The following is a 60,948-nucleotide window of genomic DNA, read 5'->3' as shown; positions in this document are numbered from 1 at the left end:
AGAAGACTTTTTTTTCCACCAAATGCATCCGATGAAGTGAGCTGTAGCTCACGAAAGCTTATGCTCTAATAAATTTGTTAGTCTCTAAGGTGCCACAAGTATTGCTTTTCTTTTTAGAAATACTAATGACAACAGAGCTGTTATCAGCTGAGTTTGGAGACAACATCCACAGCTTTTCTTAGGAACTGAAAAACCAAACGCTGAACTAATTAAAGTAAAAAGTCCCTGCTGCCTCTCCTAGCCACAGCCACAACGGTTGTTTTCCTTTTTATTTCTTTCTGAGAAGTTACTGAAGACTTCTGCAATCTGGAAATGACTGGTGCAGAAAAGGGGCCATTTTCTTAGATTTTTTAAGGCCAAAAGGGACCATTATGGTTCTCTAGTCTTATCTCCTGCATAACACCATGCCACAGAATTTCATCAAGTGATTCCTGCATTAAGCCAGTCTTCTAGCTCAGCTAGATCATATCTTTTAGAAAGACATCTAATTTTGATTTCAAAACTACAAGTAATTGAGAATCCATCACATCCCTAGATAAGTTTTTCCAATGGTTAATTACCCTCACAGTTAAAAAAACTGCACCAAATTTCCAATATGAATTTGTCATCTTCAGTTTCGGTCATTGATATGCCTTTGTTTCCTAGATTAAAAGGCTGTCTACTATCAAATCTTCCCATGTCAGTCCTTATGGGCCATGCTCAATTTATTGCTGAACCTTTTCTTGGATAAACTAAATAGATTGAAGGAGTTCAGTCTCTTTATTAAGAAGGCAAGTTTTCCAGACTGCAAATTATTCTTTTAGCTTTTTTCCTTGAATTTTTCAGCATCCTGTTTAAAGTTTGGACACTAGAATTAAACACAATATTCCAGTAATGATCTCAATAATGGTGCATGCAGAGGCAATACTAGCTTCCTACTTTTACTCCATATTCCTCTCTTTATATATCCAAAGATTATGTTAGCTCTCTTAGCCACCAGGCTGCTCTCAGAGAAGATGGTGGCACCCTATGCTGGCAAGGGGCACAGAAAAGCATGGTTTGTTTGTGGATTAGGTAAGTGTCTCATGTTATTCTGGGCATATAGAAGGGTAGGTAATTTTTCAGTTTTCCTTGTGCCTGCACTGAAAATCACTGAGGCTGCTTAATGACTAAATTTCACACCCGGGAATATAGAATAGTTTGGAGAGATATGGGATACTTCAATTGTGAAGAATCTAGTAACTGTGAAGGACAGTGATCATTGTATTGTAAATTCCCCAGGACATATTCTTTGCCTTCCCTAGTTATTGTAAAACACTACATACACGGATGATGCTGTATAAGTGATAGTTATTGTACCACAACCTGAACTCCTTTTCCATCCCATTTTAGCAGTGGATAGACTAGATTCATTGTTTCAGATTTCTGTGATTGTGTACTAATGGAAGCGTATTTATCGATAAAACAAATCTGCACTTCCCTTTCAATGGGAATGTTAACACCACTCTTGCTAGTTTAATCACATTTTCTGCAGTCACAGCTGTTATGTTCTAGAGTCCCATTTTTTACTATTTGGGTGATAATCTAACACCTACTTCTGTAAATTCTTGTTTTAGAAGTCTCACATTTCTCCATTCATTTTCTTGTGCAATTTGTCTTCTCCCCTGTGGCTAGTTTAACCTTTTTCTTTTAGAGAACTTGCTATTGCAAAATACTTCTAGCTGTTGTAACTTGTACTACTTGTGTCAGCCTTGCAGTAAACCCACACTCTCATGTTTACCTCACTGGGTTGGGCTTTTGAAAACGGCGTCATTTCATACTCCCCGATTAGGAAAGCAACAAGTGTAGCTTTGGAAAGGCTCAGATACCTACATATTTCCTGGCTCAAATCACACTGCTAAATGACTCTTGAGATTAAATTTTAATCAACTTTAAGTAAACTCAAGAGCAACTGAAAGTCAAGAAAATCTGCTGGTCAAGTGAGTTACAAAGGACTTCAGGCAAGAACAGTCATGGGGATACTTTATTCAGAGGTATGTGGTCATTTCTTATGAGGTATGTGGGAAACTGTAGAAGATCTATATAGAAGAGATTTAGATTTCCTTGACAGGCTTGTATTAGGAAGTGAAAACCCCATCTTGTCTAAAGTATAATATTTTACACATGGCTAAGGGTACTTTTTGTACAAATACCTACTTTATATGGGTTGTTTCATTTTCAGAGAAGAAGGTGTTAGCTAAGTTCAGAGTATGCTACAGCTCTGCATTCAGAGCAAAGCAGTTTGGGGTTCTGTTTGACATGTTAGGCAATGCCACTGAATGGCCACTTTACCAACTGTGTTAAAACCAAGCCAAACTATTGCCTTAAGGGCCAAATCCAGGGGCCATTTCTCTTTGCTGAATGGAAGAGAGTTCTCTCCTCTCTCCCACCCACACCTTATCATCAGTAATGGGGAAGACAGTGGTGGGGAGGAAGAGGGTGCCTTGATTTTATCAAGAGTGCTGTATAAAATGTATGGCCAAATGCTTTCCATAATTACAGACAAGGAGCTGAATCTCTCCTTTGCTCCCTAAACTCTGATTACAATGGATTGGTTTCTCCTGCTGGATATAGCATAGAATGTACATGCCTCTCAAAAACTAAATTGACATATGGAAATGCAATAAAGTTTTCATTTAAAAAGTAAATCACTATTTCAAATGAAAGGGAATGAGGCACTTTAATTTATATATAGTTCAGTTGCACATGTTCATAAGCCAACTAACTGGCTGGACTTCATTCCACTTCAAAGCTGTAGACAGACATTTACAACTTCCTTTTAAAGTCTTTACTACTCTGATAGAACTTTCTCAGGCTTTTTACATCAAAAACTGAAAGTTTAAGAGGTTTAATTAGAGCAGAGTCAGTGTAATTATTGTCAACATTTCTTTCATACATTTTAGTAAACAACTAAATTCATTAGTTATTTTTCCAGTAGAATGCATTTTTAGGGAGTAATTTTCTTTGGAAAGTAAGGCTCCTACATGACTAATATAAATGAACAGCGATTTAAATGAGTGACAAGTTGTAGTTTCTGGACAGTTGAGATGCTGACAGATTTTTCAGAAATAGTGTAAATAATTGTTTTATTTTGCAATTATTCTCTTAAACATTGATTCACACCCAATTTGTAGCATAGGTGTGTCAACTTGAGTTAGATTTCAAGGCCTAAATTAATGCAATGGAGTTTCTGGAACAGAGCATCTATCCTTTGTGGGAAGGGACTCCATTTTATAAAAGCAAATGGAAATGTAAGACTATTTCATAAAACCCCCCATGCAATTTTGAGAGATTGTAGCTATCTGTACTCTGGGTCACAGTTACAAGACTAGCTGCACTGCTATCCCCTCTCTGAGTACAGACCTCATTCCCTTTCCTCAGGTGTCAGGCTTTGTCATAAATATAAAGGGAAGGGTAACCACCTTTCTGTATACAGAACTATAAAAATCCCTCCTGGCCAGAGGCAAAACCCTTTCACCTGTAAAGGGTTAAGAAGCTAGGATAACCTCGCTGGCACCTGACCAAAATGACCAATGAGGAGACAAGATATTTTCAAAGCTGTGGGGGGGGAACAAAGGGTCTGTCTGTGTGTGTGATGCTTTTGCCAGGAAAAGCTCAGGAATGCAGCTCAGAACTCCTGTAAAAAGTTAGTAAGTAATCTAGCTAGAAATGCGTTAGCTTTCTTTTGTTTAATGGCTGGTAAAATAGCTCTGCGGAATGGAATGTATATTCCTGTTTTTGTGTGTCTTTTTGTAACTTAAGGTTTTGCCTAGAGGGATTCTCTACGTTTTGAATCTGATTACCCTGTAAGGTATTTACCATCCTGATTTTACAGAGGTGATTCTTTTACTTTAATTAAAATTCTTCTTTAAGAACCTGATTGATTTTTCATTGTTCTTAAGATCCAAGGGTTTGGGTCTGTGTTCACCTATGCAAATTGGTGAGGATTTTTATCAAGCCTTCCCCAGGAAAGGGGATGTAGGGCTTGGGGGGAATATTTTGGGGGAAGATGCCTCCAAGTGGGCTCTGTCCCTGTTCTTTGTTTAACACGCTTGGTGGTGGCAACATAGGGTTCAAGGACAAGGCAAAGTTCGTACCTTGAGGAAGTTTAACCTAAGCTGGTAAGAATAAGCTTAGGGAATCTTTCATGCAGGTCCCCACATCTGTATCTTAGAGTTTAGAGTGGGGAAGGAACCTTGACAGGCCTCATGCCCTTTCCAGCCCAGGGGAAGTATTAAGTTCTCTCTCAGATGAGACTCTGGGATAGAGCACCCTATGCGTCAATTGTGCTTACCCAGCAAGCACAACAGAGCTCAGCACCTGTGACTTTTCCCTTCAGGAGTCCTTGACTAGTAGTATATACAGCCATCAGATCAACCTTCTTAAATCTGTGTACTTATTGATCACAGTAGGAGCAAAGAATAAGGGAGGGGGGAATTTAAAACAAACATGTCTACAGGCACATTGTTCTTACCCTTGATGGTAACCTGTGCAGGACTAGCCTTCTTCAGACACCCCTGGAAGGTACATGCACACAGGGGTTGCCAGAACACCTGCCCAACAACTACCTCCTCCTTTCAGAGACAGTCCATTTTTAAACTGATCGGAGAGCTAAAGGACTATTGTTTTAGGCCTGTTTCTTGTAATGGTATTGTCTCAGAACAACCCCCAAGTGTTTGCCAAGGGCTAGCTTATCTGCAGCCATTTTTTTTGCTTCCTGCTTGTTTTTACCAGATAGCACCCTATTAGACTAAGCAGATACATTCATTCAGTAAACATTCCAATAACCAGATAAAAATCCAGTATTCGTAAGTTAGAGATCAGCTCCATGACCACCACATTCTGATCTAACCAAATGCTTTAACAAAATGTTAATCTGATGAACAAAATCTGTCATACTGTCATCAGTATTTTGGTTAGAGAAGTTCAATTTGTTGAGAGCTTGATGTAATACCCAGTAAGTCCATGGAAGGACTCCCGCTGATTTCAATGGCCTTTGGATCAAGCTCTTGAGGATCCATGCTCCCCTTTTTGGATTATTCCTGTTACTGTGGCAGGATCTGTGCTAACCATTGTCTGCCTCTGCACTACTCTTACAGGTTTCCATAACAAATGGAAGAAAGTTATACAACTCACTGCAGACCCCATAGAATCAAGGTCAGGCAGCATTCTACAGAGTGGCCTGTTCTCCACAACCACACACAGGGACCCCTCCCAAACATGCATCTGGATCAAATACCATGTCCTTGTGTAAGGACTTCTGCTATTTTAGAGAAAAGCACTTTCTCCTTTCTTGCCTCTTTTAGATGCAAGGGTCAGTCAACATCAGTTCTGTGGTGTCCCCCTTTAAGTTCTGGGGCTTTTTAGAGTGGATGAAGACCTAGAGAAGGCAGAAGTAGATGTTGGGAGAGAGGACTATGGTCCCAGATGACTAGTGAAGATTTGGAGAAAATCCAGGCTACTGCTTCTTTAAAAGCCTGGGACCAGGAGCCTTGTAGAGTGTGGGTGGGCAGTGTCCCCCTCGCTCCCAACCAATTGGACAAACTCTGGGAAGACTACTATATATTCTGTCTCTTCCCTCAGAAGATGATCTGCCTGATGAACCCTCCTAAGATGAGGGTGAAAGCATTGATTGGGAGTGGGGAAAAAAGGACCAGCTAGGAGGGGAAACTGGCCTAAGTTACAGCTTCAGCTCCAAGGAAGAGAGCTCGGGGACACTTGTCTTAAGGTGAGGGATTGTCTGAAGTACAACCCAGCTCCTTCACAGGGTTGCAGTTTGTAAATGCCTCTGCTTCATTATCCAGGGTCTTCTTCAGAGCCTGCTTTGATCTGAGCTCCTGTTGTGCAACTGTGGAGTCTAGTGTGTCTTGTGGATGTTTTCACTACATACAGCTCTCCCCTCAACCCCCAGCTCCTGGGTTTCTGGTTTGTTCCTGGCCGCTCAGACTCCAAGGGCTATATTCACAAAAGAATTTAGGAAACTGCCTGCCATTTTAGGCCTAAATCCCATAATCAGATCCAATTGGGATTCATAGAACCCCCGCTCAGATGATCCTGAACTCTACAGGCCACTAAACTGAATAAGCAAATGTTTGCAGTGAAAATTCCCTAGGTGCTTATATTTCTGCCTCTGATCATATTCCCTACATCTGGCACCTGGATACTTAAACCCAGAATGATGCACAAGGTGGGGGAAAAGGCAGGCATTCCTTTGCCTAAATTGCCCATAGGACCCAATACGGTATGAATGCTCAGATCAGACCCCTATAGGCAAGTTTACACAGTATAGCTGGGGGGAGTATCATCATCCTAACCCCTGGGCTAACAGTTATGAGGGAGGTGCCCCCTTCTTGCTTTGTGTTAAAATGGTGTAAGTGCTTAACATCAAGACAGAATTTGCAGCTGAGATTCCCCAGTGCAGGGAGGCATGGGCTTAGCATACCCCTTGGCTTGGCATCTCCCATTGGCTAGCTCAGGCAAGCTATATAGTGTGCTGGCTTTTGTGAATCCCATTATGAGGCATGTGTCTCTCCCAATTCACTGTATAGGGAGCCTAACCTAGGCTTTGTGAATCCCTGTGATATTTCCAGGACCCTAAAAGTTAGGCATGGCAACACTGAGTACCACCACATTTAAGTTTTTGTGAATCTAGCCCCAAGTCTCTCTAAAGTTCAGTGACCTGAGATTCCATCTTACTGATTACCTTCTGGGCCGTGTTCTTCTGGGGTGCTTCCTTTTCCACCTTCACCAAAGTGGCTTGTAGTTCCTCTTTCGATCAGTCAGTTGTCTTTTGAATTCTGTGATCTGAACCTGCAACTTGGTACTCTGGTCATGCAGATCAGTGGAGTTTTCCTAAAGCTTCCTAGAAATTATCCCCAACGCTAGTCACTGCTCTTCTTTGCAAGACAGACAGGCATTCCCCCAGAGCGGTGATTGTGTCCTTGTGCCTGTATAGGGTCATCTTAATTTAGTCCTGCCAAGAGTCATCAGACCAACAACCCAGGAGACTGAAGTCATTTCTCAAGAGCAGCAGTAATACAAGGTTCATCACGCTGTTCAACTAGTGTGCCTCAACCCTAAAGCAGAGTACTCTTCTAGGTATAAGAGGATGAAACTGTCTGCTAAGTCCCTAGCTTTTCCTTTAAGGCTCTAATATCTGCCATTAGCTGTTATTAGGCTTGAATAGTTTGCAGTTTCCCCTGCTCTTTGATTTTTTTTTTCCTCCTCCTGTTAATGGAGCTCAAGACACAACCTTAAGATCAGTCACTTGCAATTTCTGAGATGACTCCCTGGCCATCACCTCTCGGAGACATGCATCTCTCTCCCATTTGACTGGGATATCTCAAGGTTGAACAGTTCCTTGCCTTCATGTTGTTGTTCTCAGCAAGAGACTCTGCCTAAGAAGGCTGGTGAACTTTCTCTTCAAAGCATTAAGTGTAACTGCTCATAACCACATACACTTCCTGTGCAAGCCTATTTTATTCTTAAGGTAAAAGCACTACAGAGAACAACAACAAAACTATACTCATGCAAATAAGCTTACCAGAGATTACCTCAGCCCTAACATGGGCTGTGACAGGAGCTCAAAACCTCACATAAGTGGTTTCTTTATGGTTCCAAGTTAATCACAGCTTCCGTTCAGAACAAGAACAGTGTTTTTTGGGGCCTCAGTAGGGTCAGTCCCTCCAACTCTTCCCTAACAATTGGGACCCTCCTTGAACCAGAGGTTCTGTCCATTTGCTGGATCAGAAAAAGCCCCGAGGCTGTTTAAAACCAGGCTAATGATGCACAAATCCTTTGTCCATTGGTCCCTGGAGAATCCAGTTTGAACTAGTACGTAGAATCCTCTCCGGGGGTGGCTTCAAAGGGCTGATTAGAGTTAGCATACCTAACGTTAAATACAATTTCACAATAACACAAACAATTGCCTTTTTAATACAGTGGACCCCAAAACCATTGAATTTACTTCAGTAATGCTAATCTTAATGCCATAAGATTTGTTCAGGATATTGTCATATCGGTCACAGTACAGACCTCCCTACTCAAGGGAAATTACTTCCTTGTGGTGTACCTTATCTAGGGCACTCTCCACCCTTTTTCTATAAACAGCCACAGCTGAAATTTATAAGGTCCGAGACAAAGTAGAAGTGGACCTTAAGTAAGCCTGAAGTGTTTTATGTAGCAACATTGTACCAGGTAAGAGTACCAGGAGCATGTCCTGACTCTCAGAGCCTGCACTCTAACCAGCCAGCCCCTTTTTCTGGTTTAAGTCCCAGTCATACATTTGCCACTTATTTGTCCTCTTCTAAATGAGGGACTTCAACCACCCAGTTCTAAACTAGTCAAATGGCACAACAGGACAGTGTGTGCAAAAAAACAATTTCTCTAGGAGTCACGATTTTTTTTAGGACAGCTAGCTCTTGAGCATGCAAGAGGAAAATGTAGTCTTGAGCAAGTCTTAAACAACACACATGAGCTAATTCAAGAAGTAACAGTAATTAAGCCACTAAATAAGTGGCCATGACACAATTAGGTTCAGCGTCTAAGAGGAGGTAGGGTACCAAAAAGGGACAACTTTAGAAAGGAAGATTTCACTAAAAGGAGAATGTTAGTCAAAGAAGCAATAAAGTGAAAAAAATAAAGGAAATAAAATCCCTAGAGGTGGCATGGATGCTGCTTACGAAAACAAAGCCTTAGAAGGCAGGTTAAACTGCTGAACAAAAAAGGAACAGGGCATGAATAAAACATTATGGCTAAATGCCAAGGTTTGAAAGGCTATTTGAGACAAACTGAAATCTTTCTAAATCTGACCCTAGTGAAGGCATTAAACAGGAGCATAAACTAGAACAGGCAATATTAGTAGGGAAATTAGAAGGGCCTAAATGGATTTTGAAGAGCAGACAGAAAAAGGGGTAAAAAAGATTCTTTAAGTAGATCAGATGGAATAAGGTTGTGACAGAACTTCTAGGTCCACTGGATCAATTGAATAAAGGGAGCAGTTAAGGAAGACAAGGACATTGCTGAGAAACTAAATGACTTTTCTACGCAAGTCTTCATGGTTAAGGATGTTGGGAAAATTCCTACCTAGGACCCGCTCTTTTCTGGATTACACAGATTAGGTACTCTCAGGGAAAGTCTACACAGAGCAGCAATGCATGCTGCAGGGTTATGATTTATGAAGCACATTAATGTGGTTGCACTACATTGTTCCATTAGACCTGCTGGAGCACACTGAAGTTCCACTACGTGCACTACTTAAACATAGTACCATTTCAAATACCAGCATTCAGGTTGATCATTGTATTGGGATTGCTAAAAGAAAAGTCCAATATATCTTGCCAGAAATTGTGTTACTTATATTTAAGCTTTCTTGACCAATATTTACAGAAGTGAAGTGATCCCTTCTGTTTTCTTTTTAAAAAGTTTCTATTTTAACTTGAAGTGTGGCTCTATTCTGAAGAGTTACTATGTAAAAACTGTACCTTCTTACTCAAGAGTTCTGATCAATGGGATTACTCACTGTATGTGAAAGTAAGCACCTGTTTAGGTGGGTTAGTGGATTGGGGTGCAGCATTTTTCAAGATTGAACTATTAGGGTATATCTAGACTACAAAATTAGGTCAATTTTATAGAAGTCGATTTTTAGGAAGCGATTTTATACAGTCAATTGTGTGTGTCCTCACTAAGCGCATTAAGTCGGCGGAGTGCTTCCACAGTATCGTGGCTAGTGTCAACTTTCAGAGTGGTGCATTGTGGGTAGCTATCCCACAGTTCCTGCAGTCTCCACTGCCCATTGGAATTCTGGATTAAGTTCCCAATGCCTGATGGGGCAAAAACGTTGTCGCAACTGGTTCTGGGTATATGTCGTCAGTCACCCCTCCCTCCCTCTATGAAAGGAACTGCAGACAAATCATTTCGCCCCCTTTTTCCTGGATTGCCCACGCATACGCCGTAGCACTGCAAGCATCAGATCACCACAGGTCGGTGTTTGATAAGGGGCAGAGGGTCCGGGGGGGCAGTCAGGGGACAATTGGATGGGGCAGAGGTTCTGGCGGGAGGCAGTTAGGGGATGGGGAACAAGGGGGGGTTGGATAGGCATGGGAGTCCCAGGGGGCTTGTCGGGGCAGGGGTGTGGATACGGGTTGGGGCAGTTAGGGGACGGGGGGGGTTGGATAGGGGTTGGGGTCCTGGGGGGTGGGCGTCAGGGGACAAAGAGCTGGGGGGGGTTGGATGGGTTGGCGGTCAGAGGGGGACAGTCAGGAGGTGGGAAGTGGGAGGGGCAGATAGGGAGGAGGGCCAGGCTGTCTGGGGAGGCAGAGCCTTCCCTACCCAGGTGTAGTGTATTAAATTGTTCCCCGTAAGAATGTGCTATTTACGGTGTACTTACAGCTGCCAGTCCTGGTGCTCCATAAGTAGCACATTCCTTTGGGGAGCAATTTAATACATTACACCCCTAGCGGCTCACAGCTGTGCTGCCTGGCAGGAGCTTGCAGCCCTGCCGCCCAGAGCGCTGGCAGCAGGGCAAGCTGAGGCTGCAGAGGAGAGGCCAGGGATTAGTCTCCCCGGCCAGGAGCTCAAGGGCCAGACAGGATGGTCCCACGGGCCGGATGTGGCCTGCGGGCCATAGTTTGCCTACCTCGGAATTAGACCTTAAACTTTCTCTCTTTTCATGGGGCCTCAGCCTGTGAGGTGCCGAGCGCTTCCCAGAAGGTGGGAATTGAGGGACCTCACATCTGCTGGAGAGGGAGCTAGCAGGACTCTCACTTCACCTAGTGGGAAGTACTTGGATCCTCCTAGGCTCAGGCCTATAATGCCTGGGTCACTAACATTTCCTCCCCTCCTTTCCTCAGCCCATTTGCCAGGCAGCTTATGATAATGACTTCAATCAAATTCAACTGCTGCTGGAAGACGACAGCAATTATTTGAACATTCAAGACAGCTTTAGGGGAGATACCCCCCTAATCTGTGCATGCAGACAGGGACACAACAGAATAGTCAGTTACCTTTTGAAATGGAACGCGAATGTGAACATCAGAAACAAGGCGAGTGGCAATAGCCAAGTGTCCCAGGATTCCCCCTCTTTTCATTAATGACATCTGATTACATTTTGCAATTAGGGAGTGGAAGAAAATGTTTGTAGTATTGCCAACCCCAAAAGTTAAAACAAAACAAAAAAACACAAGTCAGACCTAAAAAAGTCATGAGATTGACCCCAAAATTGTGATTTTTAAATTTTTTTTTTTTTAAGCAGTATCTGGAGTTTTGAACTCACTCACTCCCCAGAGCATGTGGGACAACAAATGAGAAATTGGATTTTTGGTCATTGTAGCATCATAGCAATTTATGTTGTGATTTAGCCTGCCCATCAACTCCAGCCACACCACAGTTCTTCACCCGCCTTGCTCCCCACTCCACATCTGTAGCTTTGGAGGCTCTTCACACCCTCCCAGGCCTGGCAGCAGGGCAAATCCAGGGACTTTTGTGTGTATGTCTGTGTCTCTCTCTCCCCCCGCAGGTCAGGAGGGATGGCAATTCCAAGGGAGCTTTATTCTCTCCCTTCCCAGGCCTGCTGTTGCAGCATTACAGAGGAGGAGCAGCCAATACATTTTTCCCAGGCGAGGAAGAGGGAGCAGAGCTGCCCGGCTCTTACTGCTCTCCCCACCCCATCCAGAAGCTTCTTTGTCTCCTGAGGGCATGGGGAGCTCTCCCTGCCTCTGCAGCAGTTCTGTTTGGCTGCTTATTCCAAACCCCTCCTACCTCCTTCTCCACAGCCACCCCATTACCCTCAGTGACTAGGGGAGAGCCAATGGGATCTCTAATGACACAGATTAACAATTAATGGCACACTTAAAAATGGGGGCTATTCTTGCCATTCTTCCCCCACAGGCTACAGTAACAGCCACATGGGAACTGCAGTGCACTCTTCCCCCATGCTCCCCCTCACCTAGCTCAGGACTGGAGACATCAATTTCAGACCCCAGTCCCATGCACTTGTGCCCCTGTGAAGCTCAGGGACTGTGGCTTTGTGCAGCTGAAATGTATTTCACTCAGTTGAGCAAGATACCCGTGTCCTGTTTCAACATTAATGAAAAAGAAATGCTCCAGATCTAACCAGTCAGAAAACTGTGAAATACACAAGAGCAATAATAGTGCATCTAATGCTGATCAGATGTTTCTTCCCTGTTTAGAAAGATCGCACATGTTTGCATTATGCTGTGAGAAAACGGTTTAGTTTCCTTGACTACCTGCTTATCATCATCCTAATGCCTGTTCTGCTTATTGGCTATCTTATCATGGTGAGTACAAACTAAACTAGGAAGACTTACCTTACATTTTTTCATCCTGAGACCACTGTAGGTACATTGGCTTCCTAGCAGTGGCATACCATCTGTGTACGCAAGGCATACATCACATGTCCCAGAAGTCACAAAAACCCTGTCCCAACTGGCAGCCCGCAGGCCAATTCCATTTAGCTCCCCACTATACATTGTAGAACAAAAAAGTACGCTCTGCACAGCATGACCTCACATGCCCCGTACATGCAAGGCCAAGCCACGTGAAGGAAGCCATTTTGGACCACCTCAGGCATGCAAGTGTCAAATTACATGCCTTACTAAGAGCATCACGGCATACCACTGCTACTGTTTCACTGTCTCCTTCTTAGACCCTCCAATAACTCGGACATAGGCTTTCACATCTCAAGTAATATTCCTTCTTGGAATATGGGTTTATTAATAAAGTTCACAAGGAAACACAGAATCTCCCACTCTGCCTTCCTATATGGCTTATTTCAGAGTAGCAGCCGTGTTAGTCTGTATTCGCAAAAAGAAAAGGAGTACTTGTAGTCTCTAAGGTGCCACAAGTACTCCTTTTCTTTATATGGCTTATATCTTTGGTACAGGGTCCAAAGTTCTGCTCCTGCTGAGGACATCCTATAGGCAGACTGACAGGTTTCAGAGTAGCAGCCGTGTTAGTCTATATTCACAAAAAGAAAAGGAGTACTCCTTTTCTTATAGGTAGACTGACTCCCCAGCCTCCCTACATGGCTTCTACAGCTTATAGGCTTACCTTAGGCCCTCTGTTGGGAGTAAGAGGGGAGAAGGCATCTCTCTCTCTTTACTTCTCCTCTGGTCTCTATTAAGTAGCAACTTTAAGGACTATTTTCCTAGAGCCCCCCAGACCAATCCACTCTTGATTGACTTCTCTGACCTTTTGTAAGCCTCTCATGACCCCTTCCCAGTTGGATCTAATAATTGAACTGGCTCATCTGATCCCTAGTCAGTCAGGGTCAGCTGAGAGGGTAGTTGATCATGACAGGCAAGGCTGGGCTTGACTCCCCTTAAAGGGCCAGCCAGCCAGCCTATGACACCTACCTACAACAGATTAGCTGTTACAAGCAGGACCCTGTACTGTAGCTCATCCAGAGTTATGAATGTACACAAAATAATCCTGCATTGCGATTTTCAAATTAAGGACTGAGTAAGAACTGTAAAAGTGTATAAGGACCTCAGAATTTGGCTCTGAATATAACTGATATACTGCTGAGATAGTAGTGTCACATGAAAGTGTACTGCACAAATAGGGCATTTCCATTGTTTTGAGTAGAATGCTCATAGCTAGCCCAAATCTACTTAGTAACATGTTTCAGAGTAGCAGCTGTGTTAGTCTGTATTCGCAAAAAGAAAAGGAGTACTTGTGGCACCTTAGAGACTAACAAATTTATTAGAGCATAAGCTTTCGTGAGCTACAGCTCACTTGAGCTGTAGCTCACGAAAGCTTATGCTCTAATAAATTTGTTAGTCTCTAAGGTGCCACAAGTACTCCTTTTCTTTTTTAGTAACATGTGTTACCTGAATTAACTTTCCAACTAGGGTTGGACTTCTTTATGTGTTTAACAGGTATCAAAAACTAAGCAGAATGAAAACCTAATCAAGATGTTACTTCGAGCTGGCACAGATGTTAATGCTACGGACTATGTAAGTGGGTTTGTACAGCCACAGAGGTCACTCACTGGTGTGGTGTATACAACGTTCATTTAGTTAATTTAGAAAAAGTAGCTTTCAGAAGCTACTTGAAATAATGTGATGCTTCAGGGGAAGAGCAACCGGTGAAAGGTTGTTTTGATATGTTAAGCTTGTCTGTCACTGTGGCTCACTGTTATCCCTTGAAATTTGCTAAAGTACACAATTTTCTCTCCCTTGGCAGCTCAGCTTGGCTTTTATTCAACTCAATTATTGTTCTTGCCTCTAGAGTCTTAATCACTATTGCTCCAAATACAGCATCTAAAACAAATGTGAAATGTTAGACACACTCCCCTTACCCTGGTGTGTGACATTTGACTGTCAGCTCTTTATTGCTGTGGTAGAGTCTTAGTCAAATCCTGGGGAAATGATGAAGTGTTACATTGCCACAACACCCTTAAAGGAGTGCAAACAGCAAAGGAAACATACCTGAGTTCAGTCACCAATCAGCCTTCAGTGGAGTGAACATGCTTTAATTCAGCAGAGGTGATGGAAGGATTCTGTGTGTGTAGAATTGGGACTATCAAGTTTGCCAGTAGGTATGGACTGCACCAGAAAGTAGCTGACTCCCTATGTTGGGGGTGGTTAGACTTTGTGACTATTCTGAGTGATGTCGTGGTATGAGCGACTGTATGAACAGCTGGCCTAGAACCCTTTATCCATCCAAAGTCAGGGTAGGTTCAGGTTCTAGTCCTACACATGAACCATCAACCTGGCTTCACAAACATCCATGGACCTGGTCTGGTGCAGTTTATGGGTCAAGGGCACACTGAACTTTGCTATTTTTTTTGTTCTGGAGGAGGGGGATAATTTGATCCCTACAACCTCTTAGTCTTCAGAGGGCACTGGGTGGCTTCTTCTCCCTCCTGGTCTCATCTAGAGACTGCCTGGTATATACCTACATCCATGAGGGTCTCTGGGTGCAGTAAATAACCTCTTTCTCTTTCCTCCACATAGAGTGTGGGGGGGGAAAGCTTCATCTCTTTCTTCAGACAGTTTCTGCAACATTAAGACATGAGCAGATAGTGTCCCATAAGCCTTAGTTATTGATAATGTCTAGGAAAGGTCTTGACATTCAATAGCAACCATAGGCTACTTGCTAGGGAATCCCAGGTGCTTCTCTAACTATCATACAAAAGCTGATGTGGTATGGCAGGAGCAGGCATGCTTCTCTATTCCTATTCTTCTCTCCCAAGAATAGAATCATTTCTCTTGTGTAATGAGCTAAAGAAGCAAGATGCTATAGTCACTGATGCCAGCCTTTAGAGGAAAACATGGACATAAGCTAATGCATTGCAACTGCATCATTATAGAATCATAGGACTGGAAGGGACCTCAAGAGATCATCTAGTCCAGTCCCCTGCACTTATGGCAGGACTAAGTATTATCTAGACTACCCTGACAGGTGTTTGTCTAACCTGCTCTTAAAAATCTCCAATGATGGAGATTCCACAACCTCCCCGGGCAATTTATTCCAGTGCTAAACCACCATGACTGTTAGGAAATTTTTCCTTATGTCCAACCTAAACCTCTCTTGCTATAACTTAAGCCCATTGCTTCTTATCCTATGCTCAAAGGTAAAGAACAACAATTTTTTTCCCTCCTCCTTGTAACAACCTTTTATGTACAATACTTGAAAACTGTTATGTCCCCTCTGTCTTTTTTTGCCATACTAAACAAACCCAATTTTTTCAATCTTCCCTCATAGCTCATGTTTTCTAGACCTTCAATCATTTTTGTTGCTCTTCTCTGGACTTTCTCCAATTTGTCCACATCTTTCCTGAAATGTGGCACCCAGAACTCAACACAATACTCCAGTTGAGGCCTAATTAGCACAGAGTAGAGCAGAAGAAATTACTTCTCGTATCTTGCTTATAGCACTCTGCTAATACAGCCCAGAATTATGTTCACTTTTTTTTTGGCAACAGTGTAATACTGTTGACTCATATTTAGCTTGTGGTTCACTATGACCCCCAGATCCCTTTCTGCAGTACTCCTTTCTAGGCAGTCGTTTCCCATTTTGTGTTTGTGCAACTGATTGTTCCTTCCTAAGTGGAGTACTTTGTATTTGTCCTTATTGAATTTCATCCCATTTACTTCAGACCATTTCTTCAGTTTGTCTAGATCATTTTGAATTATAATCCTATCCTCCAAAGCACTTGCAACCCCTCCCACCTTGGTATCACCCACAAACTTTATAAATGTACTCTCTAGGCCATTATCTAAATCATTGATGAAGATATTGAACAGAACCGGTCCCAGAACTGTCTTCCAGTATGTTGTACAACTCAGTTTTTTAAAATCTGTGAAGCTTACTTTGGATGCTAGTAAACATGTCTAGATAATACATTCACCTGGAAAAAACCAACATACCTGTCCAATTTTTTTGAATTTTCACATTTGATAGACATACCGGATGTGTTAAGTATGTGACCAGAGATTTCACTCAGTTTAGTAAAATCATAAAATGGCATATCAGGGATAAAGAGTCTCACTCTGTAACATGGTAATGCCCTGTTAAATAGAGAGATCCAATGACTACTGTGTAATGTTTCTCTAATTGTTGTAATGATTATTGTATTGTCTCTTGATATTTACAGGGCTAGGATTTGTAAAACTGTTAATTTCCTAAATACAGAAATAGTTTAAAAAAAAAAAACACCAACCACAACTTGCTAAATTCACAGGACTGGACACAAACATGCAGTGATTCTCCTCTACCTAGGCTACTGCCTAGATATGTTTACTAGCATGCAGCATAAGCTTTGCTGTAGCAAAGCTGTACACATTTAGGCATTGCTCTGCATTAGGAGGTTGTGGGGAGGACGAGGAGTTGTACTATGCTGGGGGTGGGGGAGGGAGGGAGAGTTGTGCAGTCTGGTTTGTAGGTAGATGTGCTTTAGGATAGCAATGCAGCCTGAACCAGATCCCTCAATCTCTACATTCTCAAGCTTTGCGGAGACTGAAGTCTGGGCCCTGTATCTAGATTCTTGTTTTGTGGCTTAGACCCATCTCTGGTAAATAGTAAAACAATCAATCTTGTCACTCCATCACATTAAGTGCCTTCTGCCCCGTATCACATATGGCTACATATCATCCTTTTTCAAGAAACACACAAAACAACTTCCAACATCAAAGTACCATTGGCAGGTGGGCTGATGAAACGAAAGATAAATGTATTTCTAAAATTTCTGCTTAAAGCATGGTAAAAGTAAACTGTACCTGGATTCTGTTTACTTTCAGTCTGGTAGCACAGCCCTTCACTATGCCTGTGAAATGAAAAATCAGTCAGTTGTCCCTCTACTACTTGAAGCCCATGCAGACCTTTCTATAAAGAATAAGGTAAGGAGATAATAGCTGTGTCTGTGAGCATTGTGCTGCTAAGCTTCCAGAAATCATGTGGCTGGCACAGGAAAATGCAGAGTGCTCTGCTCCCCAAGAGTGGATTCACTTCTGGTGAAGGAGAAAGAAATATTTGCCCCACTGCCTTCCTTGGGGGAGAGCAGCTTTAAACTGTAAATAGTGCATGGTTGGAGCTGTGCAGGCTGCTTGGGGGGGATATATTGAATCAATGCATCTCCTAGGGGTCTTGGCCATGCCCATGCCCATGCCCCTGCCAGTCCAGCACTGCCCACTTCCAGTTATGATGGCTGGTTGCAGGCCCCCTGGTAAAATGAGATATGTGGGTGCCCTCCCCAGGGCTGCTGGGAGCCTTGCATAATGGGTTTTGCCAGTGTAAGGGGCTGAATCAGCAACTTCCGTTCCTAAAGGAGGCTCATCGATCTCTAATCAAATGTCAAAGGAAAGAACTGATTTCTCACTACATACCAACGACATGTAAGTATCTTGACAATACTGCAGTCCCTTCATTTACTATTGCTTCGACACTGACTTCTGACATCAGCCATGTTGAATAACAGAATGGATTTTGATATGATTGAAATAAAGACCCTGACCCACTGACTGATGGGGAGCAGGATCAAACTCAGTTAATTTTGAGACATCTTTTAATGCTGGGGATTCTTATCGGTGTGGATCAGGCAATACAAACCGTACAGATGAACACAAACTGGCCGATCTGTCCAGTGAGGCTCTCAGGTATGTCTGCGCTGCAGTCAGAGATGTGATTGCAGCCCACGTAGACATACCCAAGCTAGCTTTAATCTAGTTAGTGGGAGTACCAATAGCAACAAAGCTGCATCAGTACAGACTTCAGCCTGGGCTGTACCAACCTGCTCTGGACTCAGGGTATTTAGTCAGAGAACTAACCTGTACTGAAGTCTGTGCTGATACAGCTTCACTACTACTGGGATTGGTGCTAAATAGATTAACACTATCTCACGTGTTTCTACACATGCTGCACTCCCACCTCTGGTTGCAATATAGACATTCACACTCAAGTACCTGCTTCCATGACTATTATCACAGCATGTTTTGTCTATTTCTTTCAGAATGGGGAGTCTCCACTGGATATAGCGAGAAGATTAAAGTTCACCAACATTGAATGTGTGTTAAAGAAGGCATCCTAGTCCTTAATGAGATGATGTTAAGAGTGTTAGGCATGGAAAAAAAAATCTACTTAGCTGGGCACTCCCTGTTGTACAGTACCAAGAATACCCTGGAGGCGTGTTTTTTTTTTTAATTTGATGTTTGCTGAAGACATGTACTGTATTATATCTACTGGTATGCAGTCAGTACATATGGCATATAAAATACATAGCCATGTGGTGTGCCTGGAAGGAGTAGTCTTATTTTTATTCTGTTGATTTAGATAACTTTTTCATGTATTTTTCTCACTTTTTCCTGCTAGTGTAAGCAGGGGGATATTTTAAAAAGTTTTTTTATTTGAAATCTGATGACTATAGAATACATGATTCATAACAGATTCAGAAAAAAATTGTATTTAAATTTTATAATTTTTTTAATAGATTGCTGGATATATTTGACCACAAGACAGTTGTCACCAGTGGCCTGCAAGCCCAAGATATTATATCTGAAGCTTTTCCTTTCTAAATTTTCTTGACTAATGATGGCAGGCCAGCGTGATTCTTCAGGAATTCTGTATATGTGGAACAAAGCTGCCACTCCAGGACACCCCCTTATGCCTGGATGTAATGATGCAGCAACTCTATTTCAGTCTCACACTCTATCCTTTGGCCCAGTCTAGTTGTAAGAGTGACCTGGCCCTCTGGCCAGACCACTTTAGAGTCCAGCCCTTTCCCAGGGCTTCAGTCTTTTATCAAAGTCTAACCAAACGTAAGAAAACAATCCAACCTTCAGCCTGGCTGGGGTCAGCAGGCCACCTCTCACTCAGTTACTATTAGTATTACTATTAGTCTTTCTCCAATGACCCCTCTGTCCAGGGGCTGGCACATTCCTCCCCTCACTCAGGGGTTCAGTTAGGCTGCTGCTTATCTGGTCTTCTACCTCTAGTTCTCCTGGGCAATAGCATAGCATAGCATAGCATAGCATAGCATAGCTTGCCTTGCCTTGCCTTGCCTTGCCTTGCAAGCTGTCGATTTCTCAGCCTTCTTTCAGGCTGTTTCCCAGAGAGGAGACACTCCTCTCCTCTAGAACTCCCTTCCAACTGTGCTCATCCAGCTCTAAATAGACATCCCCAGCTCTCCCCCAATAACTAAGTTTTGCCACCTGATCTCCATTTGATCAGAATCAGCTGTTGGGGGGGGGGCAGGAGTAGCTGATCCATCTCACAACGGACCTTTAAAGGCCCCTCCCCCAGACATGCAACAACATAGAACTCTCATTTTTGTCCCTTTGGTGCTTTTTGAAGGGGAAAATGAACAAGTGAAATCTAATCCTTCCAAGTCAAGAAATAAAGGGAAAGCCTCTCTCCTGTGCCAGCGAGAGACAGTGCAGGAGGAGTAGGGTGGCATACGGCTCCCTGGTTCTCAGGTCTGGGTCAGTGCCAATGGTGCTTAAAACTACTCCTGGTCAGCTCCAAATTTCACCATGGCCTAGGATCCTTAATCAAAAAACAGTGGAGGATTGCTATGGCAGACTGGAGTTCTTCCACATTCCTTTCCTCCCCTGCCATACCTGTTATACCTTCAGGTGAGGGCATGGAAGCATATTTTGTTTGACATACATTTGAGAAAAAGGACATTCTTGGAAAACGAGGTGGTAGTGGGAGGGGAGTAATAGGAGTGAATGCTGGCATTACTGGGGGCCTGGAGAGGGGAATGTGATATGCAGTAAGGTTGAAAATGCAGGCCAGAGCAAGACAGGTTAGGGCCTTACTATATGAGCAGATTTCAGAGTAGCAGCCATGTTAGTCTGTATCCGCAAAAAGAACAGGAGTACTTGTGGCACCTTAAAGACTAACAAATGTATTGGAGCATAAGCTTACGTGAGCTACAGCTCACTTCATCGGATGCACAGAATGAAACACATAGTAAGATATATATATATACACACACACAGATAAGTTGGAAGTTACCATACAAACTGTGAGATGCTAATTAGTTAAGTTAAGATGAGCTATTATCAGCAGGAGAAAAAAACTTTTGTAGTGATCATATGAGCAGAGGCTCTAAATACAGATTTTGTCCATATCTGCCTGATACGATAGCCATCTGGGAGACTTAAGAGAAGCAACTTCCACAGAGCAGCCTAGAAGCCTCAGCTAAAAAATGTAAATGAAAGGAAAATGTTTGTCAGCCTAACTTGAGAGCTGACAGGTGTGGGGCTGAGCTAGTGAAGAAGGCAGCCAAAAGGCAGACAGATACCATTTCTAAGAAAGAATGAAAAGCAGGTGATATTTGCTATTATTTTAGAAGTCTGGTGAAAATTCAAGAAAAAGTGTGGATATATTTTTTTGGCTTGTGACTATTTTGTTCTATGTTTGCAATACATGTGGAGGGATTAATATTACTTCTGGCTGCTGTATCCTCTGTATGTCTCGCCTTCACTCATCTTTGGTAAAAACAACCACCCAACAAAAATCTTAAAATGAAAAATATCTGTCCCTTTCCATCAGTCATTTCATTTAAAAAATTGCACTTATGGGATGTTGTTTTCACTATTGCCACCTCTGCATGTTCAAAAATCTCAAATTAGATATCCAAAGGGGCATGAGATTGGCTTCAAAATCATGAAGATAAAATGATAATTAAACTGTTTAATGTCATAACAGTAATCCAGGCTTTTTTAAACATCTAACTCTGGTTGAGGCTGAGATACCCCTATTGATAGAACATCCCTCCTCATCCCCACCAGTCGAAAAAATATGGGATATGCAGTAAGAGAACTTGCATTTTTATATTGGATTGAACATTTAATACAGACACAGCTAATCCAGGGACATACACCAGGAGATGATTGAGATTTTTATTTATTAATTGCAAAAATGTCTTAAATCACATGTTTTCCAAGTTAATCATACCATAACCTCCCAGTTTCTTGCTGTTAAGAATATAAAAAGCCCCACAGTCTCCTACAATGTTTTTAAGACAGAAGTACGAACAGGCAGGAACAAGTTTAATTTTTCAGCATCTTAAACCCACTGAAAGAATCACCTAGGGCAACAAATCAGAAGTATATAAATTTTTTAACAGAAAGAACTGAAAACAGAATCAATAACTTCACTCACTTGAAAGCACTAAACAGCTGAGTCTGCTCACAGCTTGCTTGCAGCTGCATTACTGACTAAAGGAACTCACTCCCCGTAGTTAGCTAAGCCTAAACAGTAACCCATATTTCAGTTTGTGCCTATTGGTTAGTAATTACCATAGCAAAGCTGGTGTTGGAAATAGAGTATCTGAATTTTTAGCAAAAAGAAAAGGAGTACTTGTGGCACCTTAGAGACTAACAAATTTATTAGAGCATAAGCTTTCGTGAGCTACAGCTCACTTCATCGGATGCATTTGGTGGAAAAACTTTTTCTTTTCTTTTTCCATCAAATGCATCTGATGAAGTGAGCTGTAGCTCACCAAAGCTTATGCTCTAATAAATTTGTTAGTCTCTAAGGTGCCACAAGTACTCCTTTTCTTTTTGCAAATACAGACTAACACGGCTGCTACTCTGAAACCTGAATTTTTAGCATGTCTCTTGCTACAGTGTGGATTGGATGGAAAAATTTATGAATACCCAGAAAGCGGAAATAAATCTTTCAATATGAGCTAATAAAACTTAGCACTTCTGATCTTTTGATCCCTAAAGTTCTTTACAAACATTAAAAAATGAATCCTCACTACATCCCTACAAGGTAGGCTATTTTGAGAATAGGAAACTTGAAAGAGAAGTTGAGTGAGTGAGTTGGCCAGAGGCTATGAAGGGAATCATTCTCAAGCACCAAAGTCAATTTTTTTTTTGACCTAAGCACTTTGACAATCTCTTTAAAAGCTTCCCACTAAAAACATGCTTTTTAAAAGCGATGAAAGAAATGTTATCGTCTGGAACTGGATGAATATCATGAATCACCTACTGATAGACTATATGGCAGAGATTAAAACATTTCAAAGAAAGTGATCCCCTGTGGTATTACAGGGGGTATGTACATGACTGCTTTTGTAGCTCTTAAACAGATTCCTCTTGGAAATGTATCTCAGCTTCCTGAGGTAGTTCCCTATTTATTGAAATTCACTAGTTTGGAAAATATAGTAGAGTGACAAATGTAGTAAAATATAAGCCAGTCACCATAAAGCCCTTTACTAATCCCATGATTAATCACTTTAAAGAAAGAAAACCATCCTTATTTCTGAACATAATAGAAGGATCAAATCATTCAACCTCAGGAACCACTGTGTGGCTTCAGAGATGCTTCCTCATCAGCTCAATGATTTTCACATACATGCGCTTAGCTGCATCAAGACCCCAAGTGAAATCTAGATGTTCCCATTCAGGAAAATGCTTGTGATAAATGAGATTAGTAATTCGACCAAGTAATGCGGCCATGTCCTTTGGGTCTGCAAACAAGTCATGTCCACCACTCCAAATAGCAATGGGCATTTTCAGTTCTTCTATCTTGTACATAGGAGGAGTAGTCTGGCAAAAAGGGAAATGGATTAGAAATGCAAACCTGTAAAGCTACACCAATTTTTAACAAACAACTTCTGAAGAGAGAGAGGCCTATTTTCTTGCTTTCACAAGCTGCTAAAATAAAAATAGTAATAATAAAACTGGCTTTCTTAGTCCATTTTTCATCCTGTTAATTGCAACAACAACCCTATTCCTGGATTCTTGCATAATACATGAATGAAAATTCTCCAGCAATTTGATATCTGGATGGGGGGGGAGGGGTAAAACCTTAAAATTAGAGTGATCAATTTCAAAAGATTAATAACCATGCTTATAATACAGGTGTTAAAGTACATTGGTTCATGTTACACATTTTGTAAGAAAATATATTTGTGTCATCTTAATATATCCTAGCATTCTATTCACATCTTATAGGACTGTGATGCACTGAGCAAAATACAAGCCATTTTATTTCTTGTGCTCCATTTGTCCATAACCCAGACTGTTGCAGCTTATTGCTAATTAAAATGGGATATTTCAGACCACTTTGTTTTATTCAAAGGCTTTTCTTTGGTACTCATAGTACCTCACAAACCTTAATGAATTCATCTTCACAGCAATCCTACAAGGAAGTATTATTATTAATCTCAATTTACCAATGGGAAACTGGAGTAGAGGGAGACATTAAGTGCATTGCTCAAGATCATACAGGAAATCTGTTACAGAGCCAGGAACAGAATTTGCGTCTCCTTAGTCTGAATCAATTGTCTTAAACACAGGATTCGCAAAAAGAAAAGGAGTACTTGTGGCACCTTAGAGACTAACAAATTTATTAGAGCATAAGCTTTCGTGAGCTACAGCTCACTTCATCGGATGCATCCGATGCACGAAAGCTTATGCTCTAATAAATTTGTTAGTCTCTAAGGTGCCACAAGTACTCCTTTTCTTTTTGCGAATACAGACTAACACGGCTGCTACTCTGAAACACAGGATTGTCATTCCTCCCTGTAGCTATACACATACACACACACACCTCTTTTAAATTGACCTTTGGTAGCAAAGAATGCGTGCTTTACATTGCTTTGGTTTTAAATGGTATATTTAGGAAATATCATTGCCACAGCCACACAAAACACTGAAAATGCAAATACTAGCTGTTACAAAATGGATTCTTCATTTTCTGTTAAAAGATGCAGTATGCAAGGATAGCATCTAAAGACACTTCTAGCTGGCAGGGTATTACCGCCTTAGAGGATGAACCTCCTCACACAACTCAGGGCATGTGATTTCTGGGGATTTCCTTCAACTGAAAGACAATTCTGTCTTATTTGTTAACAATCCAAAGCAAGTCTATTACATTTATTACAGAATTGCCAAATCAGATGGGTGTTTTGTGGGTGAATGTAGTATGTTTGAGTGTTGCTGTATGCATACCTGATGCACTAATTTCTCCATAACAATAATCCTCACATCTCCAGGATTTGTTTTGTTTTTTGAACCATCCTCTAATTTTGCCTTTCCTAATGAGACACTGTCAATTGTCTAGCAGCTACTAACAGGTGAGAGATTCATTCCTTTGCCTGTGACCATTCCCACTGGAAAGTCCAGGAGAATTATCAAAGGATCATTTGGTAATAAATCTCCATCCATTTGTTATATTTGGTTATGTATCTTAATAATTGGACATGTCCACATATATGTGTAAAATCACCTCTTTCTCCACAGTTTCACCCACAACTATCCGAACACAATCTATTTATATATATACTTTTTAACCTCACTGATGTAAGGTACCACTGGCACATCTTATAGAAATTTTCCTTTATAGTACTAAATATTGAGGTTTCCAGTCCTCAATTTTTTTTATTTTTCTTCAAAGCTCACAGCATTTTTCAACAAAAAGTATGTTAACCTACCTGATTGTATTTTTCCATGTTCTTTTCCTTAGAGCCATAGTCATATGCTTGCAATTGCTTTGAATACAATACCTATTATTAATAATATAAAGAGTTATAACTATAGTGAAAGTCTGGATAGCTCAGGGGATAGAGAGCAGAATACAGCGTCTTTCATCCTGTTAAAACTTTGAGCCAAATGCTGCTCTCACACTGTTCCGGTGGTTAACTACCCACACTTTTAGAAATGTGTACTTTATTTCTAACCTAAGTGTATCTCTCTTCAATTTCTAGCCATTGGATCATATTACACCTCTGTCCACTAGATTAAAAAGCCAACTGCTATCAGAAATCTCCTTCCAGTGTAAGGATTTATAGATACTGAATTGAAGGACTTTAAGGAACCAAACAGTAGGCCAGATTGCTCCTTGTGTCTCTCCAATGACTTCAGTTGTTACACCTGAGAGAAATCTGAACCGTTGATGTAAATATGGAGTAACTTCACTGACTTCCGTTACTGCAGATTTATACCCAGTATAAGTGAGATCAGAATCAGGCCCATTGTGTTTACCAGTCTTGGCTATTTTCAGGTAGTTAGATGCAATTGGTATATTAACATTTATATTGCAGTAGTGCCTAGAGGCTAGCCAGGTCAGAGGCCCTTGGTGCTAAGCATTGTATAAGCATGTAGGAAGTTACAGCTGCTGTCCCCCACAGAGAGGCGTATTTTGCATCTTAATCTAGAAAGAATGCAGGAAAACAGTTTTTATCCTAAGGCTGGTGAACCAGCCATTTGTGATAATTGCTTGACTATTCTGGGCTCAGTTGAAATCAAGGAGACTACTCACATAGTAAGGTACTACGACCCAATGAAATGGATTCCTTCACCAAGTAGTTGCTGAACCAACAAGATGCCATTTTAGATTTAGTTTTGGTGAGTAGCAAGGACCTCATAGAAGCAATGGTTGTAGGGCACAACCTTAGAGCGATCATGAGTTAATTCAGTTCAAACTAAATGGAAGGATAAACAAAAATAGATCTGTGACTAGGGTTTTTGATTTCAAAAGAGCTAACTTTAAAAAATTAAAGGAATTGGATTGGACTGAAGAACTTGTGGATTTAAAGGTGGAGGAGGCCTGGAATTACTTCAAGTCAAAGTTGCAGAAAATGTCAGAAGCCTGCATCCCAAGAAAGGGGAAAAAATTCATAGGCAGGAGTTGTAGACCAAGCTAGATAAGCAAGCACCTTAGAGAGGTGATTAAGAAAAAGCAGAAAGCCTACAAGGAGTAGAAGATGGGAGGGATTAGCAAGGAAAGCTACCTTATTGAGGTCAGAACATGTAGGGATAAAGTGAGCAAGGCCAAAAGCCATGTAGAGTTGGACCTTGCAAAGGAAATTAAAACCAGTAATAAAAGATTCTATAGCCATATAAATAAGAAGAAAACAAAGAAAGAAGAAGTGGGACCGCTAAACATTGAGGATGGAGTAGAGGTTAAGGATAATCTAGGCATGGCCCAATAGCTAAACAAATACTTTGCCTCAGTCTTTAATGAAGCTAATGAGGAGCTTAGGGAAAATGGTAGGACGAGAAATGGGAAGGAGGATATGGAGGAGATATTACCACATCCGAGGTAGAAGCCAAACTTGAACAGTTTAATGGGACTAAATTGTGGGGCCCAGATAATCTTCATCCAAGAATATTAAAGGAACTGGCACATGAAATTGCAAGCAAATTGCAAATTAAAAAAATTTAATGAATCTGTAAACTCACGGGTTGTACTGTATGACTGGAGAATTGCTAACATAGTTCCTATTTTTAAGAAAAGGGGGGAAAAATTATCCAGGTAACTACAGGCCTGTTAGTTTGACATCTGTAGTATGCAAGGTCTTGGAAAAAATTTTGAAGGAGAAAGTAGTTAAGGACATTGAGGTCAGTGGTAACTGGGACAAAATTTAACATGGTTTTACAAAAGTTAGATAGTGTCAAACCAACCTGATCTCCTTCTTTGAGGAGGTAACAGATTTTTGGGACAAATGCAGTGGATCTAATTTACCTCGATTTCAGTAAGGCATTTGATACAGTTCCACATGGGGAATTATTAGTTAAATTGGAAAAGATGGGGATCAATATGAAAATTGAAAGGTGGATAAGGAACTGGTTAAAGGGGAAACTACAACAGGTCACACTGAAAGGTGAACTCTCAGGAAGGAGGTTACTAGTGGAGTTCCTCAGAGATCGGTTTTGGGACCAATCTTATTTAATCTTTTTATTACTGACCTTGGCACAAAAAGCGGTAATGTGCTAATAAAGTTTGCAGATGACACAAAACTGGGAGGTATTGCCAATACAGAGAAGGACCGGGATATCCTACAGGAAGATCTGGATGATCTTCTAAACTGGAGTAATAGTAATAGGATGAAATTTAATAGTGAAAAGTGCAAGTTCATGCATTTAGGGATTAAGAATTTTTGTTATAAACTGGAGACGCATAACTTGGAAGTAACAGGGGCGAGAAGGACCTCAGACTATTGGTTGATCACAGGATGACTATGAGCCGCCAATGTGATATGATCATGAAAAAAGCTAATGCGGTCTTGGGATGCATCAGGTGAGGTATTTTCAGAAGAGATAAGGAGGTGTTAGTACCATTATACAAGGCACTGGTGAGACCTTATCTGGAATATTGTGTGCAGTTCTGGTCTCCCATATTTTAAGAAAGATGAATTCAAACTTGAACAGGTACAGAGAAGGGCTACTAGGATGATCCGAGGAATAGAAAACCTGTTTTATGAAAGGAGACTCAAAGAGCTTGGCTTGTTTAGCCTACCCAAAAGAAGGCTGAGGGGAGATATGATTGCTCTCTATAAATATATCAGAGGGATAAATACCATGGAGGGAGAAGAATTATTTAAGCTCAGGACCAATGTGGACAGAAGAACAAATGGATATAAACTGGCCACCAGGAAGTTTAGACTTGAAATTAGATGAAGGTTTCTAACCATCGGAGGAGTGAAGTTCTGGAACAGCCTTCCAAGGGAAGCAGTGGGGGCAAAAGACATATCTGGCTTCAAGACTAAGCTTGATAAGTTTATGGAAGGGATGATATGATGGGATAGCCTAATTTTGGCAATTAATTGATCTTCAACTATTAGCAGTAGATATGTCCAATAGCCTGTAATGGGATGTTAGATGGGATGTGATCTGAGTTACTACAGAGAATTCTTTCCTGGGTGTCTGGCTGGTGAGTCTTGCCCACATGCTCAGGGTTTAGCTGATCACCATATTTGAGGTCAGGAAGGAATTTTCCTCCAGGGCAAATTGGCAGAGGGCCTTGGGGTTTTTCGCCTTCCTCTGCGTGGGGCATGGGTCACTTGCTAGAGGATTCTCTGCACCTCAAAGTCTTTAAACCACAATTTGAGGACTTCAATAGCTCAGATATAGGTTAGAGGTTTGTTACAGGAGTGGGTGGGTGAGATTCTGTGGCCTGTGTTGTGCAGGAGGTCAGAATAGATGATCATAATGGTCCCTTCTGACCTTAAAGTCTATGATTCTTAAGGGTGCCAGAATCATGGCCCCTTTGATTAGGCAAGGTCACTAACTGCTTGTATTTCTATTTGGGAGACAAGATATGTAACACAATTTTATCAAAATTCCTTGTACTGACCCATTTAAGTTCTTACTGACCTTATGGAGATTATTTTAAAAGATTTTGCCATTTTAAAGAGAAAATTCAAGAAATTATCAGTCTGATCCTACAGCTAATGTTGTTACCTCTTCATTTTAGGTTTAAGGTTTAAATTCTGGTAATGTATATTAATGGCATTCCAGCTGACATCAATTTTTAATGAAAAGCCAAAGATCACATAAGGAGCACAGTACATTACACCTGAATTCTATTATTTGTAATAGAGGAAAACAAGGATATTTATTCACAGTTTCAGATCAAAATCTTTAGAATGTGCCAGCCTTGTTCTATGCATAATGGGCTAGATCCTGCACCACTGACTTCCAGTTGATACATGATCAATCTCAGTCAGGTAATGGTGAGAGCAGGGGTAAAAAATTTTAAAGCACCAAAGTGACTTAGGAACCCCATCTCATTTTCACAAGTGACTTAGTGCCAGATTTTTACAGATATTTGAAATCAGTGGGAATTAGACACCTAGGACCTTAACACTTCAAATTACATGGAATATGCTCTATTTCAATTATACATCTTTCAAATTAAAATATTTTACTATAAAAAACTAAGCCTGCAAGCTCCTGACCCTACTGTCCAATTCCTAAGTGCATAATGTGTAATAAAGAAATCTCAGTACCTGATATCAAGGGGTTAAGGCTTTTGTAAAAATTGTTGTGATAAACAACACTCTGTCTAGCAAAAGTAAATGACAATGTGTGATAAGACAAGTTGGGCAAGTCTCTAAGGCCTGGATCCACAAAGGAACTTCGGTGATGTAACGCCTAACTGTTAAGTTCTTAGAAAATCACTGGAACAACACCATGAATCACGTAGCCTGAGTTAGGCGTCTTCTGCTCCTATGCAAGGAGCAGGCTTCCAAGAATGTGATCCACAAAAGCCAGAACATTAGCCAGGGAGCCGCATAAGTTAGCCAATGGAAGAGGTGTGTTCTAAGCCCCTCTCCTCTCTCAGAGATAGACACCTAAATCCAGCCTATCTCTGCTTGCGATTCACAGCTGGGAAGCCACTGCCTGGAATCAGGAAGCTTAGGTGCCTAAATCATTTCTTGTGAGATGTTAGGTGCCTGCTTTGTTCCACACCAAACCTAGCAGGTGGTGGTGCTCACTTTGGATAACTTTGGATAGGCAATTCACTTGTCATGTGGGAGCCCCAGGTTCAGTTCCTCCCTCTGCCTGAGGGGGCAAGAGCATTTCAATGGGATCTCCTACCTCTCAGGAGGGTTCTCTAACCACTGAGTTATAGGATATCTAATGGGGACTTCCTCAGTCTCTCCTGTTGAAGCTGTTCCACTATGGATAACTACTTAAAGAGAACAAAGGAGTCCGGTGGCACCATAAAGACTAAGAGATTTATTTGGGCATCCGCTTTGTGGGTAAAAAAACACTTCTTCAGATGCATGGAATGAAAATTACAGATGCAGGCCTTATATAATGACACATGGAGAGAAGGGCGTTACCTCACAAGTGGAGAACCAGAGTTGACAGGGCCAATTTGATCAGGGTGGATATAGTCTACTCCCAATAATAAATGAGGAGGTGTCAATTCCAGGAGAGGCAAAGCTTCTTTTGTAATGGCTGGCTTCCCAGCTCCTTGTTGTTTTTGTGGATACAGACTAACACAGGTACCCCCTGATACTTAACGACAGGCACAAAGAGAGTGACAATAACTCTGTAGCCTGGTGGTTAGAGCAAGCAGCTGTGAGGTGGGAGACCGAGGATCTACTCCCCCTGCTCCAACGACTTTCATGGGAAGAACTTCAACAGGAGAGACTGAGAGAGACCCACATCAGACTATCCCATTGCCCAGCCATTAGAGCACTCTCCTGTTTAAACCCTTTCCCCCCGATCAGGCCCGAGTCAATGTTCCAACCACTGAGTTAGAAGGTGGGCACTACCTCTTCACCCAGTTTTGGAACAGAACCTGATCCAACAGGCAGCCTCTGAGCTTGTCCACTGGATCAGGCCCTGCAGGCAACACAGGTAGGTGAACATCTTCCCCATTTGTGGCTCACTCTGTAGTTTACATGGGAGATAGGCATCCGGGCACCTAGAATGAGGAAGCCACAAGAACATCCAGAGACAGCAACATATGTGCATAGGGAACTTTCACACCGAAGACTTAGGTGCTGAGTGAGTTTAGACATCGACAGGGTCAGGCAGCAGCTAAGCAGGAGTTCTGTGGATCACAGAGGAGCCTAACATTAGGTCTTAGGCACCTATGTACCTTTATGGATCTAGGCCTAGCACAGTAGCTCTGACTTTTTTTCAGAGTATCTATCAGGTTCATAGAATCATAGAATATCAGGGTTGGAAGGGACCTCAGGAGATCATCTAGTCCAACCCCCTCAAGTACACTTATACTACATGAAATACCTGGCGCCAATGTAAGCCATTCTGTACAGATGTTCCAGCAGGCGAATGTCCGACGTACATGGCTAACCGACTCTGAAAAGAAAACATTTACTAATTGTTATCAATGTGGGATCCATTTGGTTAGATTCAGACTCATAGACTTTAAGGCCAGAAGGGACGATCATGATCATCTCGTCTGACCTCCTGTACGTTATTGGCTACAGAACCTCACCCACCTCACTCCTGCAATAGACCCATAACCTCTGGCTGAGTTTCTGAAGTCCTCAAATCAGGGTTTAAAGACTTCAAGTTACAAGAGAATCCACCCACATTTACTGTAATTTATACCAGCAAGTGACCCATGCCACACACTGCAGAAGAAGGCAAACCCACACTCCCAGCTTTCTAAAGCTAGAAAGCACCAGTTTCACCATTGCATGAAAAAAGATTAGAACACATTACCTTTAAAATATAAAAACGGGGAACTTACAAACACGTCTACAAAATAATTGGCTTAATGCTAAGAATTTACAGGTGGCATTTTGGCCACTAGAGGGAGGCCCTGTTATGTGAAGTCACTATTACTGAATAAACACAGTTTCTGTGATAAAAATAATTTTAAATGACTATAAAAAGTAGAGTTTTCAAACCAGGTACATGCCTGACATCATAAAAAAATTCCATATACATGTATATTTAATAACAAAGACTTAATTAACTATGTGTTTTACTTTTTCCACAAACAAGGAAGAAAAGTAATATTTACGTATATATTTCTCCTAGCTATATTAGAACACTCAAAGACAATTATGTAATATTGTGAGACAATAACTTATATTTTCCATCAAATTTGGTTCTGAATTGAGAGTCACATTACTGACATACCCAATGTCAGAAAAAGCATTAATTGTTTAGCTTCACTGTTTAGAAAGGCTAGCCCTTTCCTGAAATGGCTGTTTTAAATCGCTATCACATCTTTCTGTGGTTAATTTTTTATATGGAACTTATTAAATGTTTTAGGTCAGAACAGACCTCAGTAGGGTTTATTTTATAATTTGGCTTTAAGACACTACCATGATTCTCAGTTGTTAGAAAAATCTGACATACTGACACTGATTAAAAACTGGATATTTTTCTTACAATTAGATAAAACTTCTTTAATTAATTGTTTAATCTTGGTTTAACAAAAAGCAAAGGAGGACAAAGATGGTGAATCCAAACTTCAGGCCATGCCATACCACCCATTTCTGAACAGAAGCCCCTACAGAAATCTACAAAGAGTTCTACTGAATAATAAATGGCAGGATATGGCCCACAGTATCTATTTAGACTAAAACAAGCTTCCAATTGTCAGAAGTACCTCTGGGAAATGGAGTGCTACTTCACTCTTACAGTCTGATAAATTCTGATTATTAGCCTTACGCGGCGAGAAACATTGTTTAATTCTTAATATGAGTTTAGTTACAGTAAACTTTGGAGAGGCACAGTTTCTTCCTGCTTCCTTCAGGGCACAGTACATTTACCCTTCGTCTGCCCCCATATAGCTCAGCTGGCTGGTATATGCAGGGATGGAGCATGGAACTATGGTTCCACCCACTCCACACATCTCCTTGGCCACTAGCTCATGAAGGGAAGAAAGCATTGGGTATGTAGACCCAGAATGTTCTTCTCACCCTTGTGCCTTACACACATGATCCAAGCAAGACTAAGATGCCACACTAGCAGAATGGGATGGAGAGCTTCTTTCCCCCTCCTCCTCTTGCATGGCCATGTAGTCTGAGGGCAAGAATGAGCCCATGGATAGACAGGATAAAGGTAAAATGAATCTTAAATTAAGAAAAGAGAGCAAGTATTATGGACATGTTATTCATGGGTTAAAATTAGAGAATGGCCCCATTGCCAAATTGGCTCTGGATCTTTAACACCTTGCAGTTTGTAAGTGGTGTTCAGACCCAGGAGCTTGTATCAACCAGATAGGGGACATTTGTGAAATCTGGATCCAGGATTTGATTCAGACTCTCACGCCCACTTGCTTTGGAAGGTTTGAACCTAGTGTTCTGGTTGATCCCATCACTAGTTACAAGCCACCTTGGCATTGGTCAAAGTCACCAAGAAGCTCTTACTCCCTCAGAACATCACTGAGTTAAGCCAAGTACGATGCATATATTTCCCCACATGAAAGTAGCTATGTCCACACACACAGGGCACAAACACTATTTACCTCAGAAATTATTGAGCAGTATTTGTTTTAAATAGCCTGGTCCATACTTACCATATTTAAGTTTTGCTCATTACGCCCAGCCACAAAAGAGAGGACAGATGCACAAAACTTATCCAGCTTGGTACACAATAGGGCAAGAGGCTTTTGCAGACATTCACTCTGATGAAAGATTCCTTTAGTTCCAAATACAGTCTGAAAAGAAAATTATTCAGTAGCTGTCTCATTACAATTCCATTTCATACAGATATGTTGCCACCTTACTCTTGAATATGAGCTAAGTATTCAGAGCTTGATGAAACCCTCTGACATCCTGTAATACTTCAGCTGTAATCCTGACCTTTCTTAGTTTACTGAGTGATAATCATGGAGGAAATTCTCTATCCATTCCCAAGTCAATGACCTCTGTTTCAGAATATATTTCAATTGGTTGTAAGCCTGATTACAAAATACAACACTCTTCTTCATTGCCATTAACACTCACCATATGCAAAGTCTTACTCTGTATCCTCTCACTGCTGTAGTTCTAAAGGAGCATGTGAGACACAGAGCTTTGGAGTCTGATGTTCTTTAGCCACAGAACAGATAAAGCACAAACTGTATATAAGCTTCTACTAAACTTTATACTAAACTGGAGTTAAGGCTGAGAGCAATAATTTAAAGGTAAAAACATTTCAGAGATGTTGTAATTATCCCCAAAAGAAGATTTTCAAGTCCACGAAATTCAGAATTCAGGCTACACTTTAGAGAAATGCAAACATGTTAAGGTACAGAAATGCAAATTTAAGGCACATAAACTGCTCTGCCATGTAGTGATGCCATGCAATAACTATGTATTTATGGTTCGTCCATAATAGTGTTTATTTTCCCAGATTAGATTATATTGATTTTTAAGACACATTGTACAATTTTTGGGGTGGGGAGGTGGAGGGAATGGGACTTATAGTTTGTAAAGCTTGTTTATGGGATAATTACAGCATCCTTATAATGTTTTTACCTTAAGCTACTGATATGTCCTCTCAACATAACTCTAGTTTAACAAGTTTTTATCTAGGAATTTCCTTGGGTTTTTAAGGTGTTAAATATTTCACACATGAACACACACAAGAAAACCAAAGAAAATGTTATGATGTACATTTCTACCAATTTGAAGAATGAAGTATCAAGCTTAAATCTTTATTTTAACATTTAGGGCCAGATTCATTGATCGCCTCTGACTGCTTTTTTTCTGGAGCAGCAGAAAGTAGCCAGGACATAACAGCCATTTTCATCCACACTGGGTTATCTACATTTCTCTGCATGCACACACCCACACCCCAGTCGCCCCATTCCTCTGCACACATACATCCCAGCTTCATGTCATGCGGTGAAGTAGAAAATTAATCAGCCTCGGCTAAAGGAGAAACTTTCAGTTATGATGAATTATGGCAAAAAATGACCAATTATCCTAAAAAAGGTCTTCAAATGTAGCCAATGTAGGAGATTTCAATATTTTTAACTATATGAATAGTCTGAAGAGTCTGCATTATTCTGTTATTAAGATCATTTGGAAGAAAAGCAACCTGACTCAGATGCTACATTTCTTAAAGGACCACACAAACCCTTTTGGATCCAAGTGGTTAAAAAAATTATGATAGAGTCGAGGAGCTTTGATGCAATCTAGTTTATTTACAAAGAATATGAAAAGTTATGTTTCTCTGAACACAAGAGAACCAAAACAGCAGGAGATAGTCTCCTTGCTCATAGCCGTAAGCCCCTTTTCGCCATAACCCCCTCCAAAAACTCTTTCTAGACTTCTCTTGGGGCCACATGCTATGCTTGTCCAGGCTGTGTCTGGAGCTTCCTTCTCTATTTGTTTCTGTGTGCTTCTCTCTCTCTCTTTCACTCACACTCACACACAAATTCAGACAATACCTGGCAAGTTCAAATTCCTGAGTGGCTTTGGATGTGTTTTGGGTAGAGCTCACAATTACGTCACAACAGAGATTAACTGTTTCTATCATCTTAAATGGGGCTGGGGTGGGTGGGGGGTGGGGGAGAGACACTGTAGCCACCAGCTTCAATGAGGTTATGAGATTTCAGTAATTTTTTAACTATCTGGGAAGTCTGAAGTATCTGCATTATTCTATTATTAAGATCATTTGGGACAAAAAATTAATTTTAAACTCAAAATTCAAAGATTTACTTTTAAATTCTCAGAAAATTCATACTGTACTCAAAAAACAAGAACTGTTATTTTGAGGAGGATATTCTGCAGTCTTCATCTGTAGCGAAGTGGTTGAATTCTGGCTTTAAATTTAAATCTCAACTCACTCAACTACAGAACCACAACCAGCACTTCTGTGATAATCTTCAAGCCCACACCCGTGTTGCGGTTGTGATTCCTTTGAACTCACTTACAATCTGATAATTCTCAGGTTTGCTTTGCATATAAAATACTAGTATACATTGAGCTAGTATGTATGTACATGCTGGCCAAAGGGGGCAGTTCTCATGGGGCCCCAGGAGCCGTTCCTGTGTAACTTTTACCTCCCTCCATAAATAGGGAAATAGAATTCTAAGAAATTGTCATGGCTGTAGGACTAGCTGCACCTCTGTCCCATGTCTGGTCTCTCTGGGTGCACCCTTCAGGTTTCAGACCTCATGACTTTTTTCTGTCTTGGGACATAGTTTTACAATTCTCCCACTCTTAGACTTGGCTCTGGGCTACAGTCCTCTGCATATCAACCATGGGTATCCAATGGTTCTGACTGGATTTGGGCACCTGCAATTCTTCCCTTCAGGAGTCTGTGAGTGATGATGTACAGTGACCAGCCTTCTTAGACAGAAGGATTTATTTATTTTGCAATAAGAACAAGGCTTTTAGAGAAAAATTATTTTAAAACTGTCTCTAAGCATATCTATCTTGCGTATAGGCTTGCCATCCTGCGATGGTAAGTAGGCAGGCCAGTGTCCCTGTGTTCCAGGGTCCAAGTAGGGTCCTTGTTCCACTATTACTTCTTTGTTGAGAAAAGGTCACTTTTTAAACCTGCTATAGTTCCTTTGTTCTTCTAGGCTCAGAAGGCGATCGAAGTAAAATCCTTAGAGCCAATAGACTGCTACTGTCTCCTAACAACTCTTGAGTGTTTGTTGAGGGGTGAATTGTCTTGAGCCATTCTTTTCTTTCCTTCCTGTTTTTCCACACAGACTCTTGTTGAGTTAAACAAATACAGTCATTCAGAAAACACCCCAATAACCAGGCCAACATGCAGTATTCATAAATCATTGTAGAGCAGCTCCAAGTCCATCACAGAAATATCTGATTAATCAAATATTTAGGGCTAGATTTTCAGCTTTGCTGAGTTTACTTCCCAGACCCACCTAACTCTTTTAGCCCCTGACATGCCTCCCAGTAGAAAGGGAGTACGGGGTACACAGCAGCTCTGCACCACCCAAGGATTCCCCTCTGTTGGAGGAATCCTTGGCTGTTCCCTTTAGGCAGAGCAGATCAGGTGGCGTTGAAGTCTGGCCCTATACAATCTGGCCCTATAGGTGGAGGAACGACATACCTTGAGCAGTGTTTCAGGAAGACTCACAAACTTTATCAGAGGGCTTTTGGCAAATGTAATTGTGGCTACCGGCCCCAAGGCAAAGAACATTTTTATTCTTTGAGCCAAGTCTGGCCTAATGGAAAATGCTATGAAACCTAAGAAAATACAAATTATTTTGTATTATTGAAAAGCAATCATCCATAATTAAAATAAATAGCTACCATGCAGCAAACTGAAGGTTTAAATGTATAAGTAGCCTTTTATCTATTCAAATGCTATATATTTGTTCTCCATGCCCACTGAAGTAGGACAAAAAGTAATGCATCTGAAGCAAGGGAGATTTAGGTTCGAGATTAGAAAAAAATTCCTAACTATAAGGGTTGTTGAACTCTGGGATAGGCTTCCAAAGGAGCTTGAGAAATCCCCATCATTGGAGGTTCATAAGAACTGGTTTAACAAATAACTGTCAGGGATGATCTAGGTTTACTTGTTCCTGCCTCAGTGTAGGGGACTGTACTTGATGACTTCTCGAGGTCCCTTACAGCCCTATGATTCTATATTATCACAGCCAAATGTTCATCCTAAATCTCCATTTAGTCTTCACTGGAAAAAATTAAGTTTTGGGGTATTGTTCAGATGGATTCAGGTGGCCAAGAGTCAGATTATAGTTTCAACTCGTTTTGGCGTGGAACCAAATTTTCTATTAACCAGATTTCTTGATGATTCCAGAATCTTTCCTATCAAATTTCCAAAATTCCCATAAAATATTTTCTGAGTTTTATGATGCCCAGTTTCTAAAGCACTATGTATAGGGTTGTAAATTTGAAATAGTAGTAAAATTCTCGTGAGGTTTGGATTTGCATTTGTTTTTTTTTTTTAGAGCAGAGACAGAGACCCTTAGAGCAGAGACCCTACCTATATAACATATAACATTCAGATTATTTAATTGTTTACATACAAAACTATTTAAAACTATTAAAACTGTGACTTAAATTCACAAGGGCAGGCAAATGTTCAGATAAAAAAGAAATACACTGTACTGTGAGTAATTCCACGTTTTAAGAAGCAATTAAAATGGCCTTAACAATGCCTATGTATAGAAGATATATGGTACTATTTGTATTCTAAGGCTGGGATTTTCAAAGGTGCCTAGCGGAGATGGGTGCTTAACTTCTATTTATGCCTTTGAAAATCCCAGCCTAAATATATGTTTTATCACTTTTGTCTTAAGAGTCTAATAATGTTCTGACTCGAGGAAGAAAAAGGGGAAAAGGATATTATGCAAGAAGAGGTAACATGCTTCCTGTTCCCAACCACCATTTTTTGTCTTTTCCCCACTTTTTTCAAATGGCAATGGTGCAACATAGCATACCAGCCTATATCCCCCATCCCACTGTCACCAATAGATCCTATGGGTAAACCAGGAACGCTCAAGTGACTGCAAATCCCTCATTGTATTCATACACTAGGGACTGAGTTGACTTTCTGTACTCACGGTATACATAGTAAACAATTTGTAAATGCTGATTTAGTGGCTATAGTACCAGCAATTTGTTTTTAAATAGACAACACCAAGCACACAAAAATCCTGCATCAGGCCCCACTAAAATAATAAGATTGGCTTGAAATTAAATAATGTTTAGGTTCTTTTTATTTGCCTTCTGGTGTTTGAGCTGCAAGAGTTTGTGTTTTTAATCTTCTCTCCAAAACATGAGGGTTAGAAAAGTACTTCTTTTTTAAATCGTGAAAACTGAGCTTCTCATGTAACAGCTGTGACAGACCCAGACCAGTGGAGTCTGCCAGGAGTCTGGTAGAAGGCAAGTGTATTGGCCACTGGATGAACAGTTTTCTGTTCCCTGAGTGACCAGAGCAGGGGCTGCCCTAGAGCAATCTGGAACCTGCCAGAACCAATTAAGACAGGCAAGCTAATCAAGACACCTGGAGCCAATTAAGAACTTTCTAGATTCCATTATGGCAGGCAGGCTAATCAGGACACCTGGTTTAAAAAGGACCTCCCAACAGTTAGTAGGAGGGCATGCCAGGAGAAAGTGTGCTGCTGGAGGAGTGAAGAGTTCAAGCGGGATCAGGCGTCAGGAGGAAGATCCTGCAGTGAGGATAAAGAAGGTGCTGAGGGGAAGGCAATGGGGAAATAGCCCAGGGAGTTGTAGCTGACACGCAGCTGATACAGGGAACATTGTGGACAGCTGCTATCCACAGGGCTCTGGGCTGGAACCCGGAGTAGAGGGTGGGCCCTGGTTCCCAACTCCTGATTGGACACAGGAGGAGTTGAACCTGGTCTGTGAGAACCACTGGAAGGGAAGGCCTAAATTGGAAAGGGATCTGCCCTGACCCCCTAGGTGGGACACATAGACTGCGGGGATTGTTCTCCATTTCCCCCATGCTGGACAGTGATGAGGTTAGCCGAGTGGATGGCAGGTTTGAGCCACTAGCAAGAATGGCCAAACTGAAGGCTGTCGTGAATCTCTGAGGCGAGCAAATCCTCCAATAAGTGCAGGACCCACCAAGGCAGAGGAGGAACTTTGTTGCACAGCATTGACTGCAGGAGATGGCAACAAATATGAGACTTGTGCAGGAGCTGGCAAAACTAGAATGACCAAAGACACCAGGCAAGCTTTCACAGTAACCACCTGCCAAATAATAGGTTTGATATCAACAAACCTTACCAAGAAAGTCTAAAAGGATGTCAGGAACCAATTTGTTTGCTTAGTTCAGACAAACAAAAATTGTTCTGAGAAAAGTTATCCAAACGTTGACATTTCAGTTTAGAAAGTATTTCTACCTTTAACTTTTAAGATAGGGAGAAAGGGAGTTAATAACCAAAGTCCACATCCTGCTGGAATGTAAATCAGATGCTATGGTACACCAGCTTGCATTCCTTCACATACCTAAAGTTGTGCCCTCTGAATGGGCAACATAGTACAGCTGCTTTTGTCCTGTTTTATTCATGGCAAAGTAGAGAACTGCTGGAATGTCATATTTACCCATCTCATCAAAACTACAGAGAGGAAACACAAAAGGCTTACATGCATTAATTACAATAGTCCAGCTACATTAGAATGTACATTAGTAAATCTCAAGTTTGTTAGCTAAGTAAAACAGAAACGGTTCAATGACTAAGTCAAACCATTTAGAGGTTTGGGTTCTTTGCCTCACTTCAGAAAGTAAGGCAGCTCTGTCTTCAGAGATCAAGGCAGAAGCATGTCAGCTCAGGAGACCTGAAATTAGTGCAATGTGCCAGAGCACCAAGCCATGGGCCTTTCCCCATGCCCATGAGGAGCTACAGACAGGAGAATCCTTCGGTCTCATACCAGTTTTGATACTTTGACTCTGAATAGGTGTTTTTTCCCCTCATTTGCTGCATTGCCATTGGTTGTCCATGCCACTTTATCCTGACTCTCGCCTATCACTGCAGCCCTTCAGCTGCCCAATCTCACTATCACTGTCCAGTGTGCTTCTTATCTTCCTTTTCTTCCTCCTCCCCTAACTCACTTAGTATCCGCCTCCCTTCCCTTACACCTTCAGTCCCTCCCCACCATTCCTCTCCCACACTTCAGCCCCAATGAGTGCCCTGTGTCTTTTTATCATATTGCTTGTCATTGTAGGCCACCTCCCCCCCCCGTGGGTCACTACCAATCTGGGCTAGGTATCAGCTAATAATGTGAAAGGGAAAGACTCCCCTATCCCATTATCTATCCCCCAGCCCAGCCAGTCTCCAAGGAGCCAGCCAGTTCCATTTTTAGTAGTTCTCAATAATTCACTCTACCTGAATTCCCAGAACTTTTGTTGGTCAGGTTTAAGTGTCTTGTGTTTTGTAGACCAAGTGTTCCCTCTGCTGTTTCCCATCCAAACATCAAAGCCAGCATCTGCTAGCACGAAGCCCAGGCTGTTGTTGTCCAGGTTTGAAATCCAGTGAGTAGCATCTCCTAGGATTGGATGTTGCAAAAACACTACTGGCTTTTGCCCTGAAAAAGAAGAACATTTTATTAGGGTACGGCAGTAGCTGCATGGTAGTGAAGGTTGTGTTACAGAGTTTGCTTTAACAGGATCTTATTTTGTAAAAGTCTCATTGAAATGGCAAAAACCAAAACATAGAATAGAAGTGGAGCATGACTGGGTTTTTCATGTTGATTTGATGAAAAGTGGATCGATAGAGAAAGAATAATAAGAGCTCAAAATCACTTCTTTTAGCAATTTCCGACTGGACTGTGTCACTTTTTGCACCCCTTTTGCAAGAAATCTAAAGTTCTGGGATCTGTTCTTTGCCCACATTGTGACTCCTCATGTGCCAATTCCAAGAATAAGAGTTATACATTGGTACTTTCTGTCTGTGGAGTATTTTAGAGCTTTGGAATCAGAATGGCAAATTTGTGTGACTTACAGAGGGGCAACAATTTATTAGTCTCTAAGGTGCCACAAGTACTCCTTTTCTTTTTGCAGATACAGACTAACACGGCTGCTAATCTAAAACAAATGTGAAAGCCTCTCCCCAAATATGCCTGTAATCTAGGGGAAAGGTCCTTGAGTGGGAGTGGCCAGGAACGGGGGGGGGGGAGCTGGGGCCAATGGGAGCTGGGGGGGCAGTGCTTGCAGAGAGGGGCAGCACACAGAGCCATATGCTGCCCACCCTTGCTTCCCCCCTCCCCAGGGCCACAGGGGTAAATTGGCCCCTTCTGGGAGCGGCGTGGGGCTCGAGTATGCAGGGAGCCTGTCTTAGCAGCAGCCACGCTGCACAACTGGGAGCCACCAGAGAGAAATACTGCCCGGTGGGAGGCTGCATCCCAACCCCCAGCCCTGTACCCCCTCCTGCACCCCAACACTCTGCCCCAGCCTAGAACCCCCTCCTGCACCCAAACTCCCTCATAGAGCTTGCACCCCTCACCCCCTCTTGCACCCTTGCCCCAGGCTCAGCCCAAAGCCCCCTCCCACACTGCAAACCCCTCGGCCCTATCCCAGAGCCCACACCCCACACTCCCTCCCCCTATCCCAGCCTGATGAAAGTGAGCGAGGGTGGGAGAGAACAAGTGACGGGGGGAAGATGGAGTGCGTGGGGCAGGCTTTGGGGAAGGGGTGGGGCCTAGGGGAAGGGGTGGGATAGATCCTGGGTTGCCCTTAAATTCAAAAAGTGATCTTGGGCGTAAAAAGGTTGGAGACTGCTGCCATAGAGAGTGCAATTCTGTGTTAGCTCTCGGCTTTGCTCTTTAGTACAAGCTAAAGACTCATGCTTTTAGCAGTGGAGGTTATCAGTTCTATCCCAAGTTTTGATCAAGATGGTGTCTATATCCCTTATTAGCATCTTTGAAGGTTGAAAACTGTTTCGTTGTGGCAAAGAAATGGGCAGAAATTGTATTGCAGCTGCATATACTTGAGTGCAATTTAGGGGACTGTTTTTAGAAACATGGGCCACCAAGCCTTCCTTACTTCATACAAATAACTCATACCTGTGTTTCCACGGTTCTTCCCGCCAGGAATTCTGTTAACGCTAAGGATATAGCCATCTTCTGTTGTAACTTCATATTCCTCACTGGGGTATCCATGGTACCTGATAATTTCAGTCTGCAGGGAGCCAAATAAAGGCTTGTTTATATAATAGTATATATATATAAATTAAATTTCACATTGTGTGCACGCTGAGGTCTCTTGAAGGAAACATTGGTCCCAATCCACATGTCATCTCGAGCTGTTGCTCAACACAGGAGGGACAGGGAGAAGGTGCCACCTTTGTGCTCTTCCAGTTCCCAGGGCTGCTGAGGACTGGTTCATTTCCCACGAGTTCTAATTATGCTAGCGGGCAATGGCCCGAAAGCGATCACTGAAGCACAGCAAAGCTCTGAGCCCTCCTTTTAATCCCAGGGGAAAGAGATGGCCAGGAAGGGCTGTTGATGCAATATGCTGTAACATCACCATAGAAGGGCACCTGTGATTCACCTGGGTAGTGCAGCCTCTACACCAGTGGTCAATCCTAGAGGATCTCCCAGTCTGTTGCGATCTCTGGTGGCATAGCGGGGCTGCCGCTAAGACAGGCTCCCTGTCTGCCCCGGCCCCACACTGCTCCTGGAAGCGGCCAGCACAGCCCTGAAGCCTCAGGGATGGGGCGCAGGGCAGGAGTCTCCCTCCATGCACTGCTCCTGCCTGCAAGCACTGCCCCCGCAGCTCCCATTGGCCAGGAATGGGGAGCTGTGGCCTATGGGAGCTGCGGGGGCAGTGCTTGCAGAGAGGGGCAGCATGTGGAGTCCGCCCCGTCCCTCCAAGGCCACAGGGCTGTGTTGGCCCCTTCTGGGAGCGGCGTGGGGTTGGGGTAGGCAGGGAGCCTGTCTTAGAGGCAGCCACATTGCATCATCGACTGGGAGCCGCCGGAGGTAAGTGCTGCCTGGTGGGAGGCCGCATCTCAACTCCCAGCTCGGAGCCCCCTCCCGGAGCACCCTGAACCCCCTCCTGCACCCAAAGCCCCAGCCCTGACTCCCCTCCCAGAGCCAGCACCCTACCCCCTCCTGTACCCCAACACTCTGCCCCAGCCAGGAGCCCTCTCCTGCACCCAAACTCCTTCCCAGAGCTGCACCGCTCACCCACTACTCCACCCCAATCCCCTGCCCCAGGCTCAGCCCAGAGCCCCCTCACACACTATAAAGCCCTCAGCCCCAGCCCAGAGCCCACACCCCCTCCTGAACCCGAACCCCTACCCCCTATCCCAGCCCAGTGAAAATAAGTGAGGATGGGGGAGAGCAGTGATGGAGATGGGGGGGGGGGGAAGATGGAGTGGGTGGGGCAGGGCTTAAGGGAAGGAGGGAAGGGGCAGGGTAGATCCTGGGTTGCCCTTATATTCAAAAAGTGATCTTGGGTGTAAAAAAGTTGGAGACCACTGCTCTAGACTATACAAGAGTCAGATTTCAATGCTGCATCCCTAAAAATGATAAAGAATTACAAGCCATTCTAAATTTCTAGGATTAGATCATCAGTTAAGTTCAAACATCGAAATCAAGAAACTATTGATATATATATACTGTATTTTAGATTTTTCAGGAGAAGTCATCACCATACTGCTGGTATTTAAGTGTGGAATGTATTAGGGAGTTGACTAAGGATTAAATGATACAGCTGGTTGAGTAGAATTAGACTAATATGTTCTTTTCTGATTAATTTCAACCTTTCGGACATCTGAATAGTTGAATCCTTCGTGTGGTATTTGATCAGCGCCAGAGATGGGTCCAATACTAGTCAGCTCATATATTTTGATTTATGAAATTGATCAAGTGATATATTCACCAGATACTTTTCTACAATTTGACTGCATCTATTGAACATTCAGCAAGCTATTAGCAGAAATGCTTTTCAGTACAGGGCTTATTTTCAAACAATGCCATGCTAGCTGGATTTGCGGATAAAGAGCCAATAAAATGTTTAGTAAAAAAAAGGTGAATAGTGCAATAGCCTGACTCTTAGACAATTAATTCTCCCTTCATTCAAAACCCTCTTGAAAAATGAGAGAACAATAGGTTCCCTGGATTCTGGGAAGCAACATTCTACTTTTAAAATGAGACAAGCAGCACAATGTGGATATATTTTCTTGTTATGCAAGCTTTCTATATAGCTTTAGGAGCTTAGTGTTAAAGATGCTCTGTTAATGCTACAGTGCATAATAATACCTTTGCAAGAAATGCATGGTCTTTTAACTTGAAAAATAATGTAACAACTTATTCATAAAACTGTCCCCTTTAACCTGAAACAATTTAAAAATGGTCCAGACAGCAGTTTTGTAGTTGAAAGTAGCCTGTATTGTCAGAACCCACTTTTTGAGGAAAGATATTTACTTCCTAGACACTGTAGTGAGCATCCATGTTACAGAGGAAGGGTGTAATTTATTTTAGATTGGAAAATAGTCTCCACCAACTCTACTGGGGATCTGGCTGTCTGGCAGTCAAAATACCCAAAGCCAAGTATCGAGCTCCTGAAATTCCTTTCCTGTCCCAGTGTACCAGGCATCTCCTCTCATTCAAATCCCTTCTCAGCCCCCAGCAATTCCCACAAATACCAACCCTTGTCAGAGGAAGCAATCATCACCACAATATTAACACCCTCTAAGGGTATGTCTACACTACAAAATTAGGTTGAATTTATAGAAGTCTTTTTTTAGAAATCGTTTTTATATAGTCGATTGTGTGTTCCCACACAAAATGCTCTAAGTGCATTAACTTGGTGGAGTGCTTCCACAGTACCGAGGCTAGCGTCAACTTCCGGAGTTCCTATCCCACAGTTCCTGCAGTCTCTACCACCCATTGGGATTCTGGGTTGAGATCCCAATGCCTAACGGGGCAAAAACATTGTCGCGGGTAGTTCTGGGTACATGTCATCAGGCCCTCCCTCCCTCCCTCCGTGAAAGCAATGGCAGACAATCGTTTTGCGCCTTTTTTCCTGGGTTACCTGTGCAGACACCATACCACAGCAAACATGGAGCCAGTTCAGCTCAATGTCACCGTATGTCTCCTGGGTGCTGGCAGACGTGGTACTGCATTGCTACACAGCAGCAGTTCATTGCCTTGTGGCAGCAGACGGTGCAATAGGCCTGATAACCATAGTCATCATGTCCTAGGTCCTCTTGGGCACCTTGGTGAGGTTGGTCAGGAGCGCCTGGGCAGACATGGGCACAGGGACATAAATAGGAGTGACTTGACCAGGTCATTCTCTTTCGTCCTGCTGGCAGTCGTATTGCACCATCTTCTGGTGAGCAGCCAGGAGATAAGGATGGCTAGCAGTCCTAGTGCACCTTCTGCTGCCAGCCTAAGATGTAAAAGATAGATGGAATGGATCAAAACAAGAATAGACCAGATTTGTTTTGTATTCATTTGCTCCCCCCCTCCCTATCACCCTCCCTCTGTGAAATCAACAGCCAGACAATCATTTCTGTGAGGTTTGTCAGGGGCATCTTTAAAAGTTTAATGGAGATTCAGTCCTGCCTGGAATACCAGGGGAAGGGATAGCTCAGTGGGTTGAGCATTGTCCTGCTAAACCCAGGGTTTTGAGTTCAATCCTTGAGGGGGCCATTCTGTGTGACAGTTGTTTTTGTTTCTCCTTGATGTAAAGCCACCCCCTTTGTTGATTTTAATTCCGTGTTGTCAGTTACCCCTCCCTCCGTCAGAGCAATCGCAATCGTTCCGTGCCTTTTTTCCGTGCCGATGCTATATCATGGCAAGCAGGGAGCCGCTCAGATCACTTTGGCAATTACGAGCACATTAAACACCACGCACATTATCCAGCAGTATATGCAGCACCAGAACCCGCCAACGCGAAACCAGGTGAGTAGGTGACATCAGCGTGGTGACAAGAGTGATGAGGACATGGACACAGACTTCTCTCAAAGCATGGACCCTGGCAATGTGGGCATCATGGTGCTAATGGGGCAGGTTCATGCCGAGGAATGCCAATTCTGAGCCCGGGAAACAAGCACAGACTGGTGGGACCGCATAGTGTTGCAGATCTGGGACGATTCCCAGTGGCTGCAAAACTTTCACATGCATAAGGGCATTTTCATGGAACTTTGATTTGCTTTCCCCTGCCCTGAAGCACCAGAATACAAAGATGAGAGCAGCCCTCACATTTGAGAAGTGAGTGGCAATAGCCCTGTGGAAGCTTGCAATGCCAGACAACTACCAATCAGTTGGGAATCAATTTGGAGTGGGCAAATCTACTGTGGGGGCTGCTGTGATGCAAGTAGCCAACACAATCAAATATCTGCTGATATCAAGGGTAGTGACCCTGGGAAATGTGCAGGTCATAGTGGATGGCTTTGCTGCAATGGGATTCCCTAACTGTGGTGGGGCCATAGACGGAACCCATATCCGTATCTTGGGACCAGAGCACCAAGCCAGCAAGTACATAAACTGCAAGGGGTACTTTTCAATAGTGCTGCAAGCACTGGTGGATCACAAGGGGTGTTTCACCAACATCAACATGGGATGGCCGAGAAAGGTACATGATGCTCGCATCTTCAGGAACTCTGGTCTGTTTCAAAAGCTGCAGGAAGGGACTTTCTTCCCAGACCAGAAAATGACCATTGGGGATGTTGAAATGCCTATAGTTATCCTTCAGGACCCAGCCTACTCCTTAATACCATGGCTCATGAAACCATACACAGGGAGCCTGGACAATAGTCAGGAGCTGTTCAACTACAAGCTGGGCAAGTGCAGGATGGTAGTAGAATGTGCATTTGGACGTTTAAAAGTGCGCTGGTGCAGTTTACTGACTCGCTTAGAGCTCAGCAAACCAATATTCCCATTGTTATTACTGCTTGCTGTGAGTTTCACAATATCTGTGAGAGTAAGGGGGAAATGTTTATGGCAGGGTGAGAGGTTGAGGCAGCCAGACACCAGGGCAGTTAGAAGAGCACAGGAGGGCATGCTGCGCATCAGAGAAGCTTTGAAAACCAGTTTCATAACTAGCCAGGCTACGTTGTGAAAGTTCTGTTTGTTCCTCCTTGATGAAACCCCCACCCCTTGGTTCACTCTACTTCCCTGTAAGCTAACCACTCTCCCCTCCCCTCCCACCTTTGATCACCACTTACAGAGGCAATAAAGTCATTGTTGCTTCACATTCATGAATTCTTTATTAATTCATCACACAAATAGGGGGATAACTGCCAAGGTAGCCCGGGGGGACGGGGGGGTGGGAGAGGAGGGAAGGACAAGGCCACGCTACACTTTAAAAACTTAAATTTAAAACTTATTGAATGCCAGCCTTCTGTTGCTTGGGCAATCCTCTGGGGTGGAGTGGCTCGGTGGACGGAGGCCCCCTGCACCGCGTTCTTGGTCATCTGGGTGCGGAGGCTATGGAACTTGGGGAGGAGGGTGGTTGGTTACACAGGGGCAGTCTGTACTCCAGCTGCCTTTCCTTCAGCTCAAACATACGCTGGAGCATATTAGTTTGATCCTCCAGCAGCCTCAGCATTGAATCCTACCTCCTCTCATCACGCTACCGCCACCTATCATCTTCAGCCCTCTCTTCAGCCTGACACCTCTCCTCATGTTCATATTGTGCTTTCCTGCACTCTGACTTGTCTGCCTCCACACATTCATCTGTACTGTGTCAGTGTGGGAGGACAGCGTGAGGTCAGAGAACATTTCATCGTGACTGGTTTTTTTTTTTTTTTTTTTTTTGCCTTCTAATGTTCGTTAGCCTCTGGGAAGAAGAAGATCCTGTGATCCTTGAAACACATGCAGCTAGTAGAGGGGGAAAAAAAAGACAGTGGTATTTATAAAGACATTTTATAGGACAATGGGTACAGTCTTTCACAGTAAATCTTGCTGTTAACATTACATACATAGCACATGTGCTTTCGTTACAAGGTCGCATTTTGCCTACCCCCACCACATGGCTAACCCCTTCCCCCACCGTGTGGCTAACAGCAGGGAATATTTCTGTTCCACAGGCAAACAGCCCAGCAGGAACGGGCTCCTCTGAATGTCCCCTTAAGAAAAGCACCCTATTTCAACCAGGTGACCGTGACTGATATCACTCTCCTGAGGAAAACACAGAGAGAGAAAGAACGGATGTTGTTTGAATGCCAGCAAACCTATGCTGCAATACTTTGTTCTGCAATGATTCCCGAGTACATGCTACTGGCCTGGTGTGGTAAAGTGTCCTACCATGATGGACAGAATAAGGCTGCCCTCCACAGAAACCTTTTGCAAAGGCTTTGGGAGTACATCCAGGAGAGCTTTATGGAGATGTCCCTGGAGGATTTCCGCTCCATCCCCAGACAAGTTAACAGACTCTTCCAGTAGCTGTACTGGACGCGAATGCCAGGGCAAATTAATCATTAAACATGCTTGCTTTTAAACCGTGTATACTATTTAAAAAGGTACACTCACCAGAGGTCCCTTCTCTGCCTGGCAGGTCCGGGAGGCAGCCTTGGGTGGGTTCGGGGGGTACTGGCTCCAGGTCCAGGGTGAGAAACAGTTCCTGGCTGTCGGGAAAATCGGTTTCTCTGCTTGCTTGCTGTGAGCTATCTTCCTCGTCCCCAAAACCTGCTTCCATGTTGCCTCCCACTCCATTGATGGAGTCAAATCACAGGGTTGGGGTAGTGGTGGCTGAACCCTCTAAAATGGCATGCAGCTCATCATAGAAGCGGCATGTTTGGGGCTCTGACCTGGAGCAGCCATTTGCCTCTGTAGTTTTCTGGTCGGCTTGCCTCAGCTCCTTAAGTTTCATGCGGCACTGCTTTGGGTCCCTGTTATGGCCTCTGTCCTTCATGCCCTGGGAGATTTTTACAAACGTTTTGGCATTTTGAAAACTGGAACGGAGTTCTGATAGCATGGATTCGTCTCAATCAGATCCCGTACCTCCCATTCAGTCCAGGCTGGAGCTCTTTTGCAATTCTGGGACTCTATCATGGTCACCTCTGCTGATGAGCTCTGCACTCACCTGCACTTGCCATGCTCGCCAAACAGGAAATGAGATTCAAAAGTTTGCGGGCCTTTTCCTGTCTACCTGGCCAGTGCACCTGAGTTGAGAGTGCTGTCCAGAGAGGTCACAATGGAACACTCTGGAATAGCTCCCGGAGGCCAATACCGTCGAATTGCGTCCACACTACCCCAAATTCGACCCAGCAAGGCCAATTTCAGCGCTAATCCCCTTGTCGGGGTGGATAAAGAAATCGATTTTAAGAGCCCTTTAAGTCGAGGAAAAAAAGGGCTTCGTCATGTAGACGGCTGCAGGGTTTTAATCGATTTAGCGCGCTAAATTCGACCTCAACTCCTAGCGTAGACCAGGCTAAATAACTGACTATGGTTTACAGCAGTATATGTTTGATCATATACAGGAGAGACTCCCACTGATTTCAGTAGGAGCTGGATCATACCTTAAGCACAATGTCTCATAGACATGCGAATCAGTGGCAGAGCTGGGTACAACATTTAGGAGTCTTGTACTCCAGTGCCCTAAACAGCTACTTGCCTGTCCTTTCAGCCAAAGTGAGGTGGTAGCAGCATCAATCTAACATGCTGTCTATTATGTGATTTTATGCAAGGTAATCTACTGTACACATGACTATAGCTTGTACTCATTGTGAATTGGACTCAAACTAAAATTTAATTTGGCATGCAGAGCATTATCAGTGATGTTGTATTAGTAATAATCACAGGTTTCAGAGTAGCAGCCGTGTTAGTCTGTATTCGCAAAAAGAAAGAGTACTTGTGGCACCTTAGAGACTAACAAATTATTAGAGCATAAGCTTTCAAGCTTATGCTCTAATAAATTTGTTAGTCTCTAAGGTGCCACAAGTACTCCTTTTCTTTATTAGTAATAATGCAATCCATACTTTAAAGAGAGAAAATTACATAACTTACAACATTCATAAAGCATTCTGGAACCACAGTGATCTTCTTTAGCATTTCTTCTCCATGTTTAGTGTTCCCCCTTATGAGTTCTTCTGAATATCTAATTCCTTGAACACATATGCCAAACATAATAAACAGCTGCATCTTGGGCCTGTGTGAAACAATTAATTTATCTGTTAATGGGAATGATATGAACATACTGTATCTCTCTGCTTTTAAAAAAAATGGTACTATTTACTTTTATAGCAAGAAAAAAGCCAAGAGTCTGACCTAGAAGTAAATACCTGCACAAGGAACAGCCGATTTAGCTCCCTGGCCTGAGGGAATGTGTGAAAGCAGGGCCTAGGGTGGAAGGGGCTGGGTTGAGGGGGTCAGAGCCAGCCCCAGCCCACCCTGTAAGGTAAGTGTCCCCTGGGGAAGTGGCGGGGCTCCAGCAGCTATTTAAAGGGTCAGGGCGGCAGAGGCAGCTGGATCCCCGGCCCTTTAAATAGCCCCTGGAGCCCCCGCTACCCCAGGGCTCCGGGGACTATTTAAAGGGCCTGCGGCTCCCCTGCTTCTACCATTTGGTCCTTTTAAATAGCCCCTGGAGCCCTGGAGTAGCAGCGGCGGGGCTCCGGCGGCTATTTAAAGGACTGGGACGTAGAAGCAGGGGAGCCCCTGGCCCTTTAAATAGCCCCCGGAGCCCCACAGCCGCTACCCCAGGGCTCCAGCCGTGGGGCTCTGGAGGCAATTTAAAGGGCCTGGGGCTCCAGCCACTGCTGGGAGCCCCAGGCCCTTTAAATTGCCCCCTGGGGAAGCTGGGCTGCCCCAAAACGGTGCACTGGCTCTTGCCGGTACACCGTACAGGAGCGTACCGGCTTACTTTCACCTCTGGTAAAGCTTCCGCTTGGGGAGGCAGTAGGCCATCTCTTCTACCTGTGGCACTGCCCATATTCCACCCCTGCTCTGTTCAAGACCCTGCTCCGTCCAGGCCCTGTCCCTTCCCCACTGTCTGCCTCCTCTCTTCCCTCCCCCCTCCTTGCTCACCCTGTGCACATCCCCTTCCAACCAAATCCCTGAACCTAAGCAAATTATGCTTGAAAAAAATCCTCCACTTTTCTGCAATTTCTTTGTAAAGAAAATGGAGCATGTTTTCCACTGTGCACCAGATGGGGTTTGTGAAGGCTGGATATGCAGAAGGTCCCTAATTAAAAGCACTAAACTTGGGAATAAAAAAAGTCAGTCATAGTTTTTTGATTTACCCTAAAAAGAAAAGGAGTACTTGTTGCACCTTAGAGACTAACAAATTTATTTGAGCATAAGCTTTCATGAGCTACAGCTCACTTCATCAGCTGCATTCCCTCTTTTACCCTGATAGTTGACATGCAGGCAGCCTGCAAATTGGCCTTTTCAAGTGCTCAGACCCTCTCTCAATGATCCTGGGGAACTATAATGGTAAGCAGCAGTTAAAGCTAATTGAGAAATCTCTGTCCTTGCTTCACACAATAAAACAAGGTGTCCGGCCTCACCTTCAGCTGGCATTTGCACCCTGATAGGAAGAAAATGGCTGGAATCAGACTGCAAAAGCTCATTTTCACTTGTTACACAAACAAAGCTTGAATGCTTCCTGTGTTTATTGTTTAAACAGCAAACACCTCAGGCAATGAATGAGAACTGCCAAGAGGAGTGGCTGCTGCAGCTAGAGATGAATCCTAGCAGTAAAATAAAGGCTGGCTGCTACAATAATACATGCTTAGCTCAAAGCACCAAGAAGGCAAAAAGTCTCACTGAGGCAGCATGGTTGTGCCAGCTTTATGTACCAGACCAGCAAACACAATATCCCCATGGGTGAAGGAACCAAATCACCAGCCCCATTCTCATAAGAAACTGACCACCAGGCAAATGTAATCTCCCATCCACTGAAAAGAGTTGAGTCTTATCCTATCAATGCCTCCTCTCCTCCCCGCCACCACGTTCCTCCTCCCTCTGCCCCACCTTCCTTACCTCCATAACCCTCTCCCCCCAGGCTCCCTCCACTCAGCTCTCTGCACCTCCCACAGCCCTGCCCATCGCAGAATTTGAACAAGTGAAGAAACCTAATTGCGACTGCTTACCTGTAGGAATGCTCTGAAGGGCTCTGACCCAGGTGGAGGTTATTGTTCAGCCTCAGCTGCCCAGTCCCACTTAGCTGGCCCTGGCTTGGAGGACAGGACAGCATAGGCTGCCTGCTGCCACAAGTGATCCAGCCCTCCCTGCAGAACACTCACTGACTGCACATATAGGATAAGGCTGCTGGCCTACCTGCGTCTTTGTCTAGTCCTACTTTGAAAAGTGATGATGGGGGTGGAGCCCTGCTCCCCCTCCCCTTCTGGCAAGTTGCTCCACCATCACACAGTGGGAGGAGGAGTCATCCCATAAAGTCCCAAATTGAAATTCTCCTGTGATCCAGGAGAAGTGCGTACTGCATGAACGAAGCATAAAGGTTTTGGAATTGTAAAAAACACTTTGCAAAATTGCACTTCTAAGCATTTTCCATTTGATGACCTCAAAGTACCTAACCAAAAACAATGAATTTACACAAACTCCTGTGAGGCTGGCAAGTATTATTATCCCTGTTTTTCGGATAGAGAAACTGAGGCACGTGCTAATTAAGTCCCCTATCTGCTGTCTTTTTAAATCAATGGAAAGACTCCCTTGAGATTAAGCCTTAAATGACAGGGTGCAATGTCACACTGGAAGTCTGTGACGGGAAGCCATTAATAGAACCCCAGATCTTCACATTTCTAGCTCTGCTTTCAACACCAAGCCGTGCTTCTTCCCTTAAATTTTACTTTCCATTATCTGGAAAACAAATGAGTCTCTTTGAAGGGACTCTTAATTGATTACTAAACTGGCTGTAGATGTAGGTAGTTGTATTTGTGGTACAGTAGAGTTCAGAGAGGAATCATCCAACAACCCTGATTTTGAAGGGATTCCTTGTTTCACACAGAAATTGTGTGATGAGTTTTATATGACTTGTGTCCTTCTAGAGAGACAAGGTGGTTCCCCCTGGACTATTATACCTGCCACCCATGAAGGTGGGTGAGGCAATAATATCTTTTATTGGACCAAATTCTGTTGGTGAGAGAGGCAAGCTTTCCAAAAGCCCACCCTCTTTTAAAAGTGGTCTGCCCTCCCACACCTTAGCTGAGTGGCTCCAGCGTCTGCAGGGCAGGAGGAATCCCACAGCTAGGCCAGCCAGTGAAAAGCAAAACCACTATTCAAACTGATGAGCTTATGCTCAAATAAATTTGTTAGTCTCTAAGGTGCCACAAGTACTCCTTTTCTTTTTGCGAATACAGACTAACACGGCTGCTACTCTGAAACCTATTCAAACTGATGGGGCCCTTTACCTCCCACTCCCCTGCATTGTACAATGCATGGTACAAAAAGCATCCCTCAACGAGACAACATTTTAAACTGAACAACTGGGATAGGGCAAGTGAGGGAGGGGGAAGGTGGGTGGAACTGGAGAGCAGTGAGGGGGAGGGCTGAGTGAACGGGGAGAGGGGGACTGCAATGAGTGAGTGGCAGGGGACGGGGGCCAAACATGAGCAGGAAGAGGAGAGGAGGAGGAACCCAGGGAACAGGTGGGCGTGGGGTTGAGGAGGAAACCCCACAAAGAGCAAGCAGGAGGGAGGCTGAGCAGGGAGACTCACTGGCTGGGGCCAACCGAACAGAGAGAGGGTGGAGGAGGAGGAAGAGCAGGGCGGGATGGGGAGGGAAGGAGGAAGCCCACTTAGCCCACCGAAGGAGCAGGGAGGGGGGACTAGATGGGGTGAGGGGCCAAGCAGGGAAGAGGGGGAAGGAACCGGCAAAGCAAGCAGCAGCACAGCAAGCTGGGATCTCTGGAAAGGAGGGTTGGTGGCATCTTGGAGATGGTGGTGTGCTGGAGAAAACTGCAGCAGCTGGGAAAGCATACATGACTGACATTTGAGATTGTATCTGTTCCATGCAGGTTCAGGGGCAGCTAAGCAGGCTATCTGCTACTAAGCCTTCTCAACTGTCCCAGAACCTGCATGAACCATAATAAAGAAAAACATCCAGTAGCATGAAAGGCAGGGATGGGAAGAGGCAGAGCCACCATGGCCCCAGCATTCAGTGTTTCTAGTACTTTTTGTATCTGGTACCTACACTGATGGGCACATCGGAGTGATTGGAAGAGTAAGAGATAATAAAGAAAAGAGCAGCATTTTTTCAGCTGAATAAAGTTTGCAGGCAAAGACACACAAAATATAACCCTACATGCAAGACAATGATACATCAATCATTACAAACTCATCTCATCAAGGCTTGTTGTGTGTTTCCAGGTTGTTCAGGTTCCCTTTATTGCTTCCAAAAACACTCATTAAAGGCTGGATTGTGGCTTTTATTACTTTTTTTTTTATTATTTTTTAAGTGTTTTGAAATTTTTCATCAAAAATGAAAAGAAAAATCAAGATGAGTTTTTGTGTGAACATTTGTGTTTTGGTCCAAAAACGAATTTTCCATTGAAAGAAATGTCAAATCTGCTCTACCATTTATGGCACAGCCCTACATGGGGGAAGTGTGGATCTTTCAGTACACATGAGGTGACTAAGCAGCTGCGTTACCATGGAACAGGTTGTGCCCCTACAGCACACCAGCCTGGATCTGCTAGCCCATGCACACAGGAGCAGGGCCAAGGCCCCATGTCTTCCCCTTCTCTGCTTTCTGCACCTGTTTGTGCTCCCCAGGGACTGCTTTTGTAGGAGGCCCTTGCATAGCTGCATGAGGACTGGCTTCTTGCATGCACCTCTGTCCCTGTGCAGCCAAGCAAGGATGTCTCCTGCTCTGACTCAAAAAGGCCAAGGGTTTACAGTATTGGCAACCCAAAGCTTTCAAAAATCATGACTCAAGCCCCTAACATTATGAGAGTCTTAAAAAGCATGAGATTATTTTAAAAAAACAATAAATGTGGAGTTATTTTTATTTGCTTCCTAGTTTCTGAGCCCTTGGGTGCACTCGATTCATGTTTTCAAGCTTTTCTCCACAACCATGAAGGGTAGAAAATTCCTTTTTTTAAACCAAAGATGGGATTCTTATGAAATTTTTTGATTCAAGAAGCAAATCATCAAACATTGCAAGACTCATGAGAGCTGGCAACACTTGACAAAGCCACTCCCAGTGGGAAGTCAGTCTAGTAAGACATGTGGGGAGGGAATGTGGGGGGAGAGGAGGGCAGGAAAGATGTGCAACACAGTTTCTACATAGGCTAATCTTTAAAAGAAACTCTCGGGCGTATCAAGATAACTTTCCAAAAGTGCTGAGGCAGCAATATCTTCCTGAGCCACCAGGCAACTGAATTGGAATAAAAGAGCTGTAAAACAGCAATGACCCAATCCGTGGCAGCACCAACACATATCACAAGCAGCCATGTGAGTTCCTCCCAGATTGGAAAGGAAGGAAGCCTCTCATGTTGACCACTGTTATATGAGAAAGAATACACATGTGCTATCTCTACCCTGCAGCTCCAGTCCTTCTGCTTACTTCAGAGACCACTTTGGGCAATGTAAATAAAACAAAATTTACTAATCCATGACTATATTATTTCTTTGGATTTATATATGCCTAGTGCAGGGTGTCTATATACATAGTTGAGGGCATCTTTGACTTCAAGATGTATAACAGGACACAACTCCACCATCATATTTCTTATATAATCAGTAAAGTGTGTCAGGGAAAAATAATTCTGTTTTGCAAAATAAAATAAAATAAATAAAAAAAATTGAGGTTTCAGAATTTGTTTTCATTCCATATTGGAACAAAAAAAAGAGACCTGAAACTTTTTGCTAAAAAACAGAGGGAAAGAGACAAACCTCAGACAGGCAATATCCCAGTGATTTGGGTGGCTCCCTGGTCAAAAAGGGACCCTGGTGGCTTTGGTCAGCACTGCTGACCAGGCTGTTAAAAGTCCACTTGGTGGCACAGCAGATCTGGCAGGCTCCCTGCCCAGCTCTGCACAGCTCCCAGGAAGCAGCTGGCATATCCCTCCAGCTCCTAAGTGGAGGGGTGGCCAAGCACTGCCCCCCCACCAAGAGCTGGCTCTGTAGCTCCCATTGGCTGGGAACCATGGCCAATGGGAGTTGCGGAGGTGGTGCCTATGGGAGTGGGAAGCATGCAGATCCCTCTGGCCGACCCTCTGTCTAGGAGCCAAAGGGAGATGTGGCCACCTGGAGCCTGCACCCTAAACTCCCTCATGCACCCCAAACCTCTACCCCAGTTTGGAACCCCCTCCCACACCCAAACTCCTTCCTGGAGCCTGCATCCTGCACCCATCCCACACCCCAACTCCGTGTCCCAGTCCTGAGCCCCCTCCTGCACCTCAAACCCCTCATGCCCTGCCCCACCCCAGAGCCTGCACCCCCAGCTGGTGCCCTCACCTTTTCCCACACCCCAACCTCCTACCCCATCCCAGTGAAAATGAGTGAGTGAGGGTGGGGGAGAGTGAGCAATGGAAGGAGGGGGGAATGAAGTGAGCGGGTCAGGGCCCTGGAGAAGAGGCGGGTCCCTGGAGAAGGGATGAGGCAGGGACAAGGCCTCAGGGAATGGGCAGGGCAAGGGTGTTTGGTTTTCTGCAATTAGAAAGTTGGCAACCCTATCAGGAAACAGTTTCAAGTTCCGGCTCTGAATCAGGCAGCAATGTCTCCTACAGCCCAAATGGGTGCTCAAACCACCAGGATATTGGCGATTTTGGGGTCTCTCTCTTGACCTGACAAAGTTTCAGACAAAAATATTTAATAAAAAAATTCCCAATCAGCTCTAATAATCACTCCAGACCTGCATAACCAGCAAAGATATAATAGCAGAATCCTGTAATGGGGCTCATACTGTTAACTCTTCAGTGCTCTTTTAGCTTGTTTATACAGTGACTTTTGAGGGGCAAATCTGTTTCCTTCCCTATGGGAGTGGAGTGTCCTCCAGTAGCAGAACTTGTGAGGTTCTGCTGATGTCCTAGCTTATTTCTGCCTAGCTGTGGAGCCCAGCTAGAGAGATTGAGGAGGCTGATTTCCCCCTTCCACGCAGGCAGAGATTTTCCTTAATGCTCATCCTATTACTGTTTTGCTTTGCTGACATGCTGAAATCCTCAGCACACTTCTCTTGATTGCCTTTTAAATCAGATACACAGTATTGAAGGGACTAATCTGCATCTCTCCTGCCAGTTACAGGAACAAAGACTTAACAATATGAGTCTGGAAGCTCACATGAATGAATAAATGAATAAAATACATACATAAAGGTGGCCTCCTTACAACACCCTGCTACTAATGCCCTCATTAAATGAAATAATTCCCTCTGGGTCTGGCTCTGCTGTTCGCCTGATTCATATTTTGCTAAAAGTTGATAGAAATTATAATTACATTTGCACAATAGTAATTTAAACTCATATTACTTGGGCCCTTGGCATACAGCAGAGATGTCTTTTACCAAACACACACAGGATCAGCAAGAATCACCTTAATAATCCAACAAGAACACCCAGAATTTTATTTGTAAGGCACACAAGGCATTGACTGAAACAAGTTATATTAAAAACCAAACAAACAAAAAACCACCACACAAACAGTCCTAAAGCTTAGCAAATGAAATATGCCAGCCATATGGCCAGCCCTGGGACAGCTCTCCTCCATCTTAGTAAAACCTAGAAGATGCTTTCTAGGAACTTGTAAGACAATCCATCCAAGATAGGGTGCGCATATATGTACTCGGTGAGGACACCAACCTGCACATTAATACCAGCTCAGCGAGTGCAGCTGTAAAGTACCCCATAAAATCTGTTTACACACCAGCAAAACTATAAGGGTTGGCCCTAATCCAGAGGCAAAAGGAATGGGCACATTCTGAAATAAACTAAACTGTGGATGACCATTCCATGTCTTGCAAGGTGGATGGAAATAGGGGTAGTTGGGAAACAAGATTTCCATTTTGTAAAAAATTTTGACGTTCTGTAATTTGTTTCCATTACAACAAGGAATGAAACCAAGAACTTTCTTGACACCTTAAATGACTGCTTCTTGGAGCAGCTAGTCCTGGAACCCACAAGAGAAGAAGCAATTCTTGATTTAGTCCTAAGTGGAGCACAGGATCTGATCCAATAAGTGATTATAGCTGGACTGCTTGGTAATAGTGACCATAATATAATTAAATTTAGCATCCCTGTGGCAGGGAAAACACCACAGCTTCCCAACACTGTAGCATTTAATTTCAGACAGGGGGACTACACAAAAATGAGGACGTTAGTTAAACAGAAATTAAATGGTACAACACCAAAAAGTGAAATCCCTGCAAGCTGCATGGAAACTTTTTAAAGACACCATAATAGAGGCTCAACTTATTTGTATACCCCAAATTAAAAAACAAAGTAAGAAAACCCAAAAAGTGCCATCATGGCTAAACAACAAAGTAAAAAGCGGTGAAAGGCAAAAAGGCATCCTTTAAAAAGTAGAAGTTAAATCTGAGTGAGGAAAATAGAAAGGAGCATAAACTCTGGCAAATGAAGTGTAAAAATATAATTAGGAAAGCCAAAAAATATTTGAAGAACAGCTAGCCAAAGGCTCAAAAAGTAATAGCAGGAAGCCTACTAAACAACCAGTGGGATCACTGGATGATCAAAATACTAAAGGAGCACTCAAGGATGATGAGGCCATTGCAGAGAAACTAAATGAATTCTTTGCAGAGGTCTTCACAGCTGAGGATATGAGGGAGATTCCCAAACCTGAGCCATTCTTTTTAGGTGACAAATCTGAGGTGTTCCAAATTAAGGTGTCATTAGAGGAGTTTTTGGAACAAATTGATAAACTAAACAGTAATAAGTCACCAGGACCAGAGGGTATTGAACCAAGAGTTCTGAAGGAACAAACAAATGTGAAATTGCAGAACTACTAACTGTAGTTTGTAACCTATCACTTAAATCAGCTTCTGTACCAAATGGAGGCTAACTAATGTGAAGCCAACTTTAAAAAGGGCTCCAGAGGTGATTCCGGCAATTACAGGCCGATAAGCCTGACTTCAGTACTGGGAAACTGGTTGAAACTATAGTAAAGAACAAAATTGTCAGACACATAGATGAACATAAGTTGTTGGAGGAAGAGTCAACATATTTTTTGGAAAGAGAAATCATGCCTCATCAATTTACTAGAATTAATTGAGGGGGTGAACAAGCCAGTGCACAAGGGGGATCCAGTGGATATAGTGTCCTTAGATTTTCAGAAAGCCTTTGACAAGGTCCCTCACCAAAGGCTCTTTAGCAAAGTAAGCTGTCATGGGATAAGAGGGAAGGTCCTCTCATGGATTGGTAACTGATTAAAAGAGAGGGAACAAAGGGTAGGAATAAATGGTCAGTTTTCAGAATGGAGAGCGATAAATAGTGGTGTCCCCCAAGGGTCTGTACTGTGACCAGTTCTATTCAACATATTCATAAATGATCTGGAAAAAACAGTGAGGTGACAAAATTGCAGATGATAAAAAAACTACTCATGATAGTTAAGTCCCAAGCACACTGCGAAGAGCTACAAAAGGATCTCACAAAACTGGGTGACTGGGCAACAAAATGGCAGATGAAATTCAATGTTGATAAATGCAAAGTACTGCACATTGGAAAACTCAATCCCAAGTATACATATAAAATGATGGGGTCTAAATTATCTTAAGAAAGAGATCTTGGAGTCATTGTGGATAGTTCTCTGAAAACATCTACTCAATGTGCAGTGGCAGTGAAAAAAGCTAACAGAATGTTGGGAATCATTAAGAAGGATAGATAATAAGACAGAAAATATCATATTGCCTCTATATAAATCCATGGTATACCCACAGCTCGAATACTGCATGCAGATGAGGTTGCCCCATCTCAAAAAAATATATTGGAATTGGAAAAGGTTCAGAAAAGACCAACAAAAATGATTAGGTGTATGGAATGGCTTCCATCTGAGGAGAGATTGATATGACTAGGACTTTTCAGCTTGAAAAAAAGAGACAAGGGGGGATATGATTGAGGTCTATAAAATCATGACTGGTGTGGAGAAAATAAGTAAGGAAGTGTTATTTACTCCTTCTCAAACCACATGAACTAGGGGTCACCAAATGAAATTAATAGGCAGCAGGTTTAAAACAAGCAAAAGGAAGTATTTTTTCACACAACGCACAGTCTATGGAACTCCTTGCCAGAGGATGTTGTGAAGGCCAAGACTATAACAGGGTTCAAAAAAGAACTAGATAAGTTCATGGAGGATAGGTCCATCAATGGTTATTAGCTAGGATGGGCAGCGATGGTGTCCTTAGCCTCTGTTTGCCAGAAGCTGGGAACGGGTCATGGGATGGATCACTTGATGATGACCTGTTCTGTTCATTCCCTTGGGGCACCTGGCATTGGCCATTGTCAGAAGACAGGATACTGAGCTAGATGGACCTTTGGTCTGACCCAGTCTGGCCGTTTTTATGTCTGTTCTTATGACCTGTTGATTTATTTATTTATTGCATGGGAAAAAACAAGGGCAAGAGAGACCACTGCAGAATAGCCAAGTGCTTAGGGCACTCACCTGGGATGTAGGAGATCTGGATTCAACTGTCTGGCCTGAATCAGGGAGATGAGGGAATTGAACCTCACTCTCTCTCACTCCCATTACACTATTCTGGGGTGGGGATGGAGAGCTGCCTGCACAGCAATTCCATCCTGGACCTGAGAAACCTTCTGCTCAAAACAGGTACATTTCTGCAGAAAGTTTTGATGTTGATGAATTGGCATTTTCTAACAAAGAAAAAGTTACTTCAAAAATTCCCAAGTAACTAAAAGTGAAGTACCAGAGCTACTCCTTCATTCTACAGGAGGTGATGGATCAGTGAGTATCTAAGCAGCA

General features: G+C 43.0%; 2 protein-coding genes across 8 annotated transcripts; one reads left to right on the top strand and one right to left on the bottom strand.

Moving 5' to 3' along the window:
• The first annotated feature begins 1,762 nt into the window (after positions 1-1,762).
• On the top strand, positions 1,763-18,778 carry ANKRD22 (ankyrin repeat domain 22). Of its 2 annotated transcripts, XM_038409766.2 has the most exons (7): positions 1,763-2,012; positions 9,915-9,998; positions 10,869-11,060; positions 12,207-12,314; positions 13,917-13,994; positions 17,283-17,381; positions 18,491-18,778. In XM_038409766.2, the coding sequence occupies exons 1-7, from the start codon at positions 1,992-1,994 to the stop codon at positions 18,566-18,568; spliced, it is 660 nt and encodes a 219-aa protein (XP_038265694.1). In that variant the 5' UTR covers positions 1,763-1,991; the 3' UTR covers positions 18,569-18,778. The 2 variants fall into 2 exon arrangements, with proteins under 2 accessions (XP_038265694.1, XP_038265697.1); XM_038409769.2 differs by lacking the exon at positions 9,915-9,998 and having other exon boundaries at positions 1,768-2,012.
• Positions 18,779-22,216: 3,438 nt separating this feature from the next.
• Positions 22,217-52,747, bottom strand: LOC119858648 (lipase member M-like). 6 transcript variants are annotated; one of them, XM_038409771.2, is made up of 10 exons: positions 52,153-52,747; positions 50,069-50,210; positions 42,173-42,287; positions 40,498-40,696; positions 39,620-39,729; positions 36,732-36,868; positions 33,238-33,378; positions 30,987-31,058; positions 24,932-25,003; positions 22,217-23,042 (listed from the first exon to the last, which is right to left on the bottom strand). In XM_038409771.2, exons 1-10 carry the CDS (start codon positions 52,254-52,256, stop codon positions 22,809-22,811), a joined length of 1,326 nt encoding a protein of 441 aa, XP_038265699.1. In that variant the 5' UTR covers positions 52,257-52,747; the 3' UTR covers positions 22,217-22,808. The 6 variants fall into 6 exon arrangements, with proteins under 6 accessions (XP_038265699.1, XP_043374864.1, XP_043374863.1 ...); XM_043518929.1 differs by having other exon boundaries at positions 50,069-50,166; positions 52,153-52,171; XM_043518928.1 differs by lacking the exon at positions 52,153-52,747 and adding an exon at positions 52,043-52,078.
• Positions 52,748-60,948: the final 8,201 nt, after the last annotated feature.

Source organism: Dermochelys coriacea, chromosome 7 (genome assembly GCF_009764565.3).
Source record: "Dermochelys coriacea isolate rDerCor1 chromosome 7, rDerCor1.pri.v4, whole genome shotgun sequence".
Taxonomy (NCBI): domain Eukaryota; kingdom Metazoa; phylum Chordata; order Testudines; family Dermochelyidae; genus Dermochelys; species Dermochelys coriacea.
The sequence above is the reverse complement of the archived record's forward strand: the minus strand, read 5'-3'. Positions and strand labels throughout refer to the sequence as shown.

Excerpts from the sequence above, each read along its gene's own strand:
- ANKRD22 (XM_038409766.2), top strand. The coding sequence starts at position 1,992 with ATGGGGATACTTTATTCAGAG. Across the intron at positions 2,013-9,914 it reads TGGGGATACTTTATTCAGAG|GAACTGCAGACAAATCATTT; the intron begins GTATGTGGTCAT and ends CCTCTATGAAAG. Across the intron at positions 12,315-13,916 it reads TTATTGGCTATCTTATCATG|GTATCAAAAACTAAGCAGAA; the intron begins GTGAGTACAAAC and ends TGTGTTTAACAG.
- LOC119858648 (XM_038409771.2), bottom strand. The coding sequence starts at position 52,256 with ATGCTGTCCTGTCCTCCAAGCCAGGGCCAGCTAAGTGGGACTGGGCAG. Across the intron at positions 36,869-39,619 it reads TTCAGAGGGCACAACTTTAG|GTTTCATAGCATTTTCCATT; the intron begins GTATGTGAAGGA and ends GTATTTTCTTAG. Across the intron at positions 31,059-33,237 it reads ATGAGCAAAACTTAAATATG|AGTCGGTTAGCCATGTACGT; the intron begins GTAAGTATGGAC and ends TTTTCTTTTCAG.